The 72,089-nt window shown below is 39.3% G+C and overlaps 3 protein-coding genes across 3 annotated transcripts; 1 reads left to right on the top strand and 2 right to left on the bottom strand.

The window, feature by feature from the left end:
* Positions 1 to 33,591: 33,591 nt before the first annotated feature.
* Positions 33,592 to 35,609, top strand: LOC134216512 (uncharacterized). Its single transcript, XM_062695376.1, has 3 exons — positions 33,592 to 33,982; positions 34,039 to 34,242; positions 34,489 to 35,609. The coding sequence occupies exons 1-3, from the start codon at positions 33,703 to 33,705 to the stop codon at positions 35,595 to 35,597; spliced, it is 1,593 nt and encodes a 530-aa protein (XP_062551360.1). The 5' UTR covers positions 33,592 to 33,702; the 3' UTR covers positions 35,598 to 35,609.
* A 1,215-nt stretch (positions 35,610 to 36,824) lies between these two features.
* Positions 36,825 to 38,420, bottom strand: LOC134209796 (uncharacterized). Its single transcript, XM_062685826.1, has 3 exons — positions 38,111 to 38,420; positions 37,127 to 37,671; positions 36,825 to 36,891 (listed from the first exon to the last, which is right to left on the bottom strand). Exons 1-3 carry the CDS (start codon positions 38,309 to 38,311, stop codon positions 36,825 to 36,827), a joined length of 813 nt encoding a protein of 270 aa, XP_062541810.1. The 5' UTR covers positions 38,312 to 38,420.
* Positions 38,421 to 54,446: 16,026 nt separating this feature from the next.
* On the bottom strand, positions 54,447 to 55,028 carry LOC134209795 (uncharacterized). Its single transcript, XM_062685825.1, has 2 exons — positions 54,684 to 55,028; positions 54,447 to 54,618 (listed from the first exon to the last, which is right to left on the bottom strand). Exons 1-2 carry the CDS (start codon positions 54,932 to 54,934, stop codon positions 54,447 to 54,449), a joined length of 423 nt encoding a protein of 140 aa, XP_062541809.1. The 5' UTR covers positions 54,935 to 55,028.
* Between the last annotated feature and the right edge of the window lie 17,061 nt (positions 55,029 to 72,089).

Here is a 72,089-nt window from a genome sequence, read left to right as displayed (position 1 = left end):
CTTCTCATTTCTTACTGCTTATTGTAAAAACTTTGAAGTGAAGTGAAAAATGAGGAAAAACATGAGTAAAAACTTTTCACAACAAGAAGTGAAAAATGAGGAGTGAGAAGTGAGACGTCTCACGTCTCACTCCTCATTTTTCACTTCTTGTTGTGAAAAGTGACGTCTCATTACTCACTTCACGCTTCTCACTTTTTACAGTGAGAAGTGAGAAATGAGAAGAGAGAAGTGAGACGTCTCACTTCTCACTCCTCATTTCTCTCTTATTGCTGTAAAAAATAAAAGCGCGGAGTGCATAGTGAGACGTCTCATTACTCACTTCGCGCTTTTCATTTTTACAGTGAGAAGTGAGAAGTGAGAAATGACATGTTCGGTCAAATGTCCTATTCGGCCAAATGATCTACTCTGCCAAATGTCCTATTCGACCAAATGTCCCTTTCGGCCAAATGACCTTTTCGGCCAAATAGTTTTCGGCCTAATGGTTGGTTCGGCCTAGTGGCATTCGGCCAAATGGGTTTCGGCCAAACAACCCTTCCCCGTTTAAGGAATACCTTCGGAAATTGTTTTAGGAGAAATCCTTCAGAAATTTCTTCAGGAAATCCTTGGAAAGTCTAAAATATTTTCGTATGTCACTTGCGAAATTTCTTCGAAAACTTCTTCCAAAATTCCTTCATTCGAGAATTCCTTTGCAATTTTTTAAAGATTTTTTCCCGAAATTCTTTTAAAAAAATCATCTTTCAGTATTTCTTTTAGAAATTTGTAAATTTCCTTGGAAATTTGTTTGGAATTCCTACGGAAACCTCTTCAAAATTTCTTTTAAGAATACATACGGAAATTGTTTCAGGAAAACGTTCCAGAATGTCTTTAAAAGAATTCTTATTTTGATTTTCTTTATGAATTACTTTGGAAATTGCTTTAGGAACTCCTTCATGTTTTAATGCTTTTCTTCAGCAATTAATAATAATTAATTTTTCTACAAAGTTTCCGGAATTTTTCCTGCAGCATTTTTAAAAGGAATTTTGTATGGTTTTACCAAAAGTAAGAGGAAGTTCCGAAGGTATATCCGGATGAATTTACAAAGACCTCTTCAGAGGATTTTTCGAAGAAATCCCTGTGGGAACGACAAAAGGAGTTAATGGCGTAATTTTCCAAATTATTCCTAGAGGGAACTCCTGGAATGGAAAGAATTTCTGAAGGATTTTCAAAAGAAATTGTCGAAGATATTCCTGGAGAAGTTTAAGAATAAATTTTCATACAAATTTCCAAAGCTAAACCTTAAAGATTTCGTAAAGATTCGGCAAAGAAATTTTAAAAAGAATTCGCTTAAACTATTTCCGAAGGAATTCTTACAGGAATTTACGAAGGAACTTCAAATAGAATTTTCGAAGAAATACCTACCAGAATTCCAAAGAAATTCCAAGATTTATCCAAAAATTCTTTCTGAAGAAACCTTAATATATTTTAGGAACATCAGTTTTTTTTTCAGAGAAATTTTGGCGTATATAATAAAATTTCAGGGGAAAACATTCGATTTGGTGCGCCACGTGCCCCATCGTGTCCCAGGTTAACTCCGCCAGTGATAGGAAGCAAAATTGGTTTCTGAACAACGGACACGGTGGCGTTAGCCTGAGCTTTAGCTTGATTGATTGCCCGTAGTTGCTACTCCATTATGACCAGACCTGCTGTTCTTGCACAGAAAACCAATAGATGTTTGCGTGGGACTAGCACTCATCTTCAATATACAAGTACTGGTGATCTCATTTGTTAGGTCATACTGGCGCCTGTCACGTCAGAATGCAAGACAATGTAGGAAAGGGGGAGGAAAGGATGATGCAATCACTCGCCCACTGCAAGCCGAATATACCTCTGCACTTGCCACGAGTTCATATGGAATTTATTGGAATTTTTGGGTTAGGTTCGAGAGGCAGAGGTTCATCTTGGTTAACGAGCTACCAATGAGATAGGTAGGAGAAAGCAACGGATGGATTGTCTAATTGTATATAGGAAACAAGCTTTTTAGTTCATTTCCAATGAATCGCCCAGTTTGAGCGTGCTTACAGCGGTACACTAGGAGTCCCCCGTAACGCTGGGTAGACACCTTTGCGTGGTGTGTTACGGTGTAAGATCTACCACGGTCACATTGTCAGCTACAGGCAAATCCTGACCCAACGAATACCTTCCCCAACACTCAACTCCGTGGTACTTATGAGGGTGTCGCTGAGTCGGTGGCCTCTCGTTAAGTACTACATCAACACTTCCTTTCTCTCCAAAGTTACGGTGAAGATGGGCGTGGCCAGGATTAGTAATCCTCATGCTTTTGTGATTTTTATCCAAGATTGAAATCAAGGACCACACCCACCTTGATTTCTGGTAGCAATCTGAATAAGGATTTCAAAAGACAAACATGAGTATCACTATTTTCCAATCTACGATGTACACCGTACCTATGCTATGCTTACAGCGGCATACAGGGAGTTAACTGTCTGAAATCAGTATGGCGAAAGGCGTCTAAGGTTCAATTTCTGAAAACAAAGCACCTTAAAAAAATATTTGATAGGCTTAGTAGCGGACACTTACCTGCATAACTGGTACCAAATAGTTATTCGTGAAAAGTTCCAACTTTTGAGAAACCCCGCGTTAGATGCCTTTCGCCATACACATTTCTGGTGGTTAACTCATCCTGGCTATTTGCACATATACGATAGCGCCTGGATGCTGGCAGCGGCGGGTAGTAAAAAAACAAATCACTGCCAATAATGTAGCAGCGACCGCTAGAATAGTCAAGTTGAAGGTATAAATGGAAACGGTATGGATGTCCATTTCCAGTTCTATCAAATGCTAGAACACGAGAAATATAGAGAAAGTTTCAAAGTAAGAGAATGGAACGGACCTGGGATTCAACCCATGACCTCCTGCGTAGGCAGAAGTAGTAACCATATGACTACCAAGCCCGTTTAAAAAAAAATTGGAGGTTGCGTGATGCCAAACACTAATGGCAGCGGCGCTCATCTGTATTCCGAGTTTCCAAGAATATTAGGAGATACTTTGAGTGCATGTACTTCGGACTCCTGACGAAAAACCGCAACGGCCATTATACAGATCTACGCTATGACTATGCAGAAACATTGTGGTCCCGCTTTTTATTTTATTCCTGCCATTATTACGCATAACCTTCTTCTGCTTGTTCAATGGCTCTACATTCGAACTGGAACTTGATCTGCTTCTCAACTTCAACTATTCTATTAGCATTCCCTCAATTATTAATTGAAAGCTATTCTATGCCCGCCATTGCATTCAAATCTATCTTGTGTATGTGGCAACCACAATGGATGCATTATGGCCAATGAGTCGAGAATGTTTCTCACCCGAAAACATACTTGACCGGACCGAGCCTACGCCTTCACTCGCCAAGCTAACTGGATATCCCATTGTAGTGTGTCTTTTAAAACTTGACCAACGATTATATTTGTTCTACTCAAACTTTTCCAGAACTCTACACATCATCAACAACAAGATTCTTCCACTATTCTTTATAATCACGAACTAACAGGCTTGTTATGGAAAACAATAATGGTCCTCGAAGATTTTCAAAAGTTCGAATTACCCGCGAAATGACCCACCATATGAACCAAATGTTTTTTTTTCTGAGTTATATCAACCAGACTATCAAATCAGCTTATATCAAGTGACCAAGTATCCACATTGCTGGCTATTACCAGAACCATAGTCAGCAGCAAGGGGTGAATTACGGTTATCGTGCGTTTTATAACTTTTATAACTGGCTCACAAGCAAGTTTAATTCATGTACCTTTTGGCCTGACTTAGCCGCAGCAGCAACATCCAGCGGCAGTGGGTACGTGAGCGATGGCACACGCTCGCGGGCACACGTCAGTTTCCCACGGATTCGCTCGGAATGCACGAACAGCGGTTGTAATAAAGAGGCATGTACACATGCCGTCAGAGCATATTCAACACTCTTTGGAAATCCCGATTCCTCCCTTCGTTGCCAGTGCCACTTGCCGGTACGTACATGAAGGCACGCCGTCATCACCGGCAGCTCTCCATGTTTGATTGGTAAGTCCTCCCGCAGGACCCATGCTATCAAAGCATATAAATGCACTTAGCTCTGAATCAGGTTGAGTTTTCTAATGTAAAATTTTCAAAATTGTTATACATTTTGTACAAATCTCTGAGTTTCCTGAAACGACGAAACTTATTGTCCCCGGCACTAGGAGGCATGGGAATTGTCTCGCAGTGTGATTCCATTGTAGAAGAATTTGTATCATTTTATGTCGAACAAAACGATGCGACGAAAAAAGAACGAATTACGAGGCGCATTTTAAAAATTAATATTTCATCACCATTGAAAACTGCGCGCGAGTCTAAGCGAAGGTAAAACGATCAAAGCCCTTTGTAACGCACAGAGAAAGTTGGGATGGGGCAGAGAATTGAAATCAGGTGGCCATAGAGCAAATGACCCATTGATAATCGCAACAAAAGGAAGATATACGGTTCAGCTATTCGTCGTCGAGTTGAGTCGAAGCTGCTGGTCTGTGGGAGGAGGGATAATAGTAGCCGGAAATTTATGATCTAAAGCCTTTTCATCTATTCAGTTGTGCAGGGATTCATAGCAGCCTTCTGCTAGAGATGCTGCGTGGGAAAAATTATCTTGGTGAACTGTTTCCGTGTAAAATTTGGGATATTTATAGAAATCATAGCAAGTCGTATAATGCTCAATATGCATCAAACATTTAAGAATTTTTGGTTTATGAAGATTGTAGTATTGAATGTTTATTGAACAATTAAATATTTATTCCAATGACGATCATACTATAACTCAAACATTAAATGAAGAGTAAATTACATAAAAGTTTAACATAGAATATCACCTATTGCACCCACTACTTAACCATTCGTACATTGAGTAATACTAAGGAATTTTTATAATATCAACCGCTCAAAAAACTACCTAACCGGATTCTCCATCTGAAGATGTCATGAATCACTTTACAATCTGTGAAAAAGATTATCAAAATTTTAATTCTCAATACTTTGCACCTTCTCTCAGCTTTCCCACCACGAACTAAACTAATCTCACAAATCCCAAAACGTGCAATTTAAAGTCTATAAACCGTAAATGAGCTTCTCTATGGTTTCGGTCCAGACCAGACTCAATTATGAGCAGCCCAAAATTAAAATCCACTTCGCGGTGCAGCGCCAAAGCGTCAAAATGTTATACAAACTAGCATTTTGTGTCCCGAGTCAGAACCTGACAATTTGCTCCAACATGGTTCTAGCCCCCGCCCTTAAACACCGGTTGCGGTAAGCTAAGGTCATTTCGAAGGAAATTAGTTCGACGGATTCTTCGCTAAAGACGCACATTATCCCATCGACAGTCGTCGAACGCAACTTTGCTGATGACTGCCAACCAACCACGCTGCGGTGTTTGAGTTTAAGTGTTATTCCATGGAACAAAAGAAATAAAATAAACAGAAAAGGTTTACCGCGATTTACGACGGCGGCGACGACGACGGCCGATCCCTAATGTAGACGCCACCGGCGAACCTGGCGGCTGGGAACTCCTCGTGGGTATTGCCACTGGAAATCTCTCACGTTGATGGTGGATTCGTTTCGTTCCAGATCCAGACGGTAGGCAGCACAGCATACAAAGGGAAACTATGTTGTTTGTTAATGAGTAATTAATTATAGATTATGAAAGGTGATTTAATTCCAATCTCAACAGCCTGTGTGATACCATATGAAGGTTCGTTCCTCAAAGAAATGAAAGAGGGCTACCCTTATGAACAGGATGAATAATATACCTTCTTCATAATAAATTCAACATGTAAAGTAATTAACTGAGGATTTCACTAGCAATAATTGGTGTAAGGTGTTTACAACATTTTATCTCACATGCAGTATTTTTAGAATGCGTTATTAGAAAAATACCAATTTTGGAGGACAAACTTGTTCGTAACCGCTTCAGCCTAATGAACAGAAAATCGTGAATGATCAAAATCTTGCCACCATTCTTCTTCGAACTGTTATCTATGTTTTACACGTGTTTCTCGTTCAGCACATATTCCAGCTACAACACCATCTATACTAACCATACTGAGCCCTTCTGTGATACTTTGCACAGTGGCGGGCCCTCATACAAATCCCGGACAAAACCTTAGATTGCGTTCAAAACTTCACCACAGAGTAATTTTGAAACGTTGAATTCATTTCGAGGTTAAAATGGTTATCCGATATACTTTATGTTATCCAAGGGCTTCCGCAAGCCCAGGCCCTAGGATCTAGAACGAAGACAGTGTCCTCATTCTAACATTGCACCAGTCAATTTCCCACTATGTGCAATTCACCACACTAACCATCGGAAAGTAGACAAAAAATAGATTTTAATACATAATACCCACACGGGTAGTAAAAAGTATCTAATATCAAGTACTTTTTATTCAAATCGGGAGTTTAGTGTGGGAATCCAAAATTAGGTAAATTGTTCTTGAAATTATGAAAAATTTACTTAACATTAAGTAAAATATACTAAATTTTTAACAGAAACTATAACCAAAAGTTAGGTAAATTTCACTCACTTCACAATGCAAGAGAAAAAAAAGTACCTAAAATTAGGTACTTTTTTCTAACCGTGCAGGGAATCAATTTTTCTTGGACGCGCTTGCGAAACAAGCGACAAAACAAGGCAAAATTTTCAAAACGACTTATCTGCTTTTGTAAACAAAGATTCAAACGACGATTTGACGAATCTGTTGGCTCTCCCACGCAAACCAACACCATCATCAGGTAGCAGAAACCTTCACCTATCTATTGGTGGTGTTGGTTTGCGTGGGAGAGTCAACAGATTCGTCAAATCGTCGTTTGAATCTTTGTTTACAAAAGCAGATAAGTCGTTTTGAAAATTTTGTCTTGAAAAGAGAACCAACGACAAAGCTTTGTTTTTGTCGAAGATAATAATGACAAAGATCCGAAAATTTTTGTCAGCAACAAAAAGAAGACAATTTTGTTGCTAACTTTTCATCCCTTTATTTTGCATTATCTCTACAGCAAATCTCGGTTCTAAGCTATCATAGTTTCTGCTTTTATGGGAATATTCGAGAATCTAACTATGATTACAAAATTAGCATCGTATTCTCAGAAAAATCAGAGCATGCAAGCCAAATGATTCTTGTCCAATTGTGTTTGGGTTCTGAGAAAGGCTTATTGTGAGGTGCGTTTGTCAGTAACAAACTCTGTTGACGACAAAGGGTATATTGTTAGGCATTGCTCGAATATTGATTCCCTGATAATACCAGATCTTTTCGAATCTTTCCCAAAAAAGTTTAGCCTTCAAGTTTAGTTTCATTCTCCCATACATATTTGTTCGGGAGACACTTTACGGAATGAAAAATTAATTTACAAGTCGCAATCAAAAAATTTTGGAACTAGCTCATTCAATATATACATGTTAAATTAAAAAAAATATGGGCTTAACGAAAATCCGCCACTGTGCTTTGGTCTGAGTCTACTGGAAGTGATAGTGGACTCAATATATGGTAAAATGCCCAATAGTGGACCCCCTAGTAGCAAAATTTTGCTCTTCCTGGCATAAGGAGTGGGCATTTTTAACATATTAATTTTACGTGATATCTAATATCAAGCTCTGCATCTCCTCTTTACGATACATACATAAAACATTTAAATACTCGACGTTATTTGTTGAAATTAACATTTTAAAGTCTGACTTTATTCGTCCTATAGTAGACCCCCTGGGGGTCCATAATAGGAAATTGCTTCCCTATAGTCGACACTTCATTTGATTTTTATGTTCCGTTTCGGGACGTTCTTCTTCCCTATTATGGACCCCCCAAAATATTCCTATAATGGACACTCTCGTGTTTATTTTTTATAGAATTGTAAAAAATCATCTAATTTTACTTTCCATAGCATTTCAAATGCATGTAGTCAAATCATAGGACAGTAAGGTAGGTTCTCCCGATGGAATTTCATAGCAAAATGTTTACATTGTGCTGTAATAATGCAAACATGGCTAGAGGGTCCACTATTGGTTGGGGGTCCACTATTGGGCACTTCACCCTATGTAATATTAAAAATATTGGAAGTGCAGCTCAATCGTGTTCTACGCAAGGTTGGACGTAGCTGTACAGTGTACATATGTATTGGATGTAGTTATAACACTTCTGCAGCAACATCCTGAACAAGTCTGGGAATGCCAATATCGCAGCTTTTAGAGCCACATTCGGGGCTCCATCCGGTCACGGAGCTTTATTCATCTTCAAACCTTTCGCAACTAACGATAGCTCGTCATTGGAGACTTGAAAGCCTGCAACAGTGTAGGCAGTCACGCAGTAGAACTATCCTGCTGGAAAAGACCGTCCACAATGATCTTCAACTAGTCCGGACACATTTCCGCCGACGTCGCTGAACCTCTGGTCTCCACTGTTACGACCCGTTGGACATTGCCCCAAGGATCAGCGCCAGCTTCTCGGTACACTCATTGAAGCAGTTGGGCTTTCCGACTTTAATCTCCCATTTTAAAGCTGTGCTAGCTTGACGGAAAAGTATGTCAGACTGCTCTCTAACCGAATCAGATATTGCCCTCTGGAACTGAAAATGCCTTCTGGCTTTGAGAAATAGGCAGCACGAAGGATGAGAAGAGTTTAGTACCAATTAATACCTAGCAATTCAGCAACCGGCACCTATCCCATCCTATCCTATCATACAGTGGCGTAGCCAGAAAATTGGTCTGAGGGGGGGTTTCTGAACATTTTTTTTCGTCCAAAAAAAATTTTCTTCTGAAAATTTCGTCTCTTGGGGGGGGTTTTATACCCAAAACCCCCCCCGTGGCTACGCCACTGCTATCATATCCTATCGTATCCTAATTGAATGGTTGGTGTTGGCAATGATCTTTTGGCTGCCTCGCAGTCGCATTCACTACTGCGGCGATGGTACGACTGCAGTTCACACTGAGATCCATTGTTTTTTCTCTACATTAGCTGTGATAATAAGTATACTTAAGGGCTGTAGGATCACTCCAGAACTGAACTTCTGAGAATCCATAGTGTCATTTATAAATTGACTCAGCTCGATAAATTGAAGTATTATTTATTTATTTATTCAGACTAAGGCCGAAGTGGCCTGTGCGGTATATAAGAGTCTTCTCCATTCGGCTCGGTCCATGGCTACACGTCGCCAACCACGCAGTCTACGGAGGGTCCGCAAGTCATCTTCAACCTTGCCCGCTGCGCACCTCGCCTTCTTGTGCCCGTCGGATCGTTGTCGAGAACCATTTTCACCGGGTTACTGTCCGAAATTCTGGCTACGTGCTCGGCCCACCGCAGTCGTCCGATTTTCGCGGTGGATGGTTCTCCCAACAGCTGATGTAACTCGTGGTTCATTCGTCTGCTCCACGTACCGTCCGCCAGCTGAACCCCACCATAGATGGTGCGCAGCACTTTCCTTTCGAAAACTCCAAGTGCTCGTTGGTCCTCCACGAGCATCGTCCAGGTCTCGTATCCACAGAGGACTACCGGTCTAATGAGTGTTTTGTAGATTGTCAATTTGGTACGGCGGCGAACTCTATTCGATCGGAGCGTCTTGCGGAGTCCAAAGTACGTACGATTTCCAGCCATGATGCGTCTCCGAATTTCTCTGCTGATGCCCTTTTTAAGGGAAGCCCCTTTAAGCTTTTGAGTCCCTTTAGAGTAGCCTTCCGCGCCTCTATATTAGAGGCTTCTGAGCCTCTTGTAGAGAGGCTTCCGAGCCTCTTGAAAGCGGTTTTCGAGCCACTTAAAGGGAAGCTTCCGTTGCATCTTGAAAGAACGCTTCTGAGCCTCTTGATAGTATGCTTCCAAGCCTATTAAAAGAAGAATTCTGAGTTTCTTGAAGCGAGGCTTCCGAGCCTCTTGAGAGGAGGCTGCTGAACCTCCTGAAAGAAGGCTTCCGAACCACTTGAAAGTAGACTTCCAAGCCTCTTGAAAGCAGGCTTACGAGCCTCTTGAAAGAAGGCAACCTAACCACTTGGAAGGAGGCTTCTGAACCTCTTGAAAAGCGGCTTCCGAGGCCTCTTGAGAGGAGGATTCTGAGCCTCTTGAGAGGAGGCTTCCAGGCCTCTTGAGAGGACGCTTCGAGGCCTCTTGAGAGGACGCTTCCGAGCCTCTTAAGAGGAGGCTTCCGAGCCTCTTGAGAGGAGGCTTCCGAGCCTCTTGAGAGGAAGCTTCCGAGCCTATTGAGAGGAGGCATCCAAGCCTCTTGAGGGGAGGCTTCCGAGCCTCTTGAAAGGAGGTTTCCGAACCTCTTGAAAGGAGGCTTCCGAACCTCTTGAAAGGAGGTTTCCGAACTTCTTGAAAGGAGGCTTCCAAACCTCTTGAAAGGAAGCCTTCGAGCTGCTTGGAAGGAGGCTTCCGAGAGGCGTAAAGGGTGCTTCAATCCTCTTGCAACGAAGCAACCGAGTTTCAGTGAAAAAAAATCAATTTGTTCATTCGACGTTTTGTTCGTTTGATCTTTTGTTCCGAAGCCCTTCATACATTGTGCTGGTTGTGTCAGTTGGGATTTATTAATCGCATTGCATATTATGTAGGTACAATATAAATTTCTTAAATAGAAAATACACAATTATCAAAACTTTAGCAATGAGTTTTGATTGAAACTGTAATACGTTCACCATTACGCATTTTTGTTCGAGGTTCTCCCTAGAGCAAGCGAAGGTACCCCCAGGGGTACATGTACCCCAGGTTGAGAACCGCTGCTCTACGCGTTTCGAAGAGACTCGAGAATGCCCCTGAAACTCGAACTACGCACATCACCCGATCCATCGTCGCCTTGATCAACCGTATCAGTTTATCCGGAAATCCGTGTTCGTGCATTAGCTGCCATACCTGGTCCCGATCGATTGTATCATATGCGGCTTTGAAGACCATAAATAGATGATGTGTGGGCACGTTTTATTCGCGGCATTTCTGCAGTACTTGGCGAATGGCGAACACATGGTCCGTGGTGGAGCGTTCGTCCATAAAACCCGCCTGGTACTGCCCCACGAATTCCCTTGCAATTGGTGCTAGTCGACGGCACAAAATATGGGAGAGTACCTTGTAGGCGGCGTTCAGCAATGTGATTGCACGGCAGTTGCTACAATCCAGCTAATCGACCATTTTGTAGATGGGACACACGACACTTTCCATCCACTCCTGCGACATTACCTCATCCTCCCAAACCTTGGTAATTACCCAGTGCCTCACCACCGTGTTTACTCTCCTGGTAGTTGGTCAACCCCAGGGGCTTTGTTGTTTTTCAACCGGCCGATCTCCTCCTGGATTTCCTGGAGATTCGAAGCTGGAGGTCGTATGTCCAGGGCGCGTGCTTCTAGGTTCATTACCATACCGCCACCGTTGTCTGCCAAATCACCATTCAGGTGCTTTTCGTAGTGCTGCCGTCACCTTTGGATCACCTCACGTTCGTTTGTAAGAAGGTTCCCGTTTATGTCCTTACACATATCGGGCTGTGGCACGTGGCCCTTACATGAATGGTTTAACTTCTCATAGAACTTTCGTGTGTTATCAGCGCGGTACAGTTGCTCCGTCTCTTCACGGTCTCGATCTTCCTGTTGGCGCTTTTTCCTTTAAAAAATCGAGTTTTGTCTGTTCCGCGCTCGTTTGTATCGTGCCTTGTTCGCCCTCGTGCGGTGTTGCAGCAATCTCGCCCATTCTGCATTCTTCTCCTCAACTAACTGCCCATATTTGACGTCACACCAGTCGTTTCTCCGGGAGCACCGTGCCTAGTGCAGCGGTTGTGGTGTTTCCAATGGCGGATCGAATATCTCTCCAGCCATCTTCAAGAGACGCTGCGCACTGCGGTAAGTGCGGACGTTCGTGATATCGGAGAAAAATTTGCCGTTATTAGAACGTGGTCGATTTGGTTTTCCATTACTTGGTTAGGTGATTTCCATGTGGCCTTGTGGATATTCTTGCGGGGGACGAAAGTGCTTCGGACTACCATTCCGCGGGAAGCTGCAAAGTTTATGCATCGTTGGTCCGATCCGGTCCGATGACCGGTCTATACATTTCCTCCCTTCCTACCTGAGCGTTCATGTCACCGATGACGATTTTGACGTCCCGCAGTGGGCATCCATCGTATGTCTGCTCCAGCTGTGCATATAATGCTTCTTTCTCGTAGTCGCACGCAAAAACAAGCGTTCGTGAATTAGTCCCGAATCCATGATTTAAATCACGGTGTATTTTTGCAGGTTCACGAATTCGAGAAGGCTTTTTTTGCGTGCGGGTCTCCCTTCGTGTGGGCAGTGCACGTTGATGATGCTATAGTTGGAGAAACGGCCTTTTATCCTCAGCTTGCACATCTTTGCGTTGATTGGATGCCACCCAATCACGCGTTGGTGCATCTTTCCCAGCACTATGAAGCCGGTTCCCAGCTCGTTGGTGGAGCCACAGCTTTGGTAGAAGGTAGCTGCTCGATGCCCGCTTTTCCACACTTTCTGTCCTGTTCAGCAGATTTCCTGCAGCGCTACGACGTCGAAGTTGCGGGGATGTAATTCATCGTAGATTATTTTGTCACAACCTACTAAACCTAGCGACTTGCAGTTCCATGTTCCAAGCTTCCAACCGTTATCCTTTATTCGTCGCCTAGGTCTTTGCCGATTATATCGAGTCGTATTATCTTCTATGTCGTTCGTTATGGTTGTTTTAAGGACGGCTTATTGGGCCTGCCTAAACCTCCTGTCTTGTCGGAGGGCCGTCATATCAGGGCTGTTTAGCGTCCCACCTAACACCAGGACTTGAGCTTGTGCGCTTTGAGCGGCACACGGTCGCTTTGGCGGAGTCTACTTGCAGATACATGCAGCTTTTTATAGATGTTTAACAGAGCCCACTGTCAAACTCCACCACATCCTAGGCAGACACCACAACTCGCACAACTCGGGAGAGATCGTCAAGCCCTTGGACATGGTCCCTGCTGTCCCCTCATTTCCTCGCCTACCAATTGCTTAATAAAACATCTACAACCATGCGCAACGAATCCTATCTTTTCGACACACCTGCACTACACGCCGCTGACATCTGCGGAATTCGTACACACCACTCCCCGTCGTGAGCTCGAATATCCTCCACTTGGCTGCACTTCCTATTTTTTTCCAGCAACATTCAATCAACGAACACCTACAGCTATATCACAAGGGCACCAGATGGACGATTCAATTAAAAAATGATTTTTGATTCCGGCGAACTCGCAATTAAGGAGCCATACAACTTGACCGCGCTTCCTGTTTCTCCAGGTAAGTTTAACAGTGGTATATGTCCCGCCGTTGCCGGGAAGGATATTAACGTAGTCTCAGTAGTACTCCCTTTTTCCAGTTGAACAAAACTACTTTTCCTGATTCGTTGTCTGGTGTGCTTCCTTCTATCCATCAACTCTCATCGGACACAAATCTAAGGATTAATTACCAAAATTTTGTTTATATATCTTTATTTTTGTGATTTTTTATTCGTTTTATAACAAGTTCATCATGTATTACCAAATTGTTCGTGGCTTAAGCACAATGGATGATGACATGTTTCTGGCGATCTCGAAGACTAACTATGATGCTATAGTTTTAACCAAAACATGGGTGAAGGACCGGAATCACTCAGCGCAACTATTCGGCTGTCAATATGCGGTATTCCGAAACGATCGCAATCTCCTCAACAGCACATTGATTCGATTGGAAGTGTGATGTCCCGACTTGCACCAAATGATCTCGCCTTGATCATCGGCGAGCTACTCACTGTGAAAAATAAGAAGTGAGAAGTGAGCAGTGAGCCACTTCGCACTACTCACTTTTCACAATGAAATGTGGGAAATAAGTAGTAAGAAGTGAGACGTCTCACTTTTCACACCCTATTCCTCACTTTTCAAATGGCCCTTTCGGCCTAATGGTCTGTTCAGCCAAATAGTATATTCGGCAAAACAACTTTCAGCCTAGTTGCCTTGGGCCAAATGGCATTCGGCCGAACGGTATTCGGCCAAACGGCCCTTCCCCTTAATGGAGACATCCACAGTTTGCAACCCTGGGTAGACTCGGAATCTACGCTCCAACACGGTCTCTGTGCTCTAGAAATTTTCTTCGCCTAGACTTTCGTACCGTCAACTATGGGATAGGTACATGATCCGATCCGATCCATGTCCGCGCGTTTCAACGATTTTTACTCACTCTACGACTTCAACGGTATCTTATCATCTACATTAAACAACCGAATTCAACATGTAATACTGGAACGAGATCAAGGATTATTGTCCCTGACCTCTTCTTTGATGTTGTTATATGAGTTGTTTTGTATCGACCAGATTTTACCTAATTTTATAAGCTAATTTGTAACGTTTCTATGTCTTGTTATTTTTGTAAAAAGATATGGGGCTTTTGTGTCTTCTAGAACTCGGAAAAAATGTGGCTGATTCTAGTACGCTTTTCTCCATCACACATTATTTCATTAATATTACAAAAGTCCGATGAAAAAGATAAATAAATAAATACCTACAAATAAATAACTCAAAAAACATGACCCAGATTCGAATGAACGATGTGAAAATACACCGTGATTTGAGTCACGGATTCGAGAACAACAATTGGGAATATTCTCCGTGATCTTATTAGTTCACGATTTTGTGAAGTGCTTATTGTTGATTTTTTCAAAAAAGTAGTACGACGGTGATAGTTTTTTGTTCGCATTAATTCCTCAATCCCTTAATCCAAGAGTTTCTCTATGAATTACAAAGTAATATAATTGATTACATCTAATATATTCGAGTTGAAAATAAAATCTCATGACCTAACTCAGTTGCTTGTTACTCCAAAACGCACATCATCAATAGTTACGTAGGTACTACACGCGTTGAGTAATCATTGCCGGGAAGCGCTCGGGGGCAGCAAATTAATCCCACCGAGAGGTCCCATACTGGGTCCAGCGCGGGTAAAAAGATAAACGCTCGTAACATCTGTGACCTTTGACCGAAAAGTAGTGGGCACTCTCCGCCGGTCCAGTCGATGTAGAAGGACGCAACTGCAAGCCGAAGGCCTCCTCCTGACTCTCTGACAGTTACGACGGCAGCACCCAGCCAGCAAATGGGTAGCAACAAAAGGCACAAAATAATAAGAACTCGCGCGATTGAAATATTTATGAGCACGCGGGAGAGAACATAAACAGCGAGCAGGCATAAATAAATGCGAGGGAAGCCATAAGAAACGAAACTGGGCCTCGGGCTAACTGAAACTGCACAAATAAGAGCCCAAGACGGATTCAGCCATGCTCTCGCAGTTGCTCGCCACGATCCTTGATCGCGATTCAGCTGCTCCCACAATTCCATTCCACACCGACCGGCCGACAAGGTGCCGCTCCGCTGACTGACTATGTGCTTTATGGGATACACATTTGAGCGACGACGACAACGAGGACGCATATACACCCATATTAGACAAGCTCATAGAGCAATTGCATTGGAATTTTTTATTCTGAAATTTGTTTAAAATAAAGCGAAAACATATGATTGTAAGAAAAGATTGGCATTCGCCATCGTGAACGCTATTGCGTTGTCAACATCCTATGTATATTGTTTCGCGAACCAGTCTACTACAGATCCATCCGCGCCTGGCTCGACTCTAATTTCGGAGGAATCTCAAAAATGCTGAAAAATGTGCTTCTCATCGTCAAGCCGTGGAAACCGAACGTGAAAACCGTGACTCGAAGGATTCACCTCGATCTCCTATCTCGGAATCATCCAGACATGGCTCACATTCTTCAACCCGATCCTGCCCGCGTCGTCGTCGCGTTGTGGCTTCCGAGATGTGAGATGCTGATGGCCTTTGCAAAGCGATAGTGAAGACGTTAAAACCACTCTTAGAAACCCACTACCGTGTGCATCGAACGCCCGAATCCCCGAGGACCCAAGCTGCCGTTGCCGCAGTAAGGCCATAAATATTGATGATTAATAAAATCCAGATACTATCTCATTACCTTGGGGAATCTATCTAACTAATTTTGTTCGGGATAATTTCGGTTAATTTTTTAACACCACGTCTTCTCCTTCTCCGGAGGATCCACTGTCGGATGGAAGACATCACTATCGGGTGCGGGTGACAATAAAACAAACACCTCGCAACCTCGGAATGACAGCTCTTCAGGCTGAGAAATGTCCCAATAAGTCCAGAACAAATTTCCGTCCCAGCGCGACGACAGCCGTCAGCCGTGTGTGGATGGAGGGGCAACAGGAGATTAAAATGCGCAGATAAGCGACAAGCGCTTGCACACGGTTTCGGCTCAGACCTCGGACGTTCCTGCGCGATGTCGGGACTCCCTGGTAAATATTTTCGTTAAATATCAATTTTCGGGCTTTGGGTGCCTTTTTTATGACTATTTTATTATCGGAGAGGGTATAAATTTCCTGATTTTCTACTCGACGGCTTGGGAGGGATGGATGCGTCGCATTGTCCACTAATGGGGAAGAGGTGCAGCGAGGAATGACCGACTTCGTGTGTGTTTCGGCTCTTTGTTTTATTTAATGAGCCGGGAAGCTAGCCACAGCCAACGAATGCTAGGGGAATAGTGAAGGACTGGAATTTCGTTAAGCGAGCGTCCGATTCTGGTGACAAATTGTAATAGGCGTCGAGGTAAGACGATTGTGCTAATGAATGAATGTAGGGAGAATAGAGTCATCAAAAGTTTCGTCGCTGTTGTAGGTCGGTTTTTAATGTTTTTGTCGGTCAATGTTGTAATTCCGACATTGAGATCATCAAAGTGAATTATTGTGGTAACCCTAAGTGTCTGGATTAGAAGAAATACAGTTAAGGTGATTATACAACAAAGCCACACATCGGGAATTTTGCAAACCACGTGCTTTTTGCAGTAATTTGAGCATGAGTTGAGAGAACCATAACTCGCATAAGAGTAAAAACATTTGTAGATCATTTGTTCACTTATGCTGAGCAGTCGACTTCAATTTCAGCACTGTAACAACATTATTAAGTCAGATTTAAGATTTCTTTTAAATCAGAGAGGGTGCTGCAAACTACAAATACGATTTAGTGCGAAATATGCGAACGAACGAATGCTATCAACTAGGCTTTTCCCCCTAACGAATGCAACTTGTTGCGAGAAAATCGGTTAAGGATTCTAATTCTTCTTCTATTGCTCTACATTCCAACTGGTAAAGCCTGTCCACGTTAAATTTCGGACACCCATCTTCCAACGCGATTTATTAACTTTTTTACAAACCTCTGGCACGATCATTTTACTTGACAGCTCAATCTTTATGCTTTACTGCTGCTTACAGCATGTTTTAGCTCTTGTTCAAATTGATGAAATTACGACAAATCACTTGAACATTATCTAACTGTCCGAAATTTAACGTGGCCTGCCCTATCAGCTCGGTGGCCACTATCCGGGATGCGGATGCTCGCTGGGCAACTCGATTTAATCATCGAGCATGCGAGCGCAAGGCAAAAAATCAGTAAGAAACTGAAACAGAACCTTCGTTTGGTCCACAGGATGTTCGAGTCGCAAGACAAGAAGAGGACGCTTTTATCAGGGGTAGCAAAATAAAATTTTCAATGGAGAATTTAAAAAAAATCCAAATATATTTATGCAGTTACCGATAGAGAAATCAAGGTATGAGCTTATTGCTCACAAATATAAAAGTTCCACAAATAATGCAAAATTTCCATAAGCAATTGAGAATTTTCCACAAAAAAATAAATCAGCATTTTAAAAACAAATTGCAATTATGAAAAAAGAAATTTCCATAAATAAATCAAAATGTTCCACGAAAAAAAACACAAAATTTCCATAAATAAATCAATATTCTTCTTCTTCTTCTTATTGGCATTACATCCCTACACTGGGACAGAGCCGCCTCACAGCTTAGTGTTCCATTAAGTACTTCCACAGTTATTAACTGCGAGGTTTCTAAGCCAGGTTACCATTTTTGCATTCGTATATCATGAGGCTAACACGATGATACTTTTATGCCCAGGGAAGTCGAGACAATTTCCAATCCCAAAAATTGCCTAGACCGGCACCGGGAATCGAACCCAGCCACCCTCAGCATGGTCTTGCTTTGTGGCCGCGCGTCTTACCGCACGGCTAAGGAGGGCCCACAATCAATATTCACAATGATCAATTACAAAATTTTCCACAAAATATTATTTTTTCTAAAAAAAATTAAAAATTTACACAAAATACCGTTTTGGCTCAAATCCCGAACATGACTCACATTCCGAACACTGGCGTTTTGGCACCCACAAAACTAAAAGTTCCATCGGTTTTCAGATCTGATGATCAAAATTACAAATGAATTCAAAATCCTATAGAGAGAATTACACGAATAAAGCCAAAATGGCTATTTAAAAGCAAGTGTTCGGAATATGGGCCATGTTCAGAATTTGAGTCAAAACGGTAATCAAGCAATAAAAAAAAAATTCCATTAAAAAAATACAAAAAAGCAATAAAAGTGATAACACTTTCCAATGAAAAAAATTTCATATTTTTATATTGCTTTATTTTTGTTTTGTATAAAATTCTTAATTCTTTATGGAAATTTTGCATTATTCGCGGAAATTTTACATTTAGGTGGGTGTACCAATTGTCGTCATACATAAGAACAACTATTTTTAAAAAAATAAGTAAAAGACATGTGGGTGAACTTTATATATCAAGGGAAAGGTTTTACTTCCTGCTCATTAGAGCAGCTGTGAAAGCCACAATAAAATTTGTTATTATCCTCATAATTAATTAATCCATAATAGGAACGCATGCACCAGTTGTGGCACTATTCTTAATTTTGGTTCCTTATTTGGCAAATCCCATTGTTTTCTTATGGGACTGGCCAAATAGGGACCACTAGTGCGATAACTGGTGCAAAGGACGTCAAAAATTAAGGAAAATCAATTTTTACAATTATGTTTTGCTTGTTTTGGAGGAGATCAAAGGTGTTATCGTATCATATGAATATGCTTTATCGATATAAACTAGGTTTGCGATGATTTGATTGGCCATTTGGCATATAAAGCACTAGTGCGACAACTGGTGCTATAGCCACAACTGGTACATCTAGCCTATTTATTGCTCAACCCTGATTTCTTTAAATTGGCAATTTTTTTATTACAGTGTTTTTGTTTTTGTTGAACAGATTTTAGCACTCCCCGATTTTATCACGTTTTCGACCCGATATTGTCACGTCCCGATTTTATCACGTTTTCGACCCGATTTTGTAACCCCAAAAAATTTTGTCATTCTTTTTATTTTCGTAAATAATACCACAAACAACATTGATTTTAATGAAATAACTTTCACCGCCTGTAGTTTATTACGAACGGCTTCTGAGTACCTGGGAAACATTCTGTAAGCAATTTTGACAAGAAATAACGGGTAACGTTCACGCATTTGGCCTTTCCAAGGCATAAAATGATTCATATTTGTGGAATGAATTTAAAAAATGGATTTTTTTTCCAATTTTGTCACATACCCTGTTTTATCACCCCAAAATCACCAGGGGGGTGATAAAATCAGGATATTACTGTATTTATAGAAAATTTCTAATTTTACAGAGGTATTTTTTGTTTTAGTCTTTAACAGGTGGGTGGTGGAAAACGAGAAGGCCGACAAAGATGCTCAAATAGATGCCTTCTCCTTCCACATCAAGCTTGGAGATGTAAATACTATTTTTAAGTTGCACGAGAAGTGCCAGATTGGGTAGAATTGCGGGAGAACCAAGTACAAATGAGGCATCAACCAATGGCATAGAGTTCACTGAAATCTCGATCGAATTACGTCACGGTAAGTTGCTCTACTTAAACATTAATAAATTTCGAATTGACATCTCAACCATCAGGTTATGAATGATTCCAAAAACATGTACGAAGGATACACTGCCGCTAACCGTTAGTCAAGCACAGCTGTATATGGGCTTCCATACACAGACGTGCTCGACTTGCGGTTAGCGGCCGTACAGCTCTTGGAAACTCGAACATGGTTTTGAAGGAGCAATTGATGGCTATGCTAGCAGCTGGGAAAAGCCGGCATGAACCGAGCTGAATCGAGACGTCTTTTCTATATTGCAAATACCACTCCGGTCTTAGTATGAGTAAATAAATTAATAACCAAAACACTCCAAAGATTTTTTGTTGCCAAATAGCATTTGCTTCCCTATGCGGTTTAAACAATATCCCCACTTATTGGAACCAATCATGGAATCGCGCGGTTTCTCACATGCACTGAGAAATAAACGGCTCTACGTTCCGACTGAGACTTCGCTTGCTTTTCGACTTAGTGTTCTATTAGCATTTCCACAGATGACAAGAAAATTATTTTGAGCTTTTAGTGGAAAGTCTATATGTCTATATGTCATAAGACGATTTCGTACAATTCCCATTAATTCCACCTCTTGATTGTACCTGGGTGAAAATCATCAACAATTACCAGTCGGCAAGGACGATCCGGGTCTCAATCAGCGGAGCGAGTACCAATGCGCAAATCATTGTCGCAGGCGTCCCCCAGGGCAGTATCATCGGGCCCTTGCTGTTTAATCTGTTCTCCTTCGATATTCCAAAACCTCCAGAAGGCGACACTTTGACTCTTTTCCCAGATGACACCTCCATTGTCCACCAAGGTAGAGTGATCAAGGCGCTAGTGGCAAAACTCTAACGAGGCCTGGATGCCCTGACAGAGTACCTCACTAGCTAGAAGATCTGTATCAACGCGGCGAAGACTCCGAAGACCCAGGTCATCATTTTCCCCCACTCATAATCCCCTAAACATGTTCCGCCTGGGGACTGTAAAATCATCCTCAATGGCACGACTGTGAAATGGGCCAATGAGGCCCACTACCTTGTCTTTCGGCAACAGGTTAACAAGACGGTGACGAAGTGTAACGTTTTGTTGAAACTACTGTACTGCCTGTAATCGCATATTTGTCCTATCTTTACTGGGATTACTATTCATATGGGAAAGACATGGGAACACACTAGATCGGACTATAGACTCGGAAATATTTCTAAAATACATTTTTGTACGCTAAACATGTTCAAAAAACTTACTGGCGAAGTAGGCCTTGACCAGGATTGGCGGATTTTTCTCCTGTGCCGTCATTTGTTCTTTTCAATTTCAGCTACGAAGATTTGAGAAATTTTACGACTTCATAGTTTACTCGTGGTATTTGAATGAACTACTCACGATTCAATATGGCAAAGATGGCGTTGTGAGGATCAACTCTGAGGACTACATCACTATTAAGAGAAAATCGATGAAAAACAAGTTTATTAAGTATCTTCATTATCTTTCCTATAGGGGAAGGTAAGGAGACTTGATCCCCGGGGAGACTTGATCACCCCCTGTTTTATCGAGAACTAAAGTAGTTTTGTTCTAGAGTATTTTTAGTATAGATCCTCTAGACAAATAACCTTTATGTGGTGAGTTATTTTTTGGATTGACAACCTTATTTATTCTGCAGGGCGGTTTGTGTGTTTTGACCTTCCTAAAGATTTTTTTTTATTGGCCACACAAAATTTTAACAACTTTTCATAACAATGACCAAATGCTTTCGTTTTTTCACAGCACAAAGCCATAAATATGTTTAATGATCCGTATTGATAAAAATGTCAACATTCAATCAAAGTTTTAGGATATTTGGATTTGAAGTTATTGCCTCAATAAAGGGACGCTTGATCCCCCATGAGTCATTCATACAAAAATTTGGTGAAAAAATTAAAGAATATACATCTGTTCTCAGGCTTCTAATTTCTTGTAGATTTGCCAGATTTGATGAAGGGTTGGCAGGAAAAATTATTTATTGCGTACATATCAAAGAAAAGGGATCATGCCTCTCCAAATTTTAAAATTGTATGTGCTGTCGCATTCAAAAACAAAAATCGTTCAAGTACACGCCCAGCAATTCGAAATTTCCGAGTATTTTGAAGGAAAAACATTTAAAAAATCTGAGGGCATCTTTCTAATTTTATCAAAGCAAGTTCTGCACTGGGTCATTACCAAGATTTGGGAGTGGATGGAAGGTGTCGTGTGTCCCATCTACAAAAAGGGCGATAAGCTGGATTGTAGCAACTTCCGCGAAATCACATTGCTGAACGCCGCCTACAAGGTACTCTCCCAAATTGTATGCCGTCAACTAGCACCAATTGCAAGGGAGTTCGTGGGGCAGTACCAGGCGGGTTTTATTGGCGAACGCTCCACCACGGACCAGGTGTTCGCCATTCGCCAAGTACTGCAGAAATGCAGCGAACAAAAACGTGCCCACACATCATCTATTCATCGACTTCAAAGCCGCATATGATACAATCGATCGGGACCAGCTATGGCAGCTAATGCACGAACACGGTTATCCGGATAAACTGACACGGTTGATCAAAGCGACGATGGATCGGGTGATGTGCAGAGGGTTACGGCAAGGGTATGGTCTTTGGTGTCTGCTATTCAACATCGCTTTGGAGGGAGTGATACGAGTGGTACAATTTTCAATAAGTCCGTCCAGCTATTTGGCTTCGCCGACGACATAGATATTATGGCACGTAACTTTGAGAAGATGGAGGAAGCCTACATCAGACTGAAGAGGGAAGCTAAGCGGATCGGACTAGTCATCAACACATCGAAGACGAAGTACATGATAGGAAAAGGTTCAAGAGAAGACAATGTGAGCCACCCACCGCAAGTTTGCATCGGTGGTGACGAAATCGAGGTGGTAGAAGAATTTGTGTACTTGGGCTCACTGGTGACTGCCGAAAATGACACCAGCAGAGAAATTCGGAGACGCATAGTGGCTGGAAATCGTAGGTACTTTGGACTCCCTCAAGACGCAACGATCGAATAGAGCTCGCCGCCGTTCGAAACTAACAATCTGTCTGTCTGTGTGGAAATCGCGTATGTTTATTTATTTTTGGCTGTCATACATCGGAAATCAGAAAAGGGGATCATGTCTCCTCAGTCTCCCCTATTTTTTGCTTTTTCAAATTCTTGTTTTTCACTTTTGACGTAGGACTACGCCTGTCTTTTCTATATTGGGGTACACTTTACGATTGTGAAAATCAGGGATCTCAGCCGTTTCTCGATGGATTTTCATTTTTTTTTTTGGACCATTCGATCAAGGATGAGTCAACGCTTCTTTGTGTTTATATGAAAATACCGATTTTTAACTATTTATTATCAAAAATTGATAAAAAGTTTAGAAATAGGTAAACCAACCAATCACGTACATGCATCACTAGCACAGACATCAAAAATCAATCAGTCTCGGGTTTGGATCTAATCCTCAGTTTGAACAAGATAACACGCAGAGCGGACGCATCAAAGCGATCGCAGCGGAGCGGATACAGCATCACAGAGGCGCTGGTAGCATTTTCAACGGAAATTTATCGCATTGGTGCTGGTCCTCGGTGTGTTGCTGCAGATCATTCAACCTCAACGAAACAGCATTTTATATGAAGAAAGGGTTGACTTTTATTACATTATTGGGAAAGCGCAGAAAATTGGTTCTTCTCAGGATCAGCATTTTCTAAACAGAAAGGTTTAATTGCGAAAATGGACTGTTTCGGTGGCATCGGCGTTTGGCGTGGAAGCTTAGTTTCTGTTAGTGATTCCATTCATTCAAATTTAAGAGCTTAATTTATTGAATACAAGAAAGCTGCTTTCCGGCGCGCGAGCCATTTTGATCGGGATTCCGCAAAGCGCGGTTTAACCATTTATAAGGTAGTGGTAACTATATTGTCACCAACAAATTATATGTTTTTCTGTTTATTAACAAGAGCTCTACTTATTATTTCCAGCCACTTCACTATATTTACTACCTAGTAACCCCCCAGATGAATTTGAGCCAGAAAAATTGAAATGTCAATTTGAGAACAGTTTTTTACGAACAGATCGTAAGTTTCGAGTTGAAGATGGATTTTCAGTTATAATTCGTTGAAAAATTACGACAAAGATATACTTTTTCCCATTGGTGATAATTATTTTGAATCTCATGTGTTAGATTATGGCGTGATTAGCGTGAAAAATGCTTTGCCTTTCTTGTATATTAGGTTTTTGGATTGTTGACGAAATTGCTTGGGAAAAAATTGCAAAACATTTTTTTTACACTTATGATGCGTTTTCCAACTAGGACTCTTCGCTAAAAAATGTAACGTGCCTTGTTTTAATTTGTTTTACGTAAAACCAATTTTTTTTAAATCTCTTATTTATTTTTGTTGCATTTTCCCGCTTGCAAGGCAGTGGCAAATAACATTCTCCGACATTGTTTGTGGAATCCCCATCAAAATGTCTCGCGCGCGCCGAAAAGCAGCTTTCCTATATCTAATGAAGTAATTCCATTAGCCCCGCCCCTTCATCAATCGTTATGAGTGCGCATTATATTTACACCCATATCAGTCACAAAGGGGCGGAGCTAACGGGCTTAATTGATTAAATACAAGAAAGCTGCTGTTCGGCACGCGCGAGCCATTTTGATCGGGATTCCACAGAAAGCGGTTCGACATTCGATGCATCGGAGCGCACACAGCAGCACGAAGGCGTGGGTGGCAGTGGCAATGCGGATTATTATTATTTATTTATGGCAATGCGGATTTATTCCAAATTTTGGAGGCTATGCGAAAAATCATCAAGTGGCGGTTGGACAGTTTCAACGCGAAGTGCCGACAAGCGTTTGGATGTAGTTAGTTATTTGGGTTATTTGGCGCATTGGGAAAAGAAAATTGGTTCTTCTCAGGATCAAAATATTATGGAAAGAAAGAGTTAGGGTAAGACAGTATAATATGCCCCCCCTAAGGCAACTCCTTGATAACTTTTTACTTTTCAACGCAATTTATGCAAACTTTGTGTTATTTGGTAGTCCAGGAAGTCGCAAATGCATTGCCCGGGAGTAGTCATATAAAAATATTTCAGTTAACACGTAATAAAGCTTTTTTGAAAAGTCGTGAAAAAATGAATCTTAAAAAGTGCCTGGGCAATACGCCCCACCTCAACCAAAGACGTTTAATTGCCCTTCATTAGTATTTTATCTATCCCATAATAAAAAGGTTACAAATCCTTATGTGCTTGACATTAAAAAACCAACATAAGTCCATTTAAGCAGGTGTGAATTACATTTTAATATTGTCCACACAATTTGGAAGCAACTGCTACAGGCTCGCTGCGCTTGTGTACAGTTGGTAAGGGCATACCGTCCTGCCTACACTGGGGCGTTTTGGCCAGTGAAACATGTTTTCGAAAATTGTTACATTTTTGAAGATGGAAGCAATTTTATATCATATTAACCACTGAGAAAAGTAATTTTGTTGCCCAACTGAGTGTTCCAGTGCAAGTTTTGCGAACAGTATGCCAGAGTCGCTCCAGAATGTTGAGCAAACAAACATGAAAAGTTACGTCAAAACTGTAACTTTTTGTATTTCGCTATTATTTTCATTGTGTAATACAAAAATACTTCCACATTCACATAGTATGATGGGTTTACAAATACTTATAGGTACCAACTGTTTTTGGCCCTTAATTAGTTATAGTTTTCTAGAAATCAAAGGGGGGCGTTTTGGCCAGGTGGGGCGCATTATACCGTCTTACCCTAATTGCGTTAATGGACTGTTTCGGAGGCATCGAATTTGGTGTGGTAGCTTGGTTGCTGATAGTGATTACATCCATTCAGATTTATTGCATCATCTTGAAGAAAGTTTATTTCGGATAATCGGATCAACCTTCTTTTGTATAAAGACCTTTTTGGAGGACACAATCCTCAAAAATGCCCGAAATAAAAGAGAAATAAGCAGAATCAGAAGTGGCGTGAAACCAAACACAAATATATTTATTTGCAACGTTTGGTTTTCGCCCGCGATATAAGCGTACGTGGTAAAGTAAGGATTGTGATGTCCCCGGCTGAAAGCTAGTCGAGTGGCTTCAGCGGCCGATGAGTCATGTTAATTCCATGGTTAGAGACTCAATCCAATAGCTACGTAGTCCTACTTCACCTTTGCGTACAACCCGATTGAGCTGCACCTTTGAGTTTTCTTCTTATTGGCATTACATCCCCACACTGTGACAGAGCCGCCTCGCAGCTTAGTGTTTAAGTGAATTAAGTGAGTGAATTAAGCACTTCCACAGTTATTAACTGCGAGGTTTCTTAGCCAGGTTACCATTTTTGCATTCGTATATCATGAGGCTAACAGGATGATACATTCATGCCCAGGGAAGTCGAGACAATTTCCAATCCGAAAATTGCCTAGACTGGCACCGGGAATCGAACCCAGCCACCCTCAGCATGGTCTTGCTTTGTAGCCGAGCGTCTTACCGCACGGCTAAGGAGGGCCTGTTTTTCACTAACCAACCGTTATTAATTTCATATTCTAACATTATTTTTTTGCTCAATATCAAACCGGACGGGGATCTTAACTTTGAACTAGGAACAAATCATTTTTTTACAAAGTGTCATCAATTGATTTAATTCAAAAAGTGAGGTCCAATGCATATTTATACAGTAAATTTAATCTATTTTGAGGCACAATGACGATTGCCATTAAAATTTCAACGCGAAATTTGTTTTCTTCATTTTCCAAAAAGGCTGAGTGCACCCTTATTTTATTGACAAATCATTCAATATCGTTATAGTTGACCTTTAATTAATGACGTTTTTATGCAGTTTTTATAATTATTTAGACATTATTGATTGAAATAATGAGTTTAATTCATATTTTTGTTCTTTGGGAATGTCTAGTTAGGGGTCGTACACTTATTACGTAAGCAATTTTTCTGGGTTTTTCGACCCCCCTCTCCCCTTGTAAGTTTTTTTTCATACAATAGATTTTTTTATTAATATGGAGCGTAAGATATTGACCAACTCCCCCTCCCCCCATAAGTGCTTACGTAATATGTGTACGGCCCCTTATTATATCCACACTTTTTAGTACAAATCATTGACTGATTTGTTTGCAACAAGTTGCATTTGACGGGGAATCCTGTCCCATTGTTTCCAATTGAAAGTTGGTCAGATCGGACTATGGTATGAAAAAATTACGGCCAATTTTTTTTTCAAATGAACGAGAAAGGCACTATTACCGCTAGGGCGATTAATCAGGATTTTTTTGACTGTGAGGTATATCAATAAACGGGTCTACAGTAGCTTTGCGAGCAAAGGCGTGGGGTTGCCAATCCGGTGATGGCGAGTTCGATTCTCGGTCCGGTCTAGGTTGTTTTCGGGTTGGAAACATTCTCGACACCCTGGGCATAGTGTATCCATTGTACTTGCCACACAAGATACATACTCATGCAATGGCGGGCATAGAAAAGCTTTCAAATTATAACTGAGGAAATGCTAATAGAATACTAAGTTGAAAAGCTAGGCCAAGTTCCAGTTCTAATGTCGAGCCATGGAGAAGAAGAAGAAGTATATCAATAAAACGTAAATCAATGAAAAATTGAAATCCATTTACACTGCACTTTAACTATTTCAGACTTTTCTTATGTGATTTTTTTTTTCAATATCCTCCCTAATGCACCGATGGAGGCATCATCACTGCTAGGTGGATTGATCTGATTTTTTAGTGCCTCCTGGCTATTAAAATGAATAAATTATTCCTTTTCTTTAAATCTGGGTGGTTTCTATTCATGCTTCTTTATTTTTAGCTGAGTTTTCAAGGGTGCCCACAACCGAACCACAAAATTGAAATGTCCAAAAATGTCAAATTTGCAAAATTGTCAATATTTTTTCACTTGTCATAAGACGAGTTTGTACAATCCCATTGAATTCCACCACTTAATTGTATCTTGACAGATACATATTTCGACCTTAACAGTACTTGACTCAACTGAACGAGACACTGAAGACAGCCTTACTGTTGAGGTCGAAATACGTATCTGTCAAGATACAATTAAGTGGTGGAATTCAATGGGATTGTACAAACTCGTCTTATGACAAGTGAAGACATTTCACTAAAAAGCTCAAAATAATTTTCTTAACAATATATTTTTTTTCAAACCGATGAAATCGAACTTTTTTTTTTCGCTAGTAGTAAGGTTATTAGTATAGATTTCCATTGGTATACAAATGTCGGCATAAGATCAACTAGGGCTAAAGTTATGGATCAAGACAAAAGGGTACCCACAACCGAACCTCTTCCCCTATATTCCATATAAAAATATCCGTATTAATTAGTAAAATAGAAGTTGCATAGGTCACATTACTTTCCATGGTGAATTCCGATCTATGTTTCTGATTACCCCACCCAACTAACACAACTTCCTTCCCGTGGTTATTGTGGACATGCAGAGGTATTCTTGGTCTCTAGTAGCAACAATAATCACACACTAACATTCCCTTTCTTTCCCAACTGACTGTAAGGACTTGGCCGGCGCCGTTATTGATCATTATTTGGGAGCTGCTGGAACGTGCACTTCGAGAATAGATGGCCAATCCTAACTACTATTCACTTGAATCGAAGTGATATTCGCACCAGCTCTGATCAATCACGGAAAAGCAACCATTGATGTGTACAGTCAGTATAAGCTTAGTTAAACTAAGCTAAGCTAAACATGTTCAAAAAACTTACTCATTTTGAATGCACCTATCCATAACCGATTCGCTTGCAAAAAGAATTCGTCGCGGAACTCTTTCCCATTGTTTCCTATCAAAATGGGCTGAATTTTACTGTGGGTTCAACAATTTTGCCCACTATTTTTATATAATGCACAAAAAAGAAAATTACCCCTGGTTGGATTAATCAGCTTTTTTGGGAAAATACTTTTTATTCAATTTCATCTGAATTAAGTAAAAATGAGTAGTTCAGTACTGCGTTATACTTCAATAATGTCACTTTAGCTTGTCACTCATAGCTCCTATTTCCATCCCATCAAAAACAAAGCAATGGAAAGGAATTGTGTTTGTTTATCATTTTTGTGATTTTTTTCAGCAGTGATCACGCATGTTGACAAAAAGAAGCGTCGAATTTGGTGCCGTATTTCTTTGTTTAGCGATGAGATGGATATATGTACAGTGAGATGGAGATCGGAACAGTTCCCCTATATTTGACTTAATATTAAGTGAATTTTTCTTAATTTCAAGATAAAATTAATTAGTTTTGAGTTCCCACACTGAACCCCCGATTTGAGTGAAAAGTACCTAATATTAGGTACTTTTTTCTAACCGTGTATGTTTCAATGACAAATACCATCATTTCTAGCCCGATTCCTAATTTTGGCCAAAAACGCCTGCTTTTTTCCTATTGTGGAATGGAAATAATAGTTTATCCTAAATATCAAGAATTTCCTGTCGGGGCAAAAATTGCTCATCCTATCAGAATTTTTTACAAATTCCGTCACGAGGGAATAACTTAATGGTTCCTTATCAAGAATTTCTCTCTCGAGGAAATGATTTTTTTTTAAACTCAGACACCCTCTCAGGGAAATAAGCGATTTGTAACATTATAAATTATTACGCCTAACAATCATGCTTTATTCACGTTGCTTCATATAGGGTAGAATATCAGTGAAAAGACATATTTCTTCTGCAAAGTTGGATTACGTACCCAACTTAGGTCTCGCAACATGCAGATGGAAGCGAAATTTGCTCTGGATAAAACTGTGAGACTACTAGTGGCCCTTTATGGACATGGAACATGGACGTTAAAAGAGGCGACCCGGAGAGCTGTCGGGGTTATCGAGCAAAAAGTGCTGCGTACAATATTCGGAGGGAAACTAGAAAATAATGTGTGGCACAGACGCATGAATCATTAGGTGTTAAAATACGGCAGATTTCAATGGGCTGGCCACTTAGTGTGAATGTCGGAAGAAAAAATAACGAAAACAATATTCAACAGAGACCAAAATTGGAATATGCAACGCATTACAGCATTGGAATATGCAACCATCGTCCAAGTTCGTTAGTAAAATATTTAGATTAATGATTGAAGACCGTCGGACAAAAAAAAACTGGATTATCGTATATCTCATCCAAAAGCACTAATAAAAATATATAGCGACTTGGTAGACGATTGCGACGATAGAACAAATCGAACAAAAAAGTGATGATATTATTAATTTACCCTTCTAATTGGCTGCTGCATTGTATCCAGTTGCATGTCTAAATTAATTTATGGCAGGTCCATCGACCTGATTTTTCAACCTTTTCGTGTTGCATGAAAATTGATCATTAAACACAAAAAAAAAACACGCTGTTCAACATAATTCGATCAATCTACGCTCGCAAGCAATTATAACCGTCATAATGATGATGATGTTGATGTCGACAAAAAATGCCTTCGGACTATCCTTTCTGTGATTTTAACACAAAGCTCCAATCCTCGTCGAAAGTTCCCGCGATGTCGCCCCAGGGTCTTGTTCGATCTTCAACGTCAGCGGCAACCATTATTTGCGGCATGCGTGTCGATTGGATGATAACTAGATCAATCTGACATGAGGCTGTTCCGATCCCACCGACCACCGCACACCATCGTATTGCCACCGGGGACTCTTTATTGGCTTCCATAAAATGAGAGATTTATCAAATTCAATCACCACACTCTGAACTGAACCTCGACGAACGCGCGTTGGCTTCTTGTTGTTAGCGCACTGGTTTGTCTATTGATTTGGTACCACTTAGTTTCCGACCGGGAGGGGCTGGCTTGCGTGCGGTTAATGTCCAAACGTTTATGAGCAATTTCCTGGCGCTGATTCGGTTCATTCAAAGCCGGATCGTAAATAATGCTGATGGAGCTGGATGCGTTTTGGGTCGAACTGTGTAAAAGTTTTGAGTTCGATGAAATGAGAATTAATTATTTGCAGCGCTCCTCCACGAGAAGTTATTGGTCCTGGACGTGGACGACGGAAAATTCAAATTATTATAATCATCATTTAGCTATTCAAATGATGGAGTTTTGTTTACTTCTTTTAGGCAAAAGAAAAAACAATATGAGGCGGCGTCAATGAAGAAAGGAAATTGTGAATAAATTCAATACTTGTCAGTACATAGAACTACGTTAAACCAATGCATAAATGAAAACTCGAATATCCAAGTAAAGAAATTGAGAACCAAGCGGACGACAATGTCCCAATTGAAGATGCAATTCAAGCTAATCCAAGAAAATTTTCCTGACCCTCTGCAGCAAAACATAAATTGACGATAATCTTCTTAATCGTGCATCCACCTCCGCGCATTAAAGCCATCATTCCAGATTTTTACTTCCAGCCGAATTCCACCAACCAAATTGACCTTCTAATCATCCTTCGCGCTCTCTCTCTCTGCTCGGCACCACCGATAATGACTTATAACGTGTCTGTTGATCGTCCTGCCACTGCCAGTCCCCTTGAAATCGCTGCTGATGTGCGCATCACATGCCGTACGATTGCGGTGGTGGCGTACGGAATTTGTGGTAACCTTTAATTAGTGATAATTTTTTGGGTCATTTTTAGAATCGAAAATTATGAAAAATCTCTTTTGCCCTCCCTCTCGTGCTCATCGACTCTCAGCGCCAGCCAAAGCTGTTAGACCCTCAAACCGACCTCGCACAGGTCCGATATGAAAAATGTTTCGAATGGCTTCATGCCCATCAGCGGAGGCCAATCCGAAATTGTGGGTTGTGACGAACGGGGCGGATGGCCTCCTGGGTAACTGGCTGCAGCTCTTAGGCTCTGCTCCGCGCCGTTGCGTTGTTGTCTGGAGGGCGTGAGCAGTGGCCCTAGCCTGGGACCTCGGCGGCGATATCTCCAGGCGTAATCAAGCAGAAGCAGCCGATGCGAGGCAGGGAAACTGTTACGCTTTCGGGGATGTTTTGCTGGTGGATTGCTCGAACGCCGATGGCTTACCTGTTTTGCCTGTTGGTCTCGATCGGTCATCGTTGGGTCTCCAATCATCTTTGGGCCCTGCGCGGTATGTGTAGGATAATGATACGGTTAGATGTGCGCAGTTTTTGTTTTGGTTTTGTGTAGATGCTGTGATGAATATGGAAATGATTTTTTTCGGCGTGGGAAAATCGCGTTTTTGTGAGGGTCTTGCAAAACAGTTCGGCCTCCTGGTTATTCGTTCCGGGATTGTGGGAATTTCGGGACGTGATGGAAAATCTGTTGTGGAAGATGATTTGCGGTGGAATGCAGGATGATTAGTTTGTTGTGCCAATTCATTTATTGAGAATCTATTGGGCAATCTAAAATATTGATATTTCTGCAGATGAAATCCGAACTCTAAAATGGCATGGATTTTCAAAACTTAATATAGATTAATTTAATGATTGTGCTTCTTTTCGACATCACGTGCTGTCGACACTTTTGCATCGGCGCCTTGCTGTTCCTCTTCTTTAGGCTGACCATACGTACCGTATTTAACGGGACAGTCCCGTTTCTTAGACATTATTGTGCTGTCCCGTCGTAATCTAAAAAATCCTCAATTTGTCCCTTTTTTTCATTGATTCTTCCAAAGACCTCCAAAATGGCATTTAAAATTGGCCAATTTCATTAGTGGATTGGACGGAACCGGTAACTTGGTAGGCAAGTATATCCTGAAAATCAGTTCACGCTTCAACTTCAATAAAATGAAGCGCAGACAGTTCATTTTTGATTTTTTTTTAATCTTGCGAAGTAGGTAATTCTACTTGTTTCAAATCTGCTTTACCACATATTTTTTATTCGTTTGGTATTTTTCGCAACAGTACTTCGTCCAATTTTTTTTGATGGGCCGCCTTCTTATTCAAGTCTATTTGATGCCCTGATGCTCTGGACAACATTTCAGCCAAATAGATCAACGTTTGGGCGGTGCTAAATTCGTTGGAAGTTTATATGCAAAAATGTATGCAGAAACATCAAAAAACAGTGAATTGCAGTTGGACGGCACAACTTATGATGAAGAACTATTATACTCATTCAGATCTTGAAGAATTTAATACAGAATGTTATGCAGAAAACCGCGAGAAGATTAGAATTTGCCCGGCCAAGTTATTAGCATTTCTCTGAAGTGGGGTTTGAGCAAATTTCGTTTCTTTTACCTAGAAATAAATTCACCCCTACAACACTCCAGTAAAATACTAATATCTTTGCCTAATAAACTCTAATCTTCTCGCGGTTTTCAGCATAACATTCTGTATTTAATTCTACAAGAACTGAATGAGTATTATTGTTCTTGATCGTAAATTGTGCCGTCCAACTGCAAATCACTGTTTTTTGATGTTTCTGCATACATTTTTCCATATAAACTTCCAACGAGTTTAGAACCGCCCAAACGTTGACCGATTTGGCTGAAATTTTGTCCAGAGCATCAGGGCATCAAATAGAACCAAATAAGAAGGTGGCCCATCGAAAAAAATTGAAAAAGTGTTTTTTGAGCCACCCTCATCAAGAGCTTCCACATGTGTGGGCCTTTTTGGAAGCACACGAGAACAAAATCAATGGACAAGATTCCCAAGATGTGAGGAAACTTTTAGCGTCATTTAAATCAATTTCGATCAAAAAGGACTGTGAATTGATTAGATTTGATTTTTATTCACATGCGCCAACCATATTCATGGAAATAATAAAAATTAATGTTCAAGAATCTCATGTTTTTATTATCCGCAGATAATCAATAGGCCTTTTCATTAGACGTTTAAAATCATATGGTCATCAATGTTTACACTTTTTGACATTGCCGTGCTTGCAGTTGTTTGGCAGAATCAAACAAAGAGATCAGTTTTGTTTAATAAATATCATGGATATCAACACAGTTTCGATACAGTCTTTTGAGTATCCGTTTAAAGTACGGAGAAGTGCCGTATATTGGTGCTGTGTTCGTGGTTGCAGGTCCAAATATTTTCTCCGGGATACTGGTCAAGAAAACGACGGAGGGTTTTTTAAATTCCCAAATCCGGCCAACCAAAAGTCAATCCACTGCCAGCAACTGGCGGAGCAACGTTTAACCAGATGGAAAGAAGCGATTGGGTGCGAGGTTCGACCTGGATCAAGAATCTGCTATCGACATTTTCAAGAAGGTATGTAAAACCGTTGTTTTGTGTTTCCTTATTAACATTTAGTTGAATCCTACCAGGTAAACCAGCTCGTTTGACGAGTGTTAACGATGCCGACTGGATTCCAACCAGGTACCTCAAGTATGAAACGCATGTAGAGAATATGCTTCCATATTCAACCGACAATTCTATTGTCGTATCAGAAAGAGATGGTTCAACGAATGTAATTGGCACACCTAATACGTTGGATTCAATATTTGATTGTTCTTCGAGTGCTGTTGCAGGTAAGTTCAACTATAATTGACATTTTTACCGGTCTTCTTTGAGCAAGATAAAAGCCACTATGCAATGCAGCGAAACGGCAGGACCCGTGTAAAACAAACCCGTATAAAAAAAGAACTGGGTGTAGTATTATAAATTGATTTGGAAAATAAAGAAAAATATCGACTGCAATCGTTCCAATTAGCAACCAGCATTCGCAAGTTGGGGTTTTCCTTTTCACATCAATGTTTTTTTTTGTTGAATTTCAGAAATCTTCGATGAAATCGAATCGGAAAATTCCACAAAAGCTAATCGTGATAAGCAGATCCGAAAACATAATGCTACCGTTCAGGCTACGTCCATAGTGAGGAGTACTTTTACACAAACTGATGTGACATCCGAGGCACAAGTAAGAACTCTACAAGCAGAAGTTAAAGGACAAGCAGTGATAATTGAAGAGCTTCAGCGACGAATCCGGAGGACTAAAGTTAATTTGCAGACGTTGCGGGAAAATCCTAATGATGTGAAGTATTACACCGGCCTAGGCAGCTATGCTGTTGTGGAAAAGATCTTCGTCAAAATCGAACCATTCTTGCTTACTCCTTTAAATTTGAATAAAGACGAAGTGCTACTAATGACTCTTCAAAAATTACGTCACGATGCAACATATAAGAGTCTCGGAATTGCATTTGAAATATCGCCCACGACTTCTGCAAAGTACTTTTTGTCCACGATTTATACCATGTTTACAGTCTTTCACGATGTAGTACACTGGCCAGAACGAGAAACCTTGAAGAGACACACTCCGCAGTGCTTCCGAGATTCATTCGGCGAATCGATAACGACAATCATAGATTGTTTTGAAATTAAAGGAGAGCGTCCGGCGAATCCAGTAGCAGCAGCTCAGCAATGGTCGGAGTATAAAAAAAGTTGCACCGTGAAATACCTTATCGCTATCTCATCCAGTGGGTACATAATGTTTGTTTCCAACGGATTCGGTGGTCGAGCATCTGATAAATTAATCACCGAGAGCTGTGGATTTCTGGAACACATTATAGAAGGAGACATCGTTATGGGTGATCGAGGATTTCTGATACAAAACGAACTACAGAAGAAGAAGGCAACACTGTGCATCCCTGCATTTAGAAAGTCTGGAAATCAGTTGTTGGCTGTAGACACCGAGCGTACACGTAACGTTGCTAATGTTCGGATACATGTTGAGAGAATAATTGCTAATCTACGGAACAAATTCAACATAATAAAAGATCGTGTTCCAATGACTCTTGTAGTCAGGAAACACAACGGTCATATGCTAATGGACATGATCGTAAGAGTTGCAGCTATTTTAGTTAACTTATGTCCCGAAATAGTTAATTAAGCAGACTTTTTATTTTGCTCGTAAATATTGTTATTGATTATTTTAACATTTGACAATAAACATATTTTTTGTTATTTTTGTCTTTCTAGTACACCAAATTTTTGAAAATTTATATTTGGGCTTATTCTACGAGTGGTGTGACGCTTGGGGAGGGGGGTGACCAAAACCTGTCCACGTGGTATATGGACAGCCCCTAATGTCATTGGGTAGAACGTGGTAGAAACTCACTGCATATTAATACTGTCAGGAAATCTGTCAAACTCAACGCAAACTTACCTTATGTGTGGGGCTCTTTAAGGATGAGATCGTGATTTGATTTCAATTTCACAGATAAACAGATTAACACTTAATAATTTTTCATTATTTAACACTTGTTCGCTTGGAATAAAATGTTTTAGTTAGAATGTACCTAGCCACCGTTTGATTGGGATACTGAGCAATAATTGACTAATACTGAAAAGACGTGTGCTACGAGGAACACTAATAGTGTTTTAAATATATTCAAAAAATAATTCCGTTTTTGTTTATTCTTAGTATTATTATTATTCATTTCAGTATGTATATTTCAACTGAAAATAGATTCTCTATGAATTTCCACTTCTTCTTCTTCATTCGTCGGACATCCTTTCGTATAGAACTGGGCAAGTAATTCGGGTAGAACAACTGCTTTGAAAAACGTTGTAGCTCGCTGTTTTGCTTCAAACCAGAACGCGGCATCGCGAGGAACTTCTAGACAAAGCTTTTCTTTTTTAGTCCACACGTAAAAATAGCCAATCGTGGAGTTCGAGAGAAAAATTTGCATCTGCATTTGAGCATAATATGCATGAGTTTTTATCATCTCTACCGCTCCATTATTCTCTCTTACAAAAGGCTGTTTACTGTTGCAGAGTTTTACTAACAAATCATTCTCGTCTCTGAAAGTGAACGGACATTTAATTTCAATTGGCACCATACCACAACAAGTACAGGATAGCATTCCATCAGGCGAAGCAGCCAATTCCGGATTTTCTGGATCTATGATAAGTCCAATATCGGACACAGTGGCATGTTTGTGATTTTTGAGCAACAAAATTTTGAGATCTCTTAGAGCCACTTTTTCCCATTTTTTGCCATAGCGTGTAGCTTGAGTAGAGAAGTTTGATATATCAGGATAACATATAACTTTCAGAAGAGAAATGGATGGTGATTCAATTTTTGTGCTGCAAACTCGTTTTAATATGGACGCCGTTATTCTGCCAACTCTAAGAAGCTTCCATTCGTTACACTGCCATTGGCTAATCGTGTCCCGTTCCACCTTTTTACATATTTCGGAAGTAATCGTGCGCTTCATTTCATTGTAGAACTCTAAAGGCTCCCCCAGACCGAAGCGATTACATCGCCGCGACGGCGACAACTAGTCGCCGCGATTCTGTCGTTCGGTCGCTGCCGGCAATGTTCTATTTACGCTTCCATACCAACGGCGACAGAATCGCTGTCGCCAAGCGATAGAATCGCGTCGCGACTGTCGCATCGCGTGTGTTTGGGGGAACCTTAAAGCTTCATAACGCAACCGTTCAATCGGCTTATTCATGTGTTCTTCTTTTTTCAAATTATTCAGAAGTAATCGAGTTGAATCATAAAAGCGATCAAGTGTTGAATCTTGGCATCTGTGGCATTTCGAAGAAGTATTACATAAAGCTTGCATAGTCACGCATGAATAACCCTGTTGAAGTAGTTCTTCACACATATTTCTTATTTCTCCGGTTGACATTGAAGGCACCTCCCCGTAGCTAGCATCGACACTGTGTCGCATATATCCGTATTCAATGTGGATTAGTGGTTGTTGAAGATTAGCGGTAATATTTTTTCTAGGCCTACCCCACTGTTGTTCCATTGAAGTGACTGCAAGCGGCGCTTCTGATTGTATAGCATCTGAATGGTTCAAATACACAAGTGCGTACAGGATTGCCCCAACGTGTGAACACACTTCTCCTAGACCTGCCACACAATCGCAATGGGCGCAAAGTACTTTGTCTTCACGGACTATTACCCAAGGTGTTAGAGGAGACTCGTTGAAGCTCATCGAATGTAGCACCTTAAATTTAGAATAAAGAGTCAATAACTTTTAAAGCCTATAGTAAAAACTAAGCAAATTTAACTGCTAATGAATAAAAAATAAAACAATATTCAATACACCTAGCTCAAAATTTGTGATTGAAAGAAACTTCTTCAGTATATTGTCTGTAACCGTATCTTAGTTCCTGTGGTTGCATTGTTGAATAATTGAGTAATGACAAATAAGTTGAAGACAATTTTTTGAGATGTGCTCCAAACTATCCATAAGATCAAAATTGACATGATCATCCCATTATCTTTGTAGAGGCACATACAAAGGCCTAATTACAGTTACATATAATGAAGAGCCATTGAAGAGGAAGAAATATGCAATTACAGACAATATGTATTTGAACGAGCACTGGGCTTTAGGTAGAGCTTATCCTAACTGAAAAGAGAAGGAATTCTTGAATACTTACCCTTCCTCTTACTACATATAACTGCTCCACTTGCTTTCCCTCAAGAACTTTTATTAATCCGCTTTCGAAGGTCTTTTTGGATAACATTGCTTTAAAACAATGATATGCTTTCCCGGAAAAAGATGACTGCTTGTAAAGTGCATAATTGATTATGGACTCATATGATATAGATTTTGGAAGGTGGCTGGAGTTCATGTGCATTAGGTAAGGATCAACATTACCCACTAGGGATATTTTATCCAAATATCTCTCGAAATGTTCTGGCGACAGACGGGTGGCATAAGCGCTTATGCTGGGCACGCATTTTTGAACGCCTGAAACATTTTATACTATTAGAAAACCCTATTACTCTTTTCGAATTTGTTTTTTGACATTTTTCTTCATTTTTTTCCTCTTTGAAGCCCACACTGGCTTTAAAGGCTGGTTTACAGTTCGGAAAACGAGTCACAGGATTTCGTTTTCCATGCATTTTTAAAGGGACGGGATTTAGTGAATTTGGGCTATGAAAACGACCCCACCCCCTTGAAAAATGCGAATTGCATGGGGGACCAACTCCCGTGACACGTTTTCCGAACTGTAAACCAGTCTTCAGGAAGGATACTTTGACTATTTTTTTGTTACTTTCAATTATTCAGAGTTGGACAAGTTTTTAATATTGGTCAGTAATAAAATCCTTAGACCTTAGTGCATGTTTAACAGTGGATTAAAATAAAATTTGAAAATTCCATCGTGTTTTTTGTGCGCGCCTCTTTGAAGAGTGAAATATTTGTAGCTCAGTATTTTTCCACAACTAACTTAATACTTAAAAGGTTCGTTGAAGTGCTTAAAAGAAGGTTAGTGTGGTGAAAAATTTAATCTGAAACTTTTCCCTAACTTCTTAAACGGAATTTGAAAATTAAGCCCATACATTTGAAAATTTACACAGCTCTTGAACTTTGTCACAAGGTTTTTTGACATGTCCCGCTTTGCAAGTGTGTTGGTCCCGTTTTTCCACCGAAATGATCTGGTCAGCCTATTTTCTTTTACACCGCTGGTCTACCGTTTGTGGGGAAGGGTCGTTTGGCCATTAGGCTGAACAAACCATTAGACCGAACGTTATTTGGCCGAAAGTGTCATTTGGCCCAAAAGGATCATTAGGCCGAAAGGGTCATTAGGCCGAAAGGATCATTTGGCCGAAAAGGTCATTTGGCCGAAAGGGTTATTTGGCCGAAAAGGTCATTTGGCTGAAAGGGTCATTAGGCCGAAAGGGTCATTTGGCCAAAAGGGTCACTAGACCGAAAGGGTCATTAGGCCGAAAGGGTAATTTGGCCGAAAGGGTCATTTGGCCGAAAGGGTTATTTGGCCGAAAGGGTCATTTGACCGGAAGGGCCATAAGGCCGAAAGGGTCATTTGGGTCATTAGGCCGAAAAGATCATTTTGCTGAAAGGGTCGTTTGGCCGAAAGGGTCATTTGGCCGAATTGGACATACTCCAATCGCTCCAGTCCATATTCTTGGCAGATATTGGCTTCTTCCGCGAATTGCAATCACGATATCCCATAACGTTCCGAACTGTTCACGGACGTTGGAGTTCATACACTGCGGCAAACCATGCCGGGAAATTAGCAGGAAAAACATATTTTCGCCTACATCTTCTTCTTCTTCTTCTTATTGGCATTACATCCCCCATTGGGATATGGCCGCCTCGCAGCTTAGTGATTATTAAGCAATTCCACTGTTATTAACTGCGACGTTTCTAAGCCAAGTTACCAAGTTATTAATTTATAGAGTTTTGATAATTTTGTATTTTTTTATTCAAGACTTTGTTTTATGCATTAAAGCATAGCGATCAGTAAATCATGGCCTTTAAAATCCTGCCCTCTACAACCACCACAATGAATGAAATGGTATGGGACAAAGGACAAAACGTCGAGTGAACTCATTTTAAAAATCCTCTATGTAATCTACCTGTTCGAAACAAAATGTCAAATACACTGGATTCTGTTTTTACACGATTTACATTTTCCCAATTTTGCACTCATCCTTCATGTTGATCGAATATTAATTACCAAGGGATTTTCCTTTGAATTGTTTAAGATTTTTAGAAACATGTTGCAAAGATTTTGGCTGCAAATTGAAGTTACACGATCGAATTACGAGCGAAAAAAAATCGTGTAAAAACAGAATCCTGTGTAATATGTTAAGAATATGCTTCTTAACTTAAATCTAGTGTGTACAGATTCAGAAGCCTCCATTTGAGAGACATGAAGGTTTTTTTTACGAAAAGCTCACTTGCTTTGTTGTAAGATTGGAAGCATCCTTTTTCGTTTCTCGGAAGCCTCCTTCCAAGTAGCTTGGCAGAAGACACCTTTCAAGAGACTGAAGCCTACTTTCAAGAGGCCCGGAAGCCTCCTTTCAAATGGCTTGGAAGTCTTCCTTAAAGAGGCTCTCCTTTCAAGAGGCTTGGTACCATACTTTCAAAAGGTACCAAACTTTCAGAAGCGTCATGTCAAGATACTCAGAAGTCGAGTGGTTCGAAAGCCGTCATTCAAGAGGCTCGTATCGTAAACCTTCTTTCAAAAGGCTCAGAAACCTCTTTTAAAGTGTTTCGGATGCCTCCTTTCAAGAGGCTTGGAGGCCTTCTTTTAAAATGCTCGGAAAGCTCATTTCAAGAGGGTCGAAAGCCTCCTTTTAATGGGCTCGGAACGCTCCTTTAAATGGTTTGGAAGCTTCCTTAAAAAGGCTCGAAAGCCTCCTATTCAGAGTCTCGGAATTCTGGCATGGCTTGGCTTTCAAGAGGCTTGGAACCATACTTTCAAAAGGCTCAGAAGCGTTCTCTTTCAAGATATTCAGAAGCCGCCTTTCAAGTGGGTCGGAACGTTCCTTGAAATGGCTCGGAAGGTCTTTAAAGAGGTTCAAAAGTCTCCTTTCAAAAGTCTCCTTTCCAGAAGCCCGGAAGCCTACTTTCAAGAGCCTCGGAAGCCTCTCTTTAAGGGCCATGGAAATATTTTTCCAAGAAGCTTGGAAACATATTTTCAAATTGCTCAGAGGCGTCCTTTCAAGACGCTCAGAAGCCTCTTTTTAAGTAGCTCAAAAACCACTTTTCAAGAGGCTCGGAAGCCTTACTTTAAGAGCCTTCTTTTCAAGAGGCGCGGAATCGTGCTTTCAAGATGCTTGGAAAGCCCAATAGTCAAAACAGTTCTGTAGGAAGCTCGATGCTGAACTTAATTTGAATTAGGAATTTTCACGGAAAGTGAAAGTTTCAGGCAACTTAATGGAAAGCCATATATTACTTTAGTTTTCTGGTCCATGTTTCATATATCTTATGAGTTGAAAAAAGAATGTTTTATAGCCTTTTCAGATTGAGCTATTTATGATGAAACAAATTAAGTTGATATCGAATTTACCTCGATGCGTTCACACTACAATGAACTAATATCATTTGACGTTTCCATTTGACGCGCGCTATTGAGCCTGCATACTGTCATGACCGGTGAAAAGTTTGTCTCTGATTGTAAATATTCGCGTACATCATTAAACTTTTATAAATAACAATGACGAGAAGTGTTAACTCTACTAAATTAGTAAAAGTTATAATGTGCTGTGGCAGAAAATTGACCGGTAATGTGTATCGGGCAATGTCGATGACGATGTCACGATACAAAAGAAAAGACAGTTGCATATACGAAACATAATGAACCTGCAAAATAAATCCGTTGCGCTTCTGCATCTGATCAAGCGAAGCTCCCGGCACCGTACGATTTGGACAAGGGTAAGTAAATACCTATGAAAAGTTGATTAGATCATAAGTTAATAAAAAAAATGAATTTAAAATAGATACGTTCCGGTAAATTTTTTGAAGAAGATGCTGAAAAAAATGGAGAGAAGTTCTTTAAAGAGAATTTCAGGATGAACCGAAAGTGTTTTGACACATTATGTGGTATGCTACGAGGAATTGCAAAACAGGACACTATACTGCGGAAGTGCATTCCTCTGCAAAAAAGAGTGGGCATTGCACTGTACGCATTAGGATCGTCAGCCGAATATCGCACCATATCAAATTTATTCGGAGGGCAAATCAACAATTTGCGAGATTATGCAGGAGTTCTGCACCGAAGTATGGCGAGTTTTGCGGCCTACTTATATGGATTCATTCCCGCTGCAGAAGAATCAGATTGAAGAGTGCCTCAAAGGATTTGGACAAATTGGCTTCCCGCAATGCTATGGCGCAATTGGTAACAAAAGTCTTTTTGTACCTAAATTCATTGCAATATTTCTATTATAATTCACTACCTTTTCCATTTTTAAGATGGATGTCATATAGAAATTCAGCCAAAGAATGATGAAGCTATTGATTACCACAACTACAAAGGGTGGTATTCTATGGTTCTGTTTGCGAGTGTTGACTACAGGTAACTATTAGGTACCGGCCAGAGTAAACGCGACGGCGCGATGCAACGCGATTCGACAGTGCAATTTGACAGTTCTTTGATAATAATTGTTATTATTCTTTTGCATGAGTCGCGTCGCGTCGCATCGCACGTCGCGTTTACTCTGGCTGCCACCTTACTTTGAATTAGCATGACTTATTTAGCCGGCATTTGTAAATCTTTCCTAGTTTATAGTGTTATGGATGGTGTTTCCGGCAGGGTCCCATTCCTGGAACAGGTTCAAACACCAAAGATAGGAACATTATTTTGAATAAACTTCTCCGTAATCTGGTGTGCTCACTCGCGAATTTTCGATGCAGCTAGTTGAAATTGAACCAAGAGATGCACAAAACCACAGAGTCATCTACTGATATGAATTTTATGATAATAATAGTTTTCTACCTTTCTAGTATTTAAATACTATTTCCGCTAGTTAATTCTTGATTTTTCGTTTTCGTGCAATACTGGCACAACCCAAAAATTTTCGTTTTTGACGTTTTGATGGTAATGGTCAAAAAATGGTTCAAAGTTTCACCTGACAAAAACTCACAATACAAGTTGAAATTTACAAAAGTTATGCGTATTTCAAAATTAACATTTTTTTAAAAAGTTCATATAAATCTATGAATTTGTTGTTTTTTCAAGATTTTCTTACTGAAACATACAAAACTAATCCATACATCAACACATGCAGACAAATCCGTGGAACTCTAAATAATCATAAAAATATAAAAGTTTCTTTTTTGAGTAAAAAATTTAAAACTTGGTTTCTGAAAATTTCTCTAAATAATCTCATGTTTACGAAAGTGAAGTAAAATTTACCTAACTGTTTATTAGTTTCTGCTCAAAATTAAGTATATTTTACTTAATATTAGGTTTAAATTAAAAATTATTAGTTTTGGGTTCCACACTAGGCTCCTGATTTGAGTGAAAAGTACCAAAAATACTAACCGTGTAATTTACACTAATCAATCTTTAACTATTTGTAGGTTTAGATTCCAGTACATTAGCGTGGGAAGCCCAGGCGTTGCAATGATTCCAAAATATTCGAAAGTTCGAAGCTTAAAAGAGAGCTACAAAATCCAATTTTAAAGGATTATACTAAAAAAATGTGTGGAATTGATGTTCCTGTTCTACTGATTGGAGATTCTGCTTTCCGTTTGTCAGAACTAGTTATGAAGCCTTATTCATTCCATGCAGATGCCTCCGATAAGGAAAAAACTTTCAACTATACACTGTCAAAGGCCAGAAGGGTTGTAGAGAATGCGTTTGGCCATCTAAAGGCACGATTTCGACGAATTGGAAAAGGATTGGATAACAAGATTGATAAAGCAGCACTCGTTATACAGTGCTGTTGTGTTTTGCATAATTTTCTCAACCATAACAATGATACCATAAAGAAGAATTGGATTCAACACATGCAAGAATATGAACGTACACGACGGCAAATACCGGACGAAATTAATACAATCACGGAATCAAATTGCACTGCGATAGCGATTAGAGAGGCAATTGCCAATTATTTAGGTAAATAATAAAATAATATTAAAACATACTTCGCTTCAAGCAATACATTGATGTTCGTTTTTGCCTTTCTCGTACACTAAGTGTACGTAAAGGCTATAATACTGCTTCAAAAACAAAATTTTGATAGGAGGCCCGGAGGGCCGATTCTTATATACCGATCGACTCAGCTCGACGAATTGAGGTGATGTCTGTATGTGTGGATGTATGTGTGTGTGTGTATGTGTGTATGTGTGTATGTGTGTATGTGTACAAATTTTGTAGACACACTTTTTTGAACTTCCCATTGTCCGATTTGCTCGCAACAAGTTGCAGTCGACGCGGAATTCAGTCCCATTGTTTGCTATTGAAAATTAGATCAATAGCTCATCGCAATCTGGAGTTATGGCCAAAAAACTGTTTTTGCGTATAAAAAAATAGCAAAATGTTCTATACTGAATTTTCCTAGATTCGAACTGCTGACTTTCGAGGTGGAAAGCGCTTACTATACCACAAAACCATCGGGACACACATGGTATGAGTAAATATAAGTTGTACAGTATTCATCAAATTGGTATACGTTCATTTCTTTTCAAAGCCACAGAGTTCACTCTGCTAGGGTAACGGTACCAATATTGGAAGTATTATTGAATCAATGAAAGAAAATATATTTGATAAAATCAATAGTGGTTCTAAATTGATAGTTTTAATGCATTAACTGATAGACAAACTTTGAATTTGCTAGACATGAAATTGGATTCATTTCGCCTTGATAATTAATCTAAATTTCTTGGAGGTAAAATGAGCTCCACTATACTGCCGTCGCAAGCATAATCGTCCAATATTGATTTTGCATGGAAGAAAATATGGAACAGTTACGCTTGCGGCGGCAGTATAAAGGTAGGAAAGCCAAATTAGTGGAGGAAATTATTGTTTCCAATTAGTTTTCATAATGGCATAATTACAACGTGTCGTATCAGTTAAGAAATGCAATGATGGACAATATTATTAAGAACCCATTGTCTTCACTGAGGGCATGATCGCCATATAAGTGTTTATTTGGATAACTTTTAACGAAGAGAAAACTGTTCAATAATTAATAACGTTTCTCTTTACTAAACGTAATCAGGCCCATTTTTTCTATTATTTTGCTATCATGCGCTCGCATACCCTATATACGAGTGAACTTCTCACGTGGCAGCTATTTTTGTGGCGTTCAATCAGCGTATGGGAGCACAGCTGGTGTACGTGAGGACGCTATGCAAGCACATTTCGGCGGGAGCGAACGGCACTGCATTCACTTCAGTCGCTTGCCGTCGGATGAATATCGCAGAAGGAAGCATCACCAACACACCGCTTTGGCCCTGACGGAAGCGAGTAAACAAAATGGTGGGCGGGTGATGCTTTTTTATTTCACCCGGTAAGGGATATAAGGCGTCAATTTTAAAATAATTGTTAAAACGTTAAAACACATTTTAGCCGAAAATAGCCAGATTTTTCGGGTTCGAAATTTAATTTACTTTTAGATTGGCAACATGAAAGTCTAATTATTCCGATTAAAAACATGTGTAAATATGTAGCCTAACATATAGGTGAAGATTTCGGCTATCTGTTGCTGGTGTTGGATTGCGTGGGAGTGCTCTCGGCTCTCAGATTTGACAAATCGATGTTTTAATCTTTAACGCAGAGAATTCGTTTTAAAAATTTGGTATTGAGTTATAGAAAAGAAAAATTGTTTATAAATATGTTTTCGAAAAAAAAAGAGAATCGAACGAGCGTCGAACATAGACTCTCTGAGTGAGAGCCTAGAACGATATTCCTCTACTAGCTTTACTTCTTGAAAGAGCGGTGATCGAAGTATAACAGCTTATACGCAATTTGCACTGATCATCGTCTGCTTGTGCATTCGTGTGGCAACGCACCGGATGCTGTGTTTAGGTTCCGCGGCATATTTAAATCATCTGACGTTGAAAAACATATACGATTGAGTCTACGTTATGTGCGCTTTTGTGTCAATTCATTCAGATATGTCACCTATTATTCATGGTGTTTTGATGTGCAGGGAAGCAACATCAATTTCAACGTTTAATTTGAATCCTCTGTAATGCAGTCTTCCTGGCGTTACAGCAAATAATCTATATTGGCACAGTATATGTAGAACATGGCTTTTCTAACAATTAGTTTGTAAATAAAGCAATTTATTTTAGTAAATGGTATTGATTTTCTACAAATATTAACTTACTATATTCCGACCTATTCGCTTGCATATCTTCTGTGTGGTTTTGATAGTTAATTAATTCATGCTATACATAAGTCCTAAATCTTGGACTTCGCTAGACCAATTAATTGGAACCCCATTCATAGTGATAACATATATGTTTGAAGTTTTCAAATATCACTCGGATTATGTGGGAGAAGCTGAGTTTCGGAAAGATTCGGAGAAAATATTCCATTCTTGCAAGTCAACGGAAAATGTATCCAAACTTTTCTACAATCCAAGCATGTTTTGGATCATGTAGTAATCTAAGTTCAATCATTTAGTTTGTCGATGACTCATCCGGAGGTTAAATTTCAAAACGTGTTTTATGGTGGATTTCTGGTGCGAAAATTTTTCGACAGCTCTGTCCTACAGTTTGTTGTTTTAATTTAACTAATAATCGATTTAAAGCACTAGTTTGTAATAACTTATACTGAATGATAACAATTTTTTTTATTAGTTTTTATTAGTCAGTATAAGTTACTGCAACTAGCGCTATCATTTTGTTATTAGTGCAAAAGAAACAACAATAAGGCAGAGTTGTATAAACCTTCGCACTAGAAATGGTGGACATCTCGTTTGAAATTCAACTTTTGGAATGAGTTATTGACAAACTACTAAATGTACAGGTTTGATAATTAATAAATTAATTAAGTATAATATTAGGTATGCAATCAGTATGATATAAAGTATTACACATTATTGGCCCAAGTATGCTGATTTAGGTAACACCAGCTCTGTCACGAGTAATCTATCAGATTGTGTACATGGATAGTTTACCTGTATGGAGTGAACTGATAAATAATTTTGGATCTTTTGGATTTTGGATACAAAAGCAAATTAAAATTAATTAGTTCTAATTCAACCTTCGTACCATCACTGTGAAATGCTCTCCATATGAAAAAAAGCAATCATAGTTGAATTATCTTCAGATTTTATAAGGTCGGATCTAATTCGTTAATTTTAGTTGAAAAGTGGTTGAATGTCAATGACAAAAACGAAGCTGCTATCAGCAAAAAATGAATTCTTACCAATATGAAGAATCATACTATTCAAAACAATAATTAAAAGGCTAGCTTATTGATTGGGTGACAGAAGCCTAAGCTGGATTCTGACTTCAAACTGGGAAGCACTCGAATGTTTGCCAACTGGAAACATTTTTTGTTCTATATCCCGGGATTTTTTTTGTAATACTAAAATAAATGCTAATACTAAAATAAAACGTCACTGCATTCGCTTCAGTCGCTTGCCGTTGGATGAATATTGCAGAAGGAAGCATCACCAACACGCCCCATTGGCCCATCACCCCGGCAAGGGTGAAGGGCGTCAATTTTAAAATGATTGTTAAAATGTTAAAACACATTTTAGCCGAAAATAGTTAGATTTTTCGGGTTTGAAAATTAATTTTCTTTTAGATCGGCAACATGAAAGTCTAATTATTTCGATTAAAAGACATGTGTAGATATGTAGTCTAACATATATATGTTATACTTCGGCTACCTAAATACTTCGGCTACCTGTTGGTGGTGTTGGATTGCGTGGGAGTGCTCTCGCCTCTCAGATTTGACGAATCGATGTTTTAATGTTAACGATGTTAAAAATGTGGTATTGAGTTATAGAAAATAAAAATTGTTTATAAATATGTTTTTGAAAAAAAATGAGAATCGAACGAGCGTCGAACACAGATTCTCTGAGTGAGAGGCTAGAACGTTACCCCTCAGCTATCTTTACTTCTTGGATGAGTGGTGATCGAAGTATAACAGGTTATATGCAATTTGCACTTATCATCGGCTGCTTGTGCATTCGTGCGGCAACGCACCTGGTGCTATGTTTTTAGGTTCCGTGGCATATTTAAATCATCTGACGTTGAAAAACATATACGATTGAGTTTACGTCATGTGCTTTTGTGTCAATTCATTCAAATATGTCACCTAATATTCATAATGTTTTGGTGTGCAGGGAAGCAACTTCAGAATCAATTTCAACATTTATTTTGAATCCACTATAATGCATTTTGCCTGGCGTTGCAGCAAATAATTCATATTGGCACAGTATATGTAAAACATGGCTGGTCTAACAATTAGTTTGTAAATAAAACAATTTATTTTAGTAAATGGTTTTGATTTTCTATAAATACTTACTATATTCGTACTTTTTCGCTTGCATACCTTCGGTGTGGTTTTTGATTGTTAATTAATTCATGCTATACTTAAGTCCCAAATCTTGGACTTCGCTAGACCAATTGGAACCCCATTCATAGTGACAACACATCTGTTTGAAGATTTCAATTAGCACTCGGATTATGTGGGAGAAGCTGAGATTCGATAGGATTTGAAGAAAAATTTTCTTTTTGGCAAGTCAATGGAAAATGTATCCAAACTTTTCTACAATCCAAGCATGTTTTGGATCATGTAGTAATCTAAGTTCGATCATTTAGTTTGTCGATTACTCATTACATGAGAAAGGCAAAACGTGTTTTATGGTGGACTTCTGGTGCGAATATTTTTCGACATTTATCCTCTGGAATGAGTTATTGACAAACTACTAAATTATCAAACCTATATTACTAAATGATCGAAAACATCCTTGCTATATTCCATAACAAATTACTCAAGGCAATCAACGATTTTTGATTTCCTGATAGAATAATATCAGGTATGCAATCAGTATGATATAAAGTATTAGACATTATTGGCCCAAGTATGCTGATTTCGGTAACACCAGCTCTGTCACGAGTAATCTATCAGATTTTGTACAGTGATAGTTTACCTGTCTGATCTGATAAATAATTTTAGATCAGTTCATTATAATATATACAAAAACAAATTAATATGAATCAATTTTAATAAAACCTTCCGTTAATCACTCCGAAATGCTCTCCATATGAAGAAAAGCAACCATAGTAGAATTCCCTTCAAATTTTATTAGGTCGGATCAAATTCGTAAATCTTAGTTAAAAGTGGTTGAATGTCAATGACAAAAACTGAACTGCTATCAGTAAAAAATGAATTCTTATCTATATGAAGAATCATACTATTCAAAACAATAATTTTAAAAAGGCTAACTTATTGATGGGTGCCAGAAGCCTAAGCTGGATTCTGACTTCAAAACAAGAAACACTCGAAAGTTTGTCAAATGATCAACATTATGAATCATATATCCAAAACTATGGATCATATTACGAAGTTTTGGATTGGATCATAATCACGATAAAAATTGCGCAAAATTGTATTTTTATGGATCAAAATGTAGTTTTCTATGGATCATTTTCCAAATGGATGATGGGAAAATAGCAGGAATGATATTGTTTTTCTTGATCATGTTTAAAGGTACATACTTATTTTCCAATTATTTGGTTTATTTTTTAGCTTAGTTATGTTTAGTTATGGATCTTAAAATTAATCTTTATGGATACGCCTGAGCTATTTTTTGGATTTAAGGTAGCGTTTTATGGAACATTCAGATGGAACATTCAGATGTGAACATTCATTTTTCTGGATCGTTTTTGTGCATTTAACGGTACAAAGTAAGGCTGCCATAAACAAATGTGAAAAATATGTTTGTCAACCCTTTTGAACGAGCGAGAAAGGCATCATCACCGCTAGGTGGTTTAATCAGGGTTTTTTTTATTATTTATCATTATTTAATTGTATTAGAACATAAGATTGTTCCTCTTTTATTCTGAGCACATTTATACATAAATGCTTTCTAATATTTCTCTTATATTATTCAGATCCATAAAATAATTTTATTTTAAGTTAACATCTGGTATTCAAAATGTTTAATGCTATTTATATTTCTTTCGCAGCACTGAAATCTAACATCGATACTCAGGAACCATTGCGTGAACATGATGAGCAAGTTTTATGAAATATTAATAGCTTTTGAATATAAAAAAAACCTGACAAGTATAACTACTTTCATTCCTTTAATTAAGGCATTACTTTCTTTTGTTATAGCCGAAATACGAATTCGAAGGGATAAACACCAGGTTCGAAAATAATACTGAGAATTCGTTTCATTTAAAATTTTATCAAAAAACTATAGTTTTACTTCGACAGAAAATGAATTAATGCCCCATTCAGTTCTTTTGAATTGTCAGCCATATCTTCAAGTATTTCATTCCTTTCGCGTTCCATCTGTAATACGTCTTCGTCAGCATTTCTCAAACGATCGAGTTCAAATTCTATGCGAGCATTAGTTCTCTTAAATTCATCCATCAAATCAGCATGCAGACTTTTATTTCTTCATAATTTTGAAGGCGGGCGCTCAGGCTGCGAAGGGGAAACTAGCTTGAGCTTGAGCTTGAGCTTGATTGACTGCGTTTCAGAAGTTGCTACTCCATTATGACCAGATCAGCTGTTCTTGCACAGGAACCAACAGATGTTTGCTTGGGACTAGCACACATCTTCAATGTACAAGTACTGGTGATCTCATTTGTTAGGTCATACTGGCGCCTGTCACGTTAGAATGCAAGTCAATGTAGGGAAGGGGGAGGAAATGATGATGCAATCACTCGCCCACTGCAAGCCGAATATACCTCTGCACTTGCCACGAGTTCATGCGGAATTTGTTGGAATTTTTGGGTTAGGTTGGAGAGGCAGAGGTCCGTCTTGGTTAACGAGCTGCCAATGTGATAGATAGGAGAAGGTAACTGATGGAATTTCTAATTGGATGTAGGAAACGAGCTCTATAGTTCATTTCCAATTCTAGCAGATTACTGTTAGAATACTCAAGTTGAAGGTATAGGAATAGTAATGGAAACGGTATGGAAGTCCATTTCCAGTTCTAGCGATTGCTAGAACATGAGAAATAAAGAGAAAGATACAAAGTAGGAGAATGGAACTTGATCCCACGACCTCCTGCGTATGAGGCAGAAGCAGTAGCCATATGACTACCAAGCCCGCTCAGGCTGCGAAGGGAAACTAGCGGAGAAATACTCTCTTGTGTTTCTGTGATCTCTTGTACTTCCGTGACCTCTTGCGTTGCTGTATACGACGGCTGAATGTACGGGAACGCAGGATCTTCCTCAAGATATTCTACGAAAAAGTCTGTAAAATAAAATCATCATTGGTAATTAAAAAAAGCGTCGAAATGAAATAATAAAAATAATAAAATAATAAAATAATAAAAAATAATAAAATGTTGTCATAAAGGATAACAATGAAGATTCACATTTGCACCAGTAAGTAGACCGATTTGAGTAAAGAGTATTTACTTAGTTTTATTCATATGTGATGTGTCAAATGGGGGTGAAATGGGTTATTGTAAATATTTATTCTAATAAGTTTTGAAGCACGTATTTTCTGAATGATCTTAATTTTAATATTTTGGCAAACTATGCTGTTCAACTTTGCGAACCATACATGATACCATATAAGCCATTTTACGAGACAGATTCGATCAGCTGATCGAAATTTTGAGTGGACGGCTCGGTCTTTGTTTTGGTAAATTTGCATGCAAACCATTATCAATTCGTCATCATCATCATCATTTCATTCCATTTTCGCAAATGTTCCTTGTAAAATGTAAATATTAGTGTTAGGTCTCCTGTCATTCGAGCTTTCTATAAAATGGCTTATTCCAAAATTTATTACTATGATTGTGGTAGAGGTTTAATTGAAAAGTTTTATGCATTTAGATGACACTTGATATAATTTAAAATTATGTCATCACTGCTTGAAGAGCGATTAAAACATTTTCCAAAAATCTAATTAAATCGACCACATTACTTAGAGGCCTTATCAAGGCCTCCAACATTACTATTTGCACAATGAAGTATTTCTTTTAACCAGTATACATTTTAACCATAATATCCTGAACTGCCCATAGTTCGTAATGTTTTGCTCTTTCACATCCAAGCAAAAACTCAATACCAAATTCTCAAATCGACTTATCTGCTTTTGTAAACGACTATTCAAACGTCGGTTTGACCCATCTGATAGCACTTCCACGCAAACCAACACCATCAACAGGTAGCAGAAGCCTTCACCTTCGTAATGATGGTGTTGGTTTGCGTGAAAATGCTATCAAATTCGTCAAATCGACGTTTGAATCTTTGTTTACAAAAACCAGATAAGTTGTTTTGAAAATTTGGTATTGAACTATTCAATATTGGTGTCTTGCAGTAGTTGGTGTCGAAGTCAGTGTGGGAATCAAAGGTTTAGTTCCATTTTCATCGTGCTCCATTTTCCCGCGATTCAAGTGCCTACTGAAACCGGCTACCGCCTACCGATAAGCGGAGCTCTCGAAGGAAGGGATCGACAGAATCTTCCCGACTAGTGTATTGGAGGAACCAATGATAGTCGATGCAAATTCCATGGAAGGAGTTTCTTACATGCACGAATCAGAATCAGATGGAAGATCGAATAACAACAGCTAGGAGCTCGCCAGGACGGCGTCTCGACTATTCGTCGGATTAACTTATGGTAAATGTAGTATTTCTTAGTAAAATGTTATTGCTCATACCTGTATGTATGTTTTTTCTGCATAATCAGGACTAAGGATAAGAACCTCTTCAACCAACAGCACATGAAGGAGATGAGCAAATTCGTGTATCAGATTCTGTCGACTTCCGGTGGTATTGCCTGCTATGAAGGGCCTGCATGAAGCATACAATGATACATAAGCCAGCATATTCAGTGTTTCAGGAACCACTATTTTCAATTAAAACTGTTTTCAAAACAAAATTATTTAACTTTCATTTTTAACAGTGTCCTTTTCTCGATTTGACAGTAATTCTGAAAATTTCTAACTATTAATCGCAAAGGGTTTTGCTACAAAGGGTTTAAACCGACAATTGGTTAGCTGTTGGTCTGAACATGTGCAACTCTGTACGAAAAAGAACCAATGAATCTTTAATTTCACCAATGGTTTTCTTAATAAGACCAATGATTTTTTTTTGTATGCACTGCGAAGATATAATTCTTTAGGTCGTCTCTCTTTTCGTTAAACTACAGCAAATTAAAGCTATTTCAACAAGTTCTTATACTGTAGAATGTTAGATAATGATTATATCTCAATTGGAGATGCATAACCAATCTAGAAAAAAAAAATGTGAACAGTTTGGAGAACCTAGAACATCTGGTTTGGGTACAGCTGAGTTGCAAATCGTACGTCTGAGTTTTTAGGATTAGCATGGACATGACGGGTTTCCATTGTCACGGGATTCCGTAGTTTTATTCGTCAGAATAAACATATCATCTATCAGCAGTAGAGAAACCACTTAGGAGTCGCTTTAGAAGTCCAGAAGGAAAATATCGTCAGCATAAGTATTTTCAACGCTCTACTAGTGTTGACACATTTTTGTGTCTATAAATGTTGCGTAATCCGTAAAATAATTGTGAAACCCGGTCAAACAACGCATGAGAATCACAAATACAAATAGGTAAACGCCGATTTTTTTATTTTATCGGTGCTCATAAAAATGCTCGCATATTTCCGATGATATTCAATGCCCGGCTTTTTACCGGATCTCCCGGTTCATTGGTCACCTTGAACTGATACTGTGAAGTTTGATAGTTTCTGCAAAAGGTCATACAATTTATTTGTATACATTTTTGGATTCTCGATCCCCTGGACCCATCCTGTGTGCCTCTTAGTGCTTATAACAAACTCATGACTTGTGACATAAAACCACTCCTATTAATCTCGCTATTACTAATTGTTCAAAAACATAAAGTTAAAAGCCGGCCAAGTTTCAGTGTAAATTTGAAGCCACAAAGACGTAATAGTGGTATTTACATACAGTCGTAAAATAATTTGTGAATGTTCATGTAGACCGAGAAACATTATCGTCACATCTTGTAATTCCAGCATTGAGTATTTGATCAAAAAGCTCAATGCTTGCATTCTACAGAAAGTGTTGAAAAATTGTTCAAAGATTGTTTTTTTCTTTCTTTTTTGCAAACTGTGAACGATTTGCTGAAAAGGCTATTTAAACGCAAATGTTTATATCTACACTGACTGACTACTGGTGTGGCTGATCGTTTCTGTTAAACTGACTTAAGCGATAGTGCAACAAACTCCATACGGAATCGGCAAATGATTCAACAAACTTATGGTGTAAAATTTATACCAGCAGGAACTTTTATGGGAAACTCTCACCACTTTTAAAATCATCCACATTTAACATAACTGAATAGCACTTATAAATAATTCTGTTCACCATCAGCAGTAGTTCGCAATCAATATTTTCACTTTACCTTCATCAATAATACTGTCGACGACCACAGAGTTGACATTATGTATCCGAAAACTTCCGAGGATACCATTCACTCGGTCGAATAGCGACCACTCCGAAGGCGATCCACCCGATGGTCCAACTGCAGCCTTTTCTTTCCTATTCGTATAGAAACAAGTGTATAGATGGTGTAGATAAATAAATTTCAAAGAAAATCATATTACCTATAACGTGCGGTCATATTATGGATCCTTGTCTTTATGTCTGTTGCCGAAACATGATAGCCATGATCATTGAAACTTTGCCGCATTTCTTCGAAAATATGGCTGTTTTTACGCGTCCCACGAAGAGCACCAATCTTGTCCGCCCACAGTTCAAAGAGCAGGTCAATTTGCGCGGCCGACCAGAAGCAGCGTTTTTTCACTTTGTTGCGCTTAGATGGACCCGAGGATGGACCGGCATCGGATTTATCCATTATGAAGTTAAAGTTGGAAAAATAATTTCACAAAACTTTGTACATACGAAACGTGAGAAACTGACACTGAAACTGACAACAAAGCTTGTGACAGTTATCTTGACAGAACCTAAGTTTTCCGTGCAGCCAGCCAGAAAATTAGTCTTTTATTCGTAATTATCAACTTGATTTATGTTTTTGAGATGCTATATGATGACAGTTCGAAATGTATGAAATATTAAGTAAAAAACAACCAATTTATTACGAAACGCCAATTATGATATGTTTAATAGCATAATCTAAACAGGCTATTAGTAGACCGCGCGCAAATTTTTTTCGCTGTTACATTTTTACCGTTTTGGCTGATGCTTAGAAACTATTTAAAAATGAATGCCAATTTGTATACGCTTTATGTTTTTCAATAGTCGTGGTATGCTGTTTTAGTGAAAAATTAAATTATTGCTGAAGACCATCCATCCAGTTCGTCATAATGCGTCGCATTTGAATTCAAGATTCGCAGGCGCAACACGGATGGAGCGTGCACAGTTTCAACTAGGGTGGTCGGTATTGACCATTTTTGTCAAATACCGGTTTTCGGTATTTGATGGAGTCAATACCGGTAATACCGGTAGAATACCGGTTTTTGTGAAAATTTCAGGTAGTAAAAGAAAAACTTTTGATTTGGACTTCTGGATGAAAAACAATATTTGTTGACAAACTTCAAATGTTAAAATCATTGCTTGTTGAGCTGGGCAAAGCGAAACTTAAGTAGACATTACATACTGAGCGACTCATCTCCCAATCCGCATTGGATTTTGTTAGCAATGTTGCCAACTACTGAGAATGCCCTCTCTGGTTCAACCGAAGTAGGACGAATGGTTCCAAGACCTTCGAAAATCAGTGTTCAATACTTACCCATAATCCCTTCCGATTCATAATAGGAAGATTCCTTACGGATTGTATGCAAGGATCACGGCGTCAACGTATTTGCCACCAGCAACGCAAGTGTTTTGCTTTGCTACAGTCTCTTCACAAGTTGTTCTAAAACCAGAAAAATATTCATAGAGGCATCTTCTTCGTACCGATCGTCAGGTATGATCGTTGTCTCAGTTTCAACGATCGCATCAGGAATGATTAGACGCTTCAAGATCCCATACGCATGGTTAATCAAAGTAGCTCTGGATGCCTTGAAGAAAATGCCAAAATCGTTTCTGATTAATTGCTTTACGGAAGAATTATTCAAAAAAGCAAAAAGATCGGCGTATTTGCATCGTTTCTCTTGGATTCATTATATAAAAGCATCGAAATAGTGGCGGAAATATCTGTGGCTTGATTTGATAATAGTTCCAACGTAAATTGGAACGCCACGTCGGCTTCATATAGAGTGCAAAACTCACAGAGCAGTAGTTCCACAACAGCTTGAACATGTTCGAGGCTTGAATTATTTCAGCGTGCCTTGGCATCAGCCACTAATTCAAATTCTTTTCCGAATTCAGGACGGACATATTTTTGCAGAAAAACGTTTTCCATAGGTGATCTACGGAAGAGAAAAACTACTTCTCGTACCGTTTTCAAAATTTCATACATTGCGAGAAAATTCTGGACGATATCAACAATGTTCATTGAAGAAAAAGTCAGATTTTTTAAACTGACAGCAAAACTTTCAATACCGAAAATACCGGTATTTTCCGTCTCTAATACCGGTATTTTCGGTACCCAAAATTGGCCGGTAATACCGGTATTACCGGTTTCGGTACTACCGGTTAGACCACCCTAGTTTCAACGCAAGTGTACAAATTTGGTGAGATAGTTTCACAATGGATCTATTTATCTTTCATCTTACCAATTGAAAAGTGTTCTAATTATATAATTTCTTAACTAAATACGCGCTGGATTAGAGAATCCGGAAGTTTGTTTATGGATCCATTATCCAATTGACAATGGTAGCATAAACAGGCCCTCCTTAGCCGTGCGGTAAGATGCGCGGCTACAAAGCAAGACCATGCTGAGGGTGGCTGGATTCGATTCCCGGTGCCGGTCTAGACAATTTTCGGTTTGGCATAAAAGTATCATCGTGTTAGCCTCATGATATACGAATGCAGAAATGGTAACTAACTAGGCTTAGAAACCTCGCAGTTAATAACTGTGGAAGTGCTTAATGAACACTAAGCTGCGAGGCGGCTCTGTCCCAGTGTGGGGAAAGTTGCTCATATAGCATAATGAATTACTGAAAAAGTTTGAAGACAAAAGTGTTATCTCCCATATTCACCCTATCATAATAAAATGAGTGGAAGACAAATGAGCTTGTTTCTCATTTCTGAGTAACAGTGAAATTTCACTTGGTGTTTATTATGAAAACGCAATATCCAATTGATTTGAAAGCATCAAAGTAGGCTTGATATGATCAACAACGGAGAGCCACCAAAATATCAATAGAAGCAATCCTGATATTTCGCCAGCATGTCAAAGACATATGGTCATTCATCGAGGCATTCCAGCTGGAATCCAAAAGAATTCACAATGGACTCCTCTTGGTTTTGTTTAGGGATGCCCTTGAGAATCTGTGGGAGATACCCTTCATAATCCATGGAGAATTTGCTTCAGAATCTCTCGTTGATTTGCTTCGGAATTCCTTCGGAAACGTTCGAAAATTTGTTTCGGAATCGTTCGGAGATTTGCTTCGGAATTCAGAATACTTCGACGATTTGCTCCGGAATCCTTGGACGTAATGCTTCGGATTCATTGGACGAGTTTCTTCGGAATACATCGACGGTTTGTTTCGGAGTTTCCCGAAGATTTAGTTCGGACACCCTCGACGATTCACTTCAGAATCGTTTGACGATTTGCTTCGAAATCCCTCAACGATTTGCTTCAAAATCCCTGGAGGATTCCCTGCGAAATCGTTGGAGGATTATTTTCGGAATCCCTGGAGGATTATTTCGAAGTCCCTCCCAACGATTTGCTTCAGGATCACTCGACAGATTGCTTTGGAATCCTTTTACGATTTGCTTCTATATCCCTGAAACATTCACGTTTTGACTTCATGGAGGATTTCCAACGGAATCTCTGGAACATTTCCGTTGGAACACCTGGAACATTCCCGCCGGAATTCATGGAGGATTCCATTCGGAATCTCTAGATGATTCTCATTGGAATCCCCCAAACATTTCCGTCGGAAATCCTGGATGATGGAGGATCCCCAGAAGATTCTCATTGAAATCCTTGAAACATTCCCGTCGGAATCCTTGGAACATTTTCTACGAAATCAAAAATATCCTCTGTCTACCGGTGGGAACCTGACGGCGATCCGTCACATATTGTCCTTTGAGTGTGCGGGACAAAGCCGAGATTTACTACACTTAGACGCAATAGCCATACGCTATTAATTTGAGTCCTTGTAGCAATCATGGGCACAGAAAGCACGTGCTTGAGAAAAGAGAATAAATTTGGATGAGTGTGATTGATCCGCAATTGCCTTAGGTGGCTGGACCGTATTTATCATATTATCACTAAGATAACTTAATGAGGTAATAAAATGTTCGAGAATTTTTGAAAGGAAGCTCAAAATATAGAAAATAGACGAAGGAGCTATAGCCCTCCTAGTTACGCCAATGTACATATTCAATCTTAACTAGTCATCATCGAGTCTAGCCCAAGAAATCCATGAACAAAATACTGACTGCAGTGTACTGCTCGTTGCATTATGACGTGTTTCACTTTTACAACATTTATGATTTGGTCTTTTTTAAGTGAGCAATAATTACCATGGCACGCCGATTTAAAATTAGATCTAATCGGTCGAAAATATCCATTATCAATCAGCAAACAAAATGCTAATAGAAAAATTAAAAACTATTCGAAGCTGACATAATGCTATCAGTTTGAATACGGTCTTATACATAAGTATACATATTGCATTTATTTATAAGCTGCACCAAGCATAACAAGCCGAGTCACAATAAAAGTGTAAATTAGCTAATCCACAATGCAAACTGCTCCCGAAGTTCCAGGAAATGAAATGAACTCGTTGTTTTGGGCTCTATTTACGATGATCCAACACTTGGATGGATGCATTTTTACGAAACGTGTTGACACAGAAAATATTGTCCTCCAACTAGGGCTGTAAATTGAAGCGTTCTGCTTATCAACTTTTGACAACCGCGGCCGCCGCGATGTTTCACGAAATGTGTGCATTTGACTGCCCAATGTGTGTTTCTAACAGTTTTTTTTCTTCTGATGAAGGGCAATTAGTTTTATGGCACACGTGAATCATGTTGGTCGTGTTTTCTGGGAAATTTTCGGGGGCGGCTTCATTTTAGTGATAATGATCGTTCCTGAGAAAATTAAGAGGAATGTAACGTGTAAACATTGCTTCGAGCAAAGACATGGAGGTTTTTTCATCGAAATGTGAGCGTGTCATCGGCATGGCAACATTCTAAATTTGATATTCAACAAGTTGATGGATATAGGTTCAAAGAAAATCATCTAAGGGAAGAGTTACATTTTACGTCTGACTGAAACAAATCGTCGCTAAATAGAAGAATACAGCACCAACTTTGTCGATTCTTTTCACTAAGTATTGCTTAAAACTTTCTAAAACTTAAAAATTTCACTAAGTATTGCCTAAAAATGAGGATAATAAATTTATATATTAGCACAACTTGCCTTTCTTTCTTCTGCTTTATGGGGATGGAAACTATAATATGAAGAACCAGGGCAGTAGCTCTACATTCGAAACAACAAGTACATTTATTGAATACGTTGTTTTGCGTATTGAATGCAGTTCCTTACTTACTGAGTAATTCTTCTAAATGGGAATTCTGGCTATCACCGAACTTATTGCTTATGGCAATTACTTCATTTCCAACTTCTAATTTAGAACTCTTCTACCACCTTCATTGAAGGTTTGGGTTGCTTATGCTTATTTTTGTAGCGAAAAACTCTTACCGTAAATCTAATCCGCCACCTCCGATACCAACTAGGCTATCCGTGGTCAACTTAAACCCAAACCCGAATTTCATGTTGCTAACAGTGTCTTAATTTGCTATTATGTACTCAGTTATTATCGCCTGCTGGAGGAATTTTTTACCCATAAAACGGGGAAAATTTGCATATATGCACCACTGATTTCCAACAAGTCACGTAATGCGTTTTTGTGGCTACCGACAGCCCAGTAGTGCCAGAAGCTACTGTGCGCTCAAAGTCCGAGGCACACGACGCAGCACCGAACCGACGATTTTCAAGACAAAGTGAGCCCTAATTTGCATCAATCTTAACCCTGTGGGGCAAAGGGGCAGTACACTGCACACACAATTATACGGTTTCGGTTTTCGGTTTTTGTGCCGATTTGGTTGTTTTGGCACAGGACGACGGCTACGGAGCAGCTGGTCAGCATAGAGCAGTGGCTCACAGCCTGATTGAGGCTGCCAAAGGTGGTTAGTTGGAGCAGTTTGTTTGTACAGAAAGGAGCACATGTTTCGGCTCCGAACGATTATACGGTGGGCACATTGCAGTTGTTATGGCTTCTGGAGTTTTCACGCATGTCCTGCCCCAGGTCGTCGTACTGATTGGCCAATGTTGTTAGTTTAACAAATTACTGGGCGTTTAGTCTTGTTTATAATACACTTTTATTCGGTTGTGTGTTTTGCTTACGACGGTGTTAACATCATCAGCAATGCTTTTGTATTTGGCTGTTACCCATCTGGATACCTGGTTGGCTACAGCGTCGATACAGCTATAACTGGCTTATTGTAGAGCTCCATAATCCACAGCCTTGGGCGATGTTCCATCCAATTACCCTGAACGTTTAGGGTACCCAGGCTTGGATCCCCTGCGTATAGCCAGCGTGTTCGTGACATTCTATGATAACACCGGCCTCTATCTGATTCTCTGTTCAATATTATTTTCGTTATGCTTTCTACCGACATTCAAACTGACCAGCAAACAGAAGTCTGCCGTATATTATATACGGTTCACAATATGTTCTTCTTTGTAATCTTGATGCAGCTCCCCGAGCTGCATACAAGTTACACATTGTAAGTGTTAGTTATGTTATGTGATGAGTGTTGCCAAGAAATTCGTGGAATGTTAGAGGGCCAGAAGCACCATCGTCGAGCAGCCATGAAGGGATGGCGTAATCGGGTGATGCACACACTTAGAAAAATTCGTGTAATTTTAAGTTCGATTGCATGCACATAAAAGGAGCGGCGCATATAACATACATTTAAGTCTGTTTTTAAAATTACATGACAGTGTGAAACCAAAAAAATACACGTCATGACGTAAAAGTCAACTTTTGAAGCTGTTGTACTTTCACATCATGACGTGTAAAGTAAATAAAACTTTTGTTGTTGTCTTCATTTTTTCACCCGAAAAATATAACAACCTACCTGGATCTGTAGCTGAGCATCCAATGATTTGCATTCGCATATCATTGTTTACTGCCTTAGTTGCCGTAACAGCGGTGACTCAAAGATTTGAGCGAACTTTGAAAAATTGTTTTATCAGAGCTTTGCCTTCCCTTCGCAGTCCGCACTACGGAAAGCCTCCTTAAACTCTTGACAACTTCCCTTTTCATTACATCACAGGATCTATGTTAGTACATGAAATTTATTACAGTATACAAAACAAATATCACATTTCTTTTGAACTTAAACTAATCACATCGCATGGATAAGCTTACACAATCATATGCAAGGAAAAAAAGCAATCCATCACACGGTATTTTTTTCATTTTCATTTTTTTCAGCATTCCGCCAGTAAACTGCTAAGAAAACTGAATAAATTCTACTTTTCGCCACGAAATAAAATAAACACTTATGATTTATTTAGTTTAGTTTATGTTTTCATGGGGAAATCACTTTTTTATAGCCACGGAAATCAAAATACCGAAACACACCGTCACCAAACCACAAGTTTTCGCCACTGACGTTCGATACCTACTGCATCAATCGATGTTATGATGGCACGCCACCAAATTCGTGTAAATTTACATCCTGTACATTCTAAATCAGCATCATTGCGAAACTGAATACTTGGTGTTGAGAGTACATCAAAGCATACGTAAATATAAATCTCATTTGTGTTCGCGTCGCAAAATATTCAAGTACAACTGAGATTCAGTCGTATGTAAATTTCATATTTTCTTAGTGTGCAATGATGCGTGGTGACTGACCTGAAAAAGGAGGTCATGACACTTGGATACGGGAAACGCATTTCGAAGTGAACGGATGAAAGATTGAAAGCTAGCGAAAGTTACCGAGTTTGAAAAAGTTGAAGTGAGAGAGTTTGTGGAAGAAGACCAGGCGTAGAGGACGTCAGAACCCCGCCGTTTTTATGGTTGAAAACCCCATCGAGAACCGCCATCGTACCCAGGTTCCATTGTCGGCCTGATTCGGCATTGTTCCGCCGATAGTCGATCGGCCATCTTATTGGCAGCGTAGCAAGGAGCGAGGGAGATCCCCAAGCCACCCCGGCGTTACCACCGGTAAGCCGCAGCGAGCCGAGTCGTCGGCAAAAGAAGGAAGAAAGTGTCAATCACCGACGCTACGTAGGCCGTTGAAGGGCGAAGGAAGTAAAGATTCCGTACCGAGGAAGAAAAAAGCCGCCGTCGCCGGCGTGAATGCCCTTGCAACGAAGGTTGAAGACAAGGAAGGACGGAAGGAGAGCTAGGTAGAGGACGAGGAAGGACGGAAGTTGAAAAAGGAAGAAGTGAAGTGGGGGAGTACTGCCAGGAAGAGGGGCCCCAAGGAAGACAGGTTACACAAAACAGATAGGCATCATAGAACAAACTGCAAGTTTCAAAGTAGGCTCTTTGTATATCAACAATCGACGAACGGCACTCCCGTATATCCAAGGCGAAAGAAAGAGACAGCAAAGCATGCGATGCTGCTCTGTCTTATTCGCGTTGTTCAGTAAAGCTTGACTTCCACCGCTAGGTTCGCTAGCGTTTCAAAATCCTTGAAGGACCACATTTTACGGCAATGATACCTATATGTTATGTGCAGGTTAGGTAGGCTTAAGAAAGTGAAAGAGTGGAGAAAATAAAGTGTCGCATTGTGAAGCTCTGTGGTTTTCCCTACATTTTGATTGCGAGAGTTCCCTGCCCGCGAGTAGCGTGCCGACCCTGAGGCCATTGATTCAGGGAATCTCAGCATAGCTCAGGCCATACTTACCCAATTATTACAACATAGAACACAGTAACTTCTGTAAGAGTAGATTCAGCCATAATAAAGTTGATGATTAATATTTGTTATCGTCTTAGGGGAAATTTACACAATTGTGAAGTATTACAATAAAGTTGTTGTAACCAGATTTACTTGACTTGTGTTGCTTGGGTCGTGATTCATGCGTCTACGCCATTGTGACCAGCAAGCGTCCTGCGAAACGCGAGACGCGTATTTGGATTGCGTCACTGGTTTGAAAATGGATCCTCCAAAGGTGCATTTCACATAGATTTTGGTCCAAAAAATGGAAAAATATTTGTAAGGCTCTATGAATTGTAATAAATTTGTAAAATGAAGCTGAAAAATGCAGCGTCTGGTCACATTACGTTAGAGTAACTTAACAGGTTGGTCGTAGTAGAGCGACGTGGAACGAAACCATGCTGGTGTTCCGATATTAGGTACATGTTTAGTTGCTGATAATATGACTTTGGTGATCATAGATTCTAAGAGTTTGCCAAGACAACAAAGTATCGATATACCGCGGTAGTTTTCAACATTGCGCCTACTTCCGGATTTGTGAACAGGGATCATTTTTGCAGTTTTCCATAATTCCGGGAACGTATTGTCTTTTGTCGATTGATTGAGTCGCAGTGGAGATTTAGCACAGTTCTTCAGAAGATAGGGCATTAGGCCACCCACTCATGCACCTTTGGACATATCAAGGTCACAAAAAGCCTTTAGCACTTCACGATGGGAGAACTGAAAGCGTGGAAAACGGATTTCATGGACTGGGACGTTCCGGAAGCCTGTTGCGTGGCCTGGAGGCGAAGGTGTTGCATTGAATACGCTTTGAAAGAATGCTGCAAAACGGTTCGCAGCCTCGTCAGATGTAGTTGCAGTAGCGTTACCATAATTCACCGTCTTCGGAACTTGGTTAGTTGACTTCTGAGATTTAACAAACTTCCAAAACATGGAGGGGTTGTTCTTTAAATTCGACTGCAAGTTGTCCAGGTGTCTACGGTAGCAAGAGTCGAGAAGCTCGTTATAAGAAGATTCCACCAGTCGCAGTGCATTCCTGTTCTCGTCGGTTTTGTTAGCGAAGTATCTTTTGCGCACTTTTCTTAATTTGTTTCGCTGGTTACGAAGTTCAGCATTCCACCAGGGCTTTCTGCTAATACCGTGATTATTACTTCGGCGACGAAGTACACTCAGTTTGTCATAGAACAAGACAACATTGCTATCGATAGAAGGCACCTGAAGATATTGATTCCAGTTGATCGTAGAAAGCTCAGAATTGAGAGAGAAACAATCGCATCGCCAGAAGGCATCATACAAAAGCTGTTGACCAAATTGACCTCTCTAGTCCCCGGGGAACCTGTACTAAAGAGGTACTGTTTGAGCTTCTCAATTTGGCACCTAATTTCTAGTTTCGTTCTATGAAACATAAAATTGCTTGCAAATATATGCTCTGATGATTCCAACTGTATGAGCCATTTCTTGACAAATTTAATCATTAAGCGGGCCCAAGCCCTCAAGCCCTCTGGAAGATCCGGAACATCCGTAAAATGGCAAATTCCAAAAGTTTATCCCAGAGCTTCGCGATTTTTTTGGTAACCATTCATTTTGGCGGCTTGTGAGTGCAATCAATAGTGAAAGTCTTCGGTGACCCCAGATGCTCCCGAAATGGCCCTCCAAAACATTCGTAAAAGTTCATTCGAGAGCTTCGCGATTTTTTCGGCACCATCCATTCTGGCGAAATATAAGTGCAACCAAGAATGAAAGACTTCTGTGACCTCCAAATGCCCCAGAAATGGTCCTTCGTAAAAGTGGCCAATTCCAAAAATTTGGAAGAATCGGGAAGATCCGTAAAAATGGCCAATTCCAAAAGTTCATCTCAGAGATTCGCATTATTCCGTAATCATCCATCCTGACGAATTACCGATGCAATCAATACTGAAAGTCTTTCGTGACCCCAAAAAGCTCCCGAAACGGACCTCTGAAAGATCTGCATTGCTATTTTATTCGTAACCATCCAGACGGGCGAATTGTGTGCGCAATAAATTGTTCTGAGATCCCAAGTAACACGGTTTGTTGTATGAGTGTAAAAAATACATCTTTCGAACATATAGTATGTTACGTTTTGGTATGAAAAATTGCTTTGATTAAAATTATCGATATTTTCAACAACTTCCATTTGCAACCTTGTTTTTGATTGCACATTCACAAGACTAAACTTAAATACTAAGGGTCTGTCTCAATTGGATAATTAAACTGAAATTAAACTTAAAAGTGACATTTCAATAATTATCGAATAACCCTGCTCGCAGAGCAAGATTACTTTTGACAGATATCGAATCTGGGTAGCACCAGCTATTCTTATAACGGGGTGATTTTTTTTAATTTTCGAACTGTCACTTTTAAATTTAATTCTCCAAATGAGACAGACAGACAGACCTCATTTGGATAATTAAACTCAAAAGTGACAGTAAGAAAATTTAAAAATCACCCGGTCATAAGAATGGCTGGTGCTACCCAGCAATTCTAATAAGACATCGATGCAAAATGATTCGATATCTGTCAAAAGTAATCTTGCTCTGCGAGCAGGGTTATGAGATAATTATTGAAATGTCACTTTTAAGTTTAATTTCAGTTTAATTCTCCAAATGTGACAGACCCTAAGGATGTTTTCAGTAACCGTCTTTCAACATGGTTCTGTCAAATTGAATACCAAAACAAAAATGCTGACCAACACGTCCAAACAAATAAATTTTATACAAAAAACTTATGAAAACAAGCATGCATGAAATGATTAACACCATTTTAATAATATTAATAAACATATAGAAACTGAATAAATAAATCAAATTTGTTTCGAAGTCTCGGACGAAACATTATATGCGGTTATGTTTCATTGGCTAATTTTTCATTTTACTTTTCCTAAATTCATGCGCCATTGATTGAAGAAAAATATGCCAAAGCATAATTTTGAAATTGATATGTAAACAAATTCTCGAATCTGCAAAAGAAAAACAATATGGCGAGTTGTCGATAACAACAGGGTCGATGAAGAACGTTTATAACATTGATCTTAAAAGATGTTGAAATTACGTTAAACTTCTGTCATTGCGGTATATATTCTGAAGAAACAAATGTCAAAAAACGAACATGTTATAACATTGTTCGTAAAATCTTTCTTCCGAACATGTCTATTTTATGTTACAATTAATTGCATATTATTCGGCAACTCGGCCGTACGAAAACCATTTTTTTGTTAAATATCTTGGCTGTGCATATGCACAGCACATGTTTCGAAATGGACCAATTGATATGAAATTGAGCATGAGCATGAGCATGAGCATTATGACCGCACAATTCGTAGTTGCTACTCCGTGATTGACTAGAACTTGCGAAATTGTACAGAGAACACAATAAATGGGGCTTGGGACTAGCTACCCATTCTCAATGTACACGTTTCGGGAGCTCAAATATCTAAAGTCAATAACGGCGCCGGCCACGTCCTTACGGTCATATAGGAAGGGAAGGATTGTTAGTCCGACTCTCGTTGCTACTAGAGACCGAGAACACCTCTGCATCTCCACGATTGTCTTGGGATAGGATATCGTTTTAGTTACAAAGGATAATTTATCTGGATTCACTTTGGTAAGTGATGCGATCTATGGGATGGGAAATAACACTCTCGCTGTCTGAAACTTTCACTTTCTGATTTATTCACTCACCCGCGCAAACCAGAACAAAATTACGACGATCGGCCGATCGTTTTGCCTTCCGCACAAAGCAAAACTTAACTTCGACGACCGGCCGATCCGCTTACTGAAGAAACACGACCGGATAAGAAACAAACTTTCACTTTCTGATTTATTTACTCACCCGCACAAAGCCAAACTAAACTTTGACGACCGGTCGATCCGCTGACTGGAGAAACACGACCGGACAAGAAACAAACTTTTACTTTCTGATTCATTTACTCACCCGCGCAAATCAGAGCAAAATTACGGCGACCGGCCGATCGTTTTGCCTTCCGCACAAAGCAAAACTAAACTTTGACAACCGGTCGATCCGCTTACTAGAAACAAGACCCAACACGCACTGAACTAATTAACTTTACTACCGGCCGCGCAATGCAAAACACAAAATTTCGGCAAATCGCGCGATCATACGGCCGTCCGAAACAAGAGCCAACACGCACTGATCTAATTAACTTTACTACCGACCGCGGAATGCAAATCACAAAATTTCGGCAAATCGCGCGATCGTTCGACCGTCCGAAACAAGAGCCAACACGCACTGAACTAATTAACTTTACTACCGGCCGCGCAATGCAAATCTCAAAATTTCGGCAAATCGCGCGATCGTACGGCCGTCCGAAACAAGAGCCAACACGCACTCTGGACCAATTGATATGAAATTTGCGAAAAAGAATCCACGTGTCTTGGAGGGACTCGAACCCTCAACCTCCTACTCTCTAGATAGGCGTGATAATGTAAAGAGAATGTAAAACGAAACATCTCAAAAAGCCAAACAAATGCCAAAAATTGACATGTTATCAGCAAGTTGTGAGAATGTAGTATGAAACTTCTTCTCTGATCAAATTGCTGTATGTTTTACAAAAACCTTATCATAGCTTTCCTTAAACATAACATGTTTTGTATTTCATTTTCCCGACCTTTATTCAACATCATTATTAGATCTTAGTTAATAATGATGTTTTCGGTGTTACTTGGGATGACCACAAACGGCCCTCCGGGAAATCAGAAACTTCCGTAATAGTGGCCAATTCCCAAAGTTCTCTCAAAACAAATTTTCGAAACTGTATATATCAGCTAACTGATTATCAATAGTGAAAGTCTTTAGTGACCCGAAATGTCTACAATACGGTCTCAGGAAACCCGAAACATCCGAATAGGTTAATCCTAAAATTTGATCCCAGAGCTTTGCATTTTTGTTTAAATTCACGGTAACGGTGTGTTATATGTGGAGTCAATAGTAAACCGAAAGGTAATCACAATCGATTTTCTAGAAAACATTGTTTACGGCATGTTACGTCTGCAATCGACAGCAAAAGTCCTCTTTCATCGCCAATGATTACAAAACAGTTCTCCGGAAATTTGATACATCCGCTAAAATTATTAATCCCAGAAGTTAATTCCAGAACTCCACATTTTTTTCGAAACCATTCATAGGGGGAAAGTAATTGTGCAATCAATAGTGGGATTTTTCTGTGACGTCTGAATGTCCACTAAACGGTCCTCCGGGAGATCAGGAATATCAGTGAAAATGGTCAATACTGAAAGTTCATCTAACTGCTTTGCTAATATTCGCTTTCATTTATATGTGTGAATTATGTATGCAATCAATAGTGAAAACCCTCCGCAATATGCAATGACAATAATAAAAGTCGAGTCAAGTACAGGACACCAAAGACGGCCTTACTATTGGGGTCGAAGTACGTATCTGTCAAAGGTACAATCATTTGGTGAAAGTGGAATTAAATAGAATTGTACAAACTCGTCTTATGACAAGTAAAGACATTCCACTAAAATCTCAAAATAATTTTCTTATCAATAATAAAAAGTCCTTCATTAAATCCGGAACATCCGTAAAAGTGGCCAATTCCAAAAGTCGGCGTAATACATCATTATTAGCCAGCGGCGGTGGCGTGGCGGCGTTCCTCTTTGAATTCCTTCGAAGCTTCTCCAGAAGATGCTCGGGAAGTTCTTCCAGAACTTCCTCCAAAAGTTCCTCCGGTAATTCCTTCGGAAGTTCATCAGAATTATCTTCGGAAAGTTCCTAAAGGCATTCCTCTAGAAGTTCTTCCGAGAATTCATCTGGTAGGGGAAAAGCAGGTAAAATGAACAGGGGTGGTAAAATGAACAGTTGGCTATTTTGAGACTAAAACACTAATTAGGTGTATGTTAACCATGCACAAGTTTTCTTCCAAATAACATAAGGTACCTGAGCTAATATTTTGGTTTTGAGACCGAGCGAATAGCTATTAATATCCAAAATATCAAACGAAGCCGTGAAAATTGGGTCTGATGTAATTTTCAACCATTTTTCCGTAAGCTTTAATTCCTAATAAATTCATCATAAAATTGTTTAAAACTACGGCGGCAAATAGGACAACCTTCACAAAGATGTTGCAGGGGTGAATAGTAAATTTTTGGGTTTGCATCATTATAGGAAGAGCTATTTAAAACATGGCATGTATGCAGGTAAAATGAACACTTGTATCAAACTTATACAAATTTATGATAAAAGTTGTGCAATTGTGAAGCAGAAGTTCAAGAAACAAACCATATCAAATAATCAAGATAAAACTTTGAATATCTAAGTTTAATTTCAAAGTAGATGATATTCCAAAACTTTTTTTCTTCTTTTTATTATTTTGATAATTAAGAGCTTTTCAAAAGATATACCAGATTTTTCAAAACGCTCTTGTAATCTTAATTGGTTATATTAGCGGCGCTGGAGTTGAAAAAATGAAAATTAAATGTTATAAGAGGGTTTTAGAAGCGATGTTCATTTTACCACCAAGCAGTGTTCATTTTACCCGCACTATTTTTGAACATACGAAATTTCGATGTTTTTTATTTCAAAGAAAAACTATGTAAAACGATGTTTATCAGCAAAAACAATGTTCAGTGCAATAAGAATATGAGTTAAATTGTTGGTTTAAGTGGTTAAACTAGCAAGTTATTCTCGTTTTATGATTGAATTCAACGCAGATCCTTAACGTGTTCATTTTACCACCTTTTCCCCTAGTTCCTTCGCAAATTGCTCAAGAAGTTCATCATGTAATTCCTCGGAGAGTTCCTAAAGGCATTCCTCCGAGTATTCTTCCGAAAGCGACAGCGTAGGTGGTAACAAAAAATCACGATGCTCTGAGATAAACTTTTGGAATTGTCCATTTTACGGATGTTCCGGATCTTCCGGATTACATGACCTGAAAGAACTTCCAGAACAGAACTGGCCTTCAGTATTGTTTTTGAAGAATAATATATACAAAAAGCTAACTAACTAAACTAAACCACCAAACTACCGCTAGGTTAGATAGCATTTTGACTCAGCTCCCGAACAGACTCATATTCCGAACACTCAATACATGGAGATTTATCTTAAATATTCCGTTAATATTGCATATTTAAATAAACGAATTTTCCCGGCAGGTGTACAAATTTAGAACATTAGAATAGTTCAACAATGAAATAATGTTGAAATTTTGCATTTTAGTGCATTTAAGGTGGTGTTCACAATTTGAATCTAAGTGTTCGGAATTTGATACAATTTTTACTATGCGTGTTCGGCATTTGAGACAAAATTTGGTAGAATAAAATCATTCAGTATTGATAGTTACAATCAATAAAATATGATCATCAAGCGCTTGTTTGGAAGTACTATCCCTGCGCTACCCGATGGATACAACTGATCTATTAAAAAATATTTTAATTCATGTGCCATTAAGACGTCCAAAGTGAAAATTCTGCTTAAGTGTTCGGAATATGATACAAAACGGTACAAATACAGTGAGTCTCACAAATAAAAAAAAAACAATATTTCACTTCCAGAAAATAGTGATTGATATCTTCTCGTTGATGCATTCAGAAACAAAATTTTACTCAAAGCAAGATTATGACCACCAGCGAGCATCCAGAACAAATGCACACTTTTCGAACTAAAACCGCCAGTAAGTACTTTTCAATGACTTAATCCGCCCGTAGAAATGAGCCCCTCATGCGTGTAATGACCGTACCGAGAGAACGTTCTGCCTGCCGCCAAGCAAATAATAAAGAAATAAACAGCGTGTTCGGCAGAGAAAAGAGAACAATCGTAAAACGTTGCAAAATTTGCGCCGCTTGAGATCAGAAAGACATCACTCCGCCAAACAATGATCTGAAGAAGTCTTTTCACACTGCCAGATGGATGCGCACGCATCAAACCACCAACGTCCGAGAGAGTGTGAGGCGAGTGTTATTTTTCCGCCTAATTTAACGGATGAGTGACTTTGAAAGCGCACGGCCGAGCACGCATGGGAATAAGCAAACAACAGTCCCAGACTGTGAACTGATTGTCTGCTCGGATACTCAGTTCATACGTTTTTGACACAAAAATATGTAGGAATTTATCACGACATTTTTTATGGAAAAATAATTTTATTTATTTTTTTAAAATTACTGTTATTGCAAAACGGCAAATAAATTGAGAACATTCTTATACAAACATGTTGATTGTTCAACATTGACATTTTTAACCGATTCTCATCATTAATAATTAAAATTGCAAATAAAAAACCAGATTTATCGCGGTGGTGGTCTCATTCTCGCGCAGGATAAAAAACGAATGAGAAATCACATGAGACAAATTTCTTTGCTACGTTACAGCATTCGTGAAATAATAAAAATAACAGTTATGCGTTGCTTCCGTATTGAGTGGTATGGTAACCGTACCCTTAGTGGAGTTAGCACCAATAGGGGAGGTAGTTGGATTTAGATGAGTCTTTTCAAAATTATACAGTGGTGGTTTCAGTTGAGATGAGTTCATAAGAAATCAATGGATAGCGCCACTATGGGAACCAAAACAAGCAATATTTTGTAGTTGTTAATGTTAAATAACATCAATCTCATTTTTGTAAACAAATTTCTTAGTTTATCTATTGACTAAAATATGAAAACTGTAATTTTCCATTATTATCGATTTCTAAAAAATATTTTCTCTTGTTGATCTACTAATACCTTTACTATTGATACAGTTACCCTATAGGTCCTTTATTAATAACATGTTCCGAAAATAATAATTCTTGCACAAGAAATCATTTTTCGAGTTAATCTGGTACATTTTTTATAGTTTTCACGCGTGTTCACTATTAAAACCCAGATTAATCCCCTAGCGGTGGTGACCTCTCTCTCGTTCGTAATAAAATGTACCGAAAAAAGTTCATTTGAAAGGTCAAAACAGCAAAAAAAAAGCAGTTCATGGCTTAGCTCTGAAAATTG

This window comes from Armigeres subalbatus, chromosome 2 (genome assembly GCF_024139115.2).
Source record: "Armigeres subalbatus isolate Guangzhou_Male chromosome 2, GZ_Asu_2, whole genome shotgun sequence".
Lineage (NCBI taxonomy): Eukaryota > Metazoa > Arthropoda > Insecta > Diptera > Culicidae > Armigeres > Armigeres subalbatus.
The sequence above is the reverse complement of the archived record's forward strand: the minus strand, read 5'-3'. Positions and strand labels throughout refer to the sequence as shown.

What these genes read in the sequence shown, in the direction of transcription:
- LOC134216512 (XM_062695376.1), top strand. Translation starts at nt 33,703, where the DNA reads ATGGATATCAACACAGTTTCGATACAGTCTTTTGAGTATCCGTTTAAA. An exon ending in CTATCGACATTTTCAAGAAG is followed by an intron (nt 33,983 to 34,038) that starts GTATGTAAAACC and finishes GAATCCTACCAG; the next exon opens with GTAAACCAGCTCGTTTGACG. An exon ending in TTCTTCGAGTGCTGTTGCAG is followed by an intron (nt 34,243 to 34,488) that starts GTAAGTTCAACT and finishes GTTGAATTTCAG; the next exon opens with AAATCTTCGATGAAATCGAA.
- LOC134209796 (XM_062685826.1), bottom strand. Translation starts at nt 38,311, where the DNA reads ATGCACATGAACTCCAGCCACCTTCCAAAATCTATATCATATGAGTCC. An exon ending in TATATGTAGTAAGAGGAAGG is followed by an intron (nt 37,672 to 38,110) that starts GTAAGTATTCAA and finishes TCTAAATTTAAG; the next exon opens with GTGCTACATTCGATGAGCTT. An exon ending in TTGCGTTATGAAGCTTTAAG is followed by an intron (nt 36,892 to 37,126) that starts GTTCCCCCAAAC and finishes ATATGTAAAAAG; the next exon opens with GTGGAACGGGACACGATTAG.
- LOC134209795 (XM_062685825.1), bottom strand. Translation starts at nt 54,934, where the DNA reads ATGGATAAATCCGATGCCGGTCCATCCTCGGGTCCATCTAAGCGCAAC. An exon ending in AATATGACCGCACGTTATAG is followed by an intron (nt 54,619 to 54,683) that starts GTAATATGATTT and finishes CTATACGAATAG; the next exon opens with GAAAGAAAAGGCTGCAGTTG.